The sequence below is a fragment of the Asterias rubens genome, chromosome 15 (genome assembly GCF_902459465.1).
Source record: "Asterias rubens chromosome 15, eAstRub1.3, whole genome shotgun sequence".
Taxonomy (NCBI): Eukaryota; Metazoa; Echinodermata; class Asteroidea; order Forcipulatida; family Asteriidae; genus Asterias; species Asterias rubens.
In genome coordinates, this window is record NC_047076.1 from 5,957,684 (window position 1) to 6,018,631 (window position 60,948).

The 60,948-nt window shown below is 39.8% G+C and overlaps 1 protein-coding gene across 1 annotated transcript; it reads left to right on the top strand.

Annotated features, from left to right (window-relative positions):
- Positions 1 to 15,118: 15,118 nt before the first annotated feature.
- LOC117300225 (formin-like protein 3) lies at positions 15,119 to 60,080 on the top strand. The gene is made up of 28 exons (XM_033783953.1): positions 15,119 to 17,972; positions 33,210 to 33,293; positions 34,030 to 34,143; positions 34,496 to 34,575; positions 35,865 to 35,948; positions 37,119 to 37,281; positions 38,601 to 38,677; positions 40,238 to 40,331; positions 41,885 to 41,962; positions 42,232 to 42,342; positions 45,921 to 46,070; positions 47,663 to 47,764; positions 48,234 to 48,541; positions 48,710 to 48,737; positions 49,121 to 49,268; positions 49,998 to 50,122; positions 50,788 to 50,993; positions 51,828 to 51,975; positions 52,335 to 52,421; positions 53,185 to 53,253; positions 54,244 to 54,324; positions 55,224 to 55,353; positions 55,658 to 55,821; positions 56,331 to 56,432; positions 58,143 to 58,181; positions 58,545 to 58,622; positions 59,175 to 59,265; positions 59,910 to 60,080. The coding sequence occupies exons 1-28, from the start codon at positions 17,730 to 17,732 to the stop codon at positions 60,017 to 60,019; spliced, it is 3,294 nt and encodes a 1,097-aa protein (XP_033639844.1). The 5' UTR covers positions 15,119 to 17,729; the 3' UTR covers positions 60,020 to 60,080.
- Positions 60,081 to 60,948: the final 868 nt, after the last annotated feature.

The window sequence follows — 60,948 nt, forward strand, 5'->3', positions numbered from 1 at the left end:
CCTTACACTCAATTAAATTTATTGAGGTATGAGGGCTAGATGACAAGCTTGGGCAATGATTAGTATTTAAAAGCATAAAGTAGAGAAAGAATTGTATATTTGGTCAATAATTTCTGCACCATTTCGAAGCTGAAAAAGTTTTGTTTGTCTTTTGGGAGAATGGTATGGATAAATAAAGGTCTAAGTTTACCCGCCCGAAGTGACAACCCATACCATGCATCGCCTGTATCCCTATTACAACAGAGACCATTTAATGGGGTCACTATCCCCATGACCACCCCCCCCCCTTCCCCCAAGAGGACACAACAATCCACATTCCTGACTTTCTGTCTAAAGGAGGGCAAGTTTAGGGGTCAAAGTTGTCTTTCTAAGAATGCTCTGTAGGTTCCAGTGGGGTGTAGTTATAAAAAGAATGGCTCCTCACTTTTGAAGGTGTTCTCACCCAGAACAGCATCTTGAGTGACATTATTGGTCTGGGATCTTTGCAAACATAATTAAGTGCTTAAAAATCAAACAATCAATCAATCTACATGTTTTTTTTTATGCATTTTAATGTTTAGATACACCAAGTGAGAAGACTGGTCTTTGACAATTACCAATAGTGTCCAGTGCCTTTAAGACCAATCTTAGCGCTTTGTGAAATCTACATAGGTCCTACCTGCTGGAAAGCTGTTTTTAAACAAATTAAAACATTGCTAAACAAGTGTGTAAAACTACAGGGGCCTATATCTTTAATTTGAACCATTAACCTCCAATTTGTCAGGTCAAATCTTCATAACAGGAAACTGACATCGGCGGGTTTTATAAAAATACTTCAAGTGGGTTTTCAAATTTTTTTTGCACGTGGGCCACCACTACACAATCTTGCTGCGCTTCATCGAAACCTTTTATAAAAAGTTCTTTAATTTGTATTTTCCTTTGAAAGTCTTTTGGGAGTCTGTCTCCAATCCAAATTGGTCCTAGGGATAGAAATACCATGGTTAGTTAAGTTTAAAGGAGGGTATACATTTGGTAATTAGTCCAAAAAATGATGAACATAAAGACTTACTTGGTGAAGAGCACTTGGTTAAGAGCACAGGAATGACCTATTTTGAAGTAAATGATGTTGTTTTAGAGAGAGAGGTAATTTTTCACTCAAACATTTCAGTCTGAGAAAGGCTAATGCGTCTGATCACAATTCTGTTTTTTCTTTCAATGTTTTCTCGCATTTTCCCAATTGAGACAACATTTTCACAGGTTTGTTTCTTTATGCATTATGTTGGCATACACCAAGTGAAGATACTGGTTTTTGACAATTACCAAAGGTGAACACTACGTAGTACTACCTTTAACCATAACTATTTGCCCATGTTGTATAAATACATCAATATAATGGCTTTTAAACAACTTCCTTAGTATGTTAAAACATACTCTCTTGAAAGATGTGTTCCCACTTTTGAAAAAAGGCAATAAGCTGACCCAGAAAGTCTGAATAGAAACAGGAAATTTCCCCTTTTAGATTTTCCCTTCTCTGGTTTGGCCATCGAGTTTTGTCACGAACCTTATTTCGTCACGCAAGTGACTTATTATTTTTCTTCTCAAAGGTGAATGCAATACCAGTCCTACCTTTTGTTCGCTAAGAATAAAAAACGGCATTTTGAGAAATTGGGGTAGAGTGGACACCCGTCGTTCACCAAGAACCTTTATATTGAACCCTTGAGGGAGTATTGCGGAAACACCTGATCGCTGGCGTAATCCCTGAACATTTTCCACCCCTTTCTCTGCAGCTTGATTCGTTGAGTCCACTTTCAGTTTTGCAGTCCGGTATTGTTAGGGTTTGTGAAATTCTATACGATCTAATTTTTCTGAAATTTCTTTTTGTTAGCGAGCACTGTCTTTGAATCTGCTGTGGCTGTAACTAAACCAAACGATAAATAAATAAATCTGTAGTTTCGCTTTATAAAGTTTATAAAGTTTCGCTTTGTGAAGTTTGTGGTTGTGCATGTGCTTTTTTAAGGGATGTTTCATGGTTTTTCTTTTGGGTCAAATTTTATAGAGCTGCTTATGCAGACATTTTTGCTTACAAATTTTGTGCTTAGCACAACTTGTACATGTCCTATGGTATTTTGGCTGGTAACCCTGTTCTGGTTTAGCATAATTTTGTTGTTCTTAGCTGCTTTTTGTGCTGAGCAGCTCTATGAAAACTAGGCTCAGTTGATTCCTGATCAGTGATGCTTTGTGTTCATATGTACATGAGTTGAGGGGAAGGGGAGGGTTGAAAAGCAACCCTCCCTTGAGATTTTTTGAAGCCTTTGTCGACGACCGTTTAATCCACATTAGGCTGCCGCAGACAGCAAAGTGTAACATGACCTTTAGGTAACAACCAAAACAAGACCTGAAAATGGTCCAGAGACCAATTAGGTACTTCCCTCTAGGTCGAAGTTTGCAGGTTTCCCACAAGATGATTTCAATTTACCAAGGTATGAAACCCTCATGTAATACGATCGGGGTATCTGTCACAAATCCCCACCGATCCGAACAAAATCTCACGTAGGAGAATTATTTCACAACTCATTGATGTAGACCGAGGCTGTAAAAGCGATCAATCCACATCTGGAAATCGGATCTGTAGGTGCAACAATGGCCGACTTGCTGCAGTCAAGGGGGAGACAAGCTTGCTGCGGACGATCCCACCAAAGTTGTTCGGTCGTAGGCGGACAAAATTTCAGGGGAGAGTCTTACGAACGAACGAGGCAATGATCTTACTCCCAGAGAGGATAGAGATCGTGGCTTGCTGAATTATTATGATATCCTGGTTTTAAATTACTGGCACAAATCCTGAGGTGCAGGATTGAAGAACAAAAGCAGAGTGAATTATTTTAATCTGAAAGCTAACTGATATTAAGGTCATACCAGCACCAATCCTCCAGAAAATAAAATGCACATCTTAAATACCGTAAAATTTCAGGAAATAGTGTTTGAATACCCCCAAAAATCACCACTGTTTATTTTGATTCGAAATAAGCTTAATACAAACATGCCAAAACATTAACTATTTGTTCTTGTCTTTGACTAAAACTTGACCACAACTTTTTAATCAGATTTCTCAGGTTATTTTTATGTTGTTTTTACACTAAATGATGTGAACTTACTTTTTAGAAAACAAAAACAACAATAACAACAATCAGCAGCAACAACAACAACAAGTAATAATGTCCTTTGTGGAGATTTTGCTGAAACATTTTGTTATGTAAAAACAAAAAAAGGAAGAAAATACACATGGATGTGCTTTGTTCACTGTGCGGCGGAATCCCACCATTCAATTAAATCAATCCATGTTCATCAAGGCTTGGAATACTTCCAAATGCACCAAAGGACTACCACGTGCCCCAAACAACGGTCTGAACATGTTATTCCTTTGTCTGTCTTTTCGAACATGTGCACTTTTTCTCAAGGATGTTTTATCTGGTATCTCCAACCTTAATGTTGTTTTCATCATCGTTTAACACAACGATCTAAGTCTACTAGTACCCCTCTTCTGCTATTGAAGCTTTTTCGCTTTTTTTTTTTTACTTTTTTTTTTTTTTTTTTTTTTTAGAGTTGTCAAGATGAGTGTTGTAGCTGGACCAATTTAAGTGGTGGGCTCTAAATCCAATTTAGTCCGCTAAGGGCGAACGGTTCAACAAAACTATTTATGATTAGATATTGGGCCAGTCATTGCTGAAGTATAATTTGGGGGAAATTTGTGCTGGGCAGCACACGTTATTTTGCTCAGAGTGCTGGGCGAAACTTAGTAGTTCTGGGCCCAGCACCGCCCACCGTGGCTACAACACTGGTCAAGATACATGTATCAGTCGGTGTTTGTAAAGCAGTTTAATTTTTTCTTCCTTCCAAAGTTTTATCGTGATGGTGTACTTACATGACTAAGTAATTGTGACTTATATGTAAGTGATTACAGAGAAAGGCCTACACAATGAAAATTACACCTCAAAAAAAGTAAAATGTGGTGGTTTACTGCACCTGAATAAGTAACTTTTACTTTTATGTTATTGTTTGCAGAGAAAGGTTTAGTTAGGCCTACACAATGAAAACGTACACTTCAAATATTAAATTGTGATGGTGTACTACATAAATGATTTTACACAATCGGAAAGTGCACTTCCAAAGTTGAATTGTGATGGTGTACAAAATGAATAAGTAACTCGTTGTTTTACAGAGAAAGGTTTAAATGCAATCGGGAAGTGCACTCCCAAAGTTAAAATGGTGTACTGCATGAATAAGTAACTGCTCCTTATGTTGTTTTTCAGAGAAAAATTTACACAGTCGGAAAGTGCACTTTATAAAAAAAGTCCCTATTTTCCGCTTGGAATCGAAAGAGAAATGTTTATGTTTTGTGAAAGCATGAGTGAATTTAGTATGGTTTGAATTGTGCGCAGATACCATAGGGGGGGGGGGTGATGGGAAGTGAGTTAATTCATGGTACTTGTTTGCCAGGAAGGGAGTCTACGTGTTGGCCAGAGGTCTACAAAGTCTTGTTTCTTTCAAGTTACCCAAGGGGAATTTGTGTAGCAATTGTGGAATAATTCAATTTGATGTGCCATGTAGTACAAAATCAAATCGAACTGTAATCTTTGTGAGGATTTTTGTGTATGTGTAAAGTGGAGAGCCCATTTATTGGATTCGACAATCTCCAGAAGACGATCAGAGCATACTGATTGAAACGTCGAGTTCAAAATAACGGTTCTTTAAGTTTTTCAGAACCATCCCAACTCATTAAGAGACCATTACATGGTGTTTCTGCAAACCTTTCTATATCGTATTTCCACCATGTAAAGTTTCAAATCCTTATAATCAACAATAAGTTATTTAACAGTGGAGTTTTAAATGCTTATTGTTTGGTCTGAACTTTATCAGATCACTGTGTAGTAGGCTAAGGGCCTACATCATGTAGCTATTATTATGAGCATTTGATACATAACGTTATCTGTTTTGTGAGGATGAAGTAATTAATGCCTGCTAATTGACTTATTAAGTCGTTACATCAGTACACTGACACAAATTCACATGTTCTTATACCTGGTCAAATCATCAATTTGTAACTTCCAAAGTAGACTGTGGTGAAACTGCATCTTTCCCTTTGTTTGTATATCATTTGTAGTCGAGCAATAAGACATAACCAAAACAAACTCCGTTCCTTCAAGGGAATGTGGTTTTACTTATAGAAAAAGGGATTCAAAAACAATAAATGTTTCTTAGATTGTGTATTCCAGTTATGAGTCAAATCTTTCTGCTTGCTGGTCCTTAATAAATAATATTAATAACCGTATTTACAATGTGCCTTTTGCCAATACAAAGCGCCAGGTATTTTTTACTGCAAGGTGAGTGGGACGAAGTTCGAGATATATAAGACCTAATCCTTAGCACCATGTTATGGTTTACAAGGTGCTGTGGCACAATGTGCTTGCTCCATGCTTGGACATAACCCCTTTCAGTTATCTTTTAAAAAAAACGCTAACATAAATCCTGCATTCTCTTTCTGTTTTAAAGATTAAACTTAAAACTTTTCTTTTTAAACAACCATTTGGCAAAATGTGTAATATTGTTAATTTGGGTGATTATTTAATACCCTGTCACATCGAGATGCAAAATTCACATATTTTAAACAGTTGTTGTTACTCTTTTGGTTCTGATTGTTGACTATTGTGTTGACTTTTTAGGATTGTATATTATTGAAAGCGCTTTTGAAAATGTTAATGTTAAAATGCGTAATGTGGTTATGTTACTCTTATTATATTCCTTTGTAATAACATATCCACATTCTCAGTACTGTAGCTACCCTTGCACAAAAGTAAAATCTCCAACCGTGGAGAAAGACTTTTATTTTTTCCCTCGTCCACAAACAGAAACATTTCTTTCCCTGCCTCCTGTGATGAACAAGCTCACCCCATCATCACGTCATCCAGCATTGATTTCCCCTACCACCAGGCAACAACTGGGAGTTCTACACAGCAGCTCCGTCGCTCTAGGGACCCCCAGGCTATTTAGCTTATTTTCTTTTTACTCCAAAAAAGAACTGTCCCAATTCCGCACCACGATGTTGCATGTCCATGTATAGTTATGTAGGCTGGGTCTTTGTTTGCCCTTTTTGTATGGCTCTTACTTAGCTCCCGGAACCCAGTGTACATGTACATTGTGTGTATGTTGTGTGTACATGAGAAACAGTGGCACAGTTGTAGTGTTCTCTTTGTCCAGTAAATTGCTCTCTTTGTTTGCTGGGGATTGAGGGCAGGGCTTTCTAGCCTGTTATGATGTAGCGTTGTGATTATTATGTTGTTCTACACTACCAATTGAAGTTTCAATTAATCATTCGACAAAGTGTGCTGGTTGCTGGCAGTCAACGGGCTCCCCCGCTTGCCTGAAGTGTTTTTATTTTTGATCGACCATCTTGCTGCTTTAAACTTCAGCTGGTGGTATCTTAGCTGGTAATCCGTTAATTACTTGTTACTACAAACCACACAGCAACACTTTTGTGCTAAGTGACCGTGACCAATTCAAGTGGGAAGGCTGCAGGGATTACCATTTTAGCCTGTTTTTTGTTTTTTTAAAAGCCAGCCTTTGTGATTGTTTCCCTTCGCCCACTTTTGGACAAGTGATTGGCAGCCGGGCGCTCGCTTGACCGATATCGGAGCAAGAGGACCAGTGCTGTGTATATATTAATTGACCATCAAGAACAGCTGATGTATTGTACGCACATCCGGCCACAAAGGGAGTGTTGGACCGTTGGACCATAAATAGACACCTTGGATTTGGAGTGTCCAGCCAGGCTCACTGCTGGTCCATGCTGAGGATGGCTTGGTTGGTGATTCTGTCAACATTTTACTTTTCTTGGAAATTCGAGAAGTAGCAATTCTTTGAAACACCTCTTGTTTGAGTCCTGTGTTGTTTTGTCCTTTTTTAAACACTTTTATGTTGAGTGTGTTGTTTTGTATCCTTGTTTATGTTTGGGTTATGTTTGTTTGTTTTTCCTAATTTGGGCTCAGACTGTCCATGAACTGTCCGAGTGTAGGTCCAGACAATTTTGTTTTGTTTTTATGTTTCAGTTTTTTTCTTGCATGCTGTCAAGGAAATGGTTAACAACTTTGTTGATTTCCTTTTCAAATTTGTTGTGAGTATCATCTTGGATGTAGCCCTGCAATCAAGGGAAAAGAAAAGGATACATTTCATGCTCAGTTAAATGCAGCTACAGGTTTTTTTTCAATAGAAGAAAAACACACCTTTTGAGTTTCACAAGAATTTTTGAATTATATTTTCACAAGAATTTTTGATTTTTTTTCTACACCTCCATATGTTTTTTTTTTTTAGACCAAGAATAGTTTTCTTCCAACGACTGTGACGGGGTTGTTACGAGGAATGCGTCATCGATATATATTTTTTAATCAATGATGATAAAGAATGATTGATTGATGAGTTGGCCTAGAAAAATTTCCATTGTCGTTTGCAAAATTTAAGAACATAATTACTTCTGCCCTGTTTGCCATTTTTTTGTTGCCATGGTATTAGCATTAGTCAACAACCTTCATTGGTTACACAAAGGGTCTACCAGCATTGTTAGAAGCTATTCTTTGTCCGTAATACACTGACTGATTGATCCATGAAATATATCTCCGGGCTATTTCAAAAAAAAAAAAAAAAAAAAAAAATAGATTCTTATCAACTCCTTGTCAATTGTGGGGTTTTCTTTCCCCCAAGCTTTTGAGAACCTGTTATGTTAGATTTACTTTTCATATTTTGTTGTTGCTTAAATTTTAGTTTCAGTTTCAGCAAAAAATTGTCCCACCCTCTGTTTTTTTTCTCCTGCTTGGATTAAGTTGCGACCGCTTTTATAAATTTTGTTATGGATGATACAACAATAACTTGACACTTTTAAATAGTTGAGTGTTATGGCGTGAGTGGCATAAAAGGGAAGTTACACAATTGTCGGCATTGCATATAACCACTTGTGATGTGACGTAATTTGGGTTGCGTTACGGGGGAAGTTCCTCTCGAATGACAACTGGAAATATTTTGGAATATATATCGCTTAAAGCCATTATACACTTTCGGTACAGAAAAAGAAAAGAAAAAAGTTCGCAGATTTATAAATAATTTACAGGGTTTACAGAAGGTAATGGTGAAAGACTTCTCTTGAAATATTATTCCATGAAATGCTTTACTTTTTGAGAAAACATTAAAACAATATCAATTCTCGATAGCGAGAATTACGGATTTATTTTAAACACATGTCATGACACGGCGAAACGTGCGGAAACCAAGGGTGGGTTTTCCCGTTGTTTTCTCCCGACTCAGATGACCGATTGAGCCTAAATTTTCACAGGTTTGTTATTTAATATATAAGTTGTGATACACGAAGTGTGGGCCTTTGGATAATACTGTTTACCGAAAGTGTCCAATGGCTTTAAGATCGCCGGTACTTTCTTTATTGGAGAGTGTCTGCAAAACGCGATCTGATGGTAACTTTGGTTGTATCGAGGGAAATCCTCGCAATCAACAATTGGAACTGTGAAATATTTCGGAATGTATTGCGTAAAATGTTCTGATTTTTCATTGGAGAATGTCTACTCTGTGATCTGTTTTAATTATGTTTGTATCAAGGTAAGTCTTCAGGAATGACAACTGGCATTTTGAAGAATTTTTGAATATTCCTCATTGAGATTGTCTTAACTGTCATTGGGGAATGTCTACAGTTGTTATCTAAAAGTAATTTTCAGTGTATCAAGGGAAATCCTCACAAATGCCAAACTGGAACTTTGAAATATTTTGGAATGTACTGCGTAAGACCATCTGAACTTTCGTTGGAGAACGCAGGCCTGATACTTCACGGAGGCAACGAAGGCGATTTCCTCCATGTCCCCTGGTCATTGCCTTGGTGCCCTTAAAATGCTCCAGTACAAACTTGCAATTTCATCATAGGGTGCCCTATACCAAGAAGAAAATGCCTTGGTGCCCTTGCCCTTTCAAAAACGAAGCATACAGCCCTAACATGATTGTGATCTGTAGCAATATTGGTTGTATCAAGGGAAATCTTCACAATTGATATGATATGGCCAGGACCTTGGAGAGTTTTGGAATGTATTGCATAAGATATGGTCTTAACTTCAGTTGAGAGAAACTGCCAGGGAATACCAACAAGTCCACTGAAGTATGTGAAGCATCTGCAAATATCGCAATAAAATTTTAGGGCTGTTTAGGGGAACTACCAGCATGCTACCAGCAACTAAAGCTACGGTATGCATGGATGGCATGGTGAATTCAGTGCAACACTGATGGTTCTGTACTATATAAGAACCACATCTGAAATTTCTGAGTGGAGGACAGGGACTACCCACGAGGGAGGGTGAGGCTTACGTCCTTTCATTGTGGAATGTATGAAATTTGTGAGGATTTTTAAAGCGAAAATGCAAGGGAATTACAACAGATCCAGTGAAATTTGTGAAGCATTTGGGAATATCGGATGATTTTAGGAAACTACCAGTCTACAGCATCTAAAAACTGGCAAGGTGAATTCTGTGTGAAGGCAAAAATGTTTTGTTTATGTTTACAAATGTGTGAGAACTTCATCTGAAACTTTGTAAGTAGAGAACAGGGACTACCCACAAGGGATGATGAGGCTTCTCAAATTCCTGGATTGTTCTGGGATTGTTGGTTTCGTTCTGATGATTTATCTTTCTAAATAAAAACTGCCTCGTACGTGTAGTTCTTAAAGTTTGCTGAGATGTCTCCAGGTACACATTCAAACATGAGTCACATTCAAGGAGTCTAGACTGCTCTAAGCCTCCTGAATTATCTATAGGATTTAAAGCGCATCAGAGTGACTTTAGTCATTTTCACACCAATGTAATCCCTGGGGGCTAACCCCGGGGGAAAAAAAAACGGCCGGCCCGTTCACATTAGCTCGCTTCAACCCCGGTATGTTCCCTACAAGTGGGCATACCCCTGCTCTGGACTAGGGCTTTAGTTAGGGGTAAGCCGTAAAACCCTATGGTATTCTTGAAAACGTGCAACAAAAATCCTGTGGAATAGGGGCTCAGGCGGGGATGGTGTGAACATGCGCAAGGGAAATGGTGGGGTAAAAAAAAACTCATTTGGGGTAAAAAAACTCTTGGGTCTACCCCAGGGCTGTATAAAAACTGGGATGAGAGATACAGTGTGAACATGACTTTTGCAGGGGACCATGACCCCGAATCGTTTTGAGTTTCACTAAACTGGTGCAGTCAATGAGAAGTATCAACAACCATTCTGTCTCTTTCTCTGTGTTCTGTCGCACCTGCCTGTTTCTTACAACAGCCAGGGACGTCTATTGTGCTTCACCCCCCCACCCCCCCCCCCCCACTCTTGATGGTCATACAAAGTCTGCCAATGATCGGTCTAATTGCTAAGCTGATTCCATTCAGATATGTGTAGGGGTGACACAGGATTAATCCACCTGCAGTGCTGAGGAATACAAAGAAATTCCTATAAGGGAATTTGAAGCAAATGTTTTGGGCCTGTCGTTGTTGATCAGGGGCTAATTTCATAGTGCCGCTTAATTGTCAGCAAATTTCCGTGCTACTATATGAACAGAAATATTTGCTTAAAATCACTGGACACTACTGGTAATTACTCTAGTTTTTCAATTTTAGCATCAAAATTTACTTGGTAGTGAGCAATGGAGAGCTGTTGATATAAAACATTTTGAGTAACTGCTCCCTCTGAAGTAAGGTAGTTTTTGAGAAAGAGGTAATTTCTCACTCAAATATTACATGTAAAAGACTTGAAACCTTTTTTATTGAAGATTAGCGGGCGCTGTTGGGAAAATTTCCAGATCCCACTTGCTGGCGGGCGCTTGTGGCTTCCAGAGAATCATACTGCCCTCTATCGGTAGAGTAATCGCAATTGGTGGAATAGTTGCAACGTGTGTATAGTGTTGACTGTATGGTAGGCCCTAATGGTTGTATGGTTTTGTCATGGAGGAATCCCTCCATGGTTTTGCCATTGCTAACTCAACAAGAATGTCTTGCACCAAGACTATTCCGTGCCTTGTGTATGGACATCTCGTATCAACCCAGGTGTATGCAGGAGGAGAAAGTTATCTTTACTGTCAACAGTTTAATCTTGCAGTATCTTTGGAGATAATCCTGTCTGGGCTGTTTGTTATAAGCTTATGTCACACACAGATGCCAACTACAACAAAGATTATCCCCCCCCCCCTTGATCCTCCAGATGTAGGTTTATCTGTTTGCTGATAAAGATTGGGGGAGGGGGGAGGGTATTTGTGGCTGATGTTAGGGTAGTGCTGGGTAAGGAGTGGTGTGTGTAGGTTTAAAAGCAGTGGACACTATTGGTTATTACTCAAAATAACTTGGTATTGGGTAATTGGGAGAGGTTGATCTATTATAAAACATTGTGAGAAACTGCTCCCTCTGAAGTGACGTAGTTTTTGAGAAAGAAGTCATTTTCCACGAATTTGATTTCAAGACCTCAAGTTTAGAACTTGAGGTCTCGAAATCAAGCATCTGAAAGCACAAAACTTCGTGTGACAAGGGTGTTTTTTTATTTCATAGTTATCTCGCAACTCCGACGACCAATCAAACTCAAATTTTCACAGGGTTGTTATTTTATGCATATAATGTTGAGATACAGCAACTGAGGAGACTGGTCTTTGACAATTACCGATAGTGTCCACAGTCTTTAAGTCTTCATGGGAGTTTGTGTGGGAGACAAAATCAATTTGGATTTGGAGTGGTTTGGATTCCATGCAACCCGATGACTTGTCATTATGGTCATAGCTTTCAATCAGGGAACGATTTCATCCGACAATATTGTGCATTGCAATATATTTTGACTGAACAGATTTTGTGCACACTGAATGCTAATAATGGTGATTTTTGAGTAGCACATGAAACATTTTGCTCTGCTATACAACTACAAGGGAAATCGTTCACTGTCAATGTTTAGAAGCTGGTATGGTTACCTGGTGTATTTCACGAGGCTCCAATGTGTGATGTCACATTCTGAGGGTACTCTTCATCACAGATTGCTAAACGGCTTTAAAAATCCTGCATGATTGAACCACAGCAGAGCGAGCATAACTTGACCTGCATTTGTCAATTAGGTGACCTATGAACCCTGACCCGGTTTACCCCACACTATTTGAGAAGAGAGAGAGGCTCTTGGCGAATAATCAAGAAGAAAGCTTTCATGCCAATCCACTGTAGTGTGTCAATTTGTCAGGGCGGTAGGCCAGGTATTGGGAGTAAAACAAAGGGGCACCTGTTTGTCCAGGGCTGGCAGATTGGTCCTTAGTGATTTGTCGCATCACTCGGCACCTACACCTAGTGACCTAGTAAAGCAAACAGATGCAGTAGACAGTGGGTCATTATGAACCAAGGACTCTAGAATTGGCTTGACGGACGAAAGGAATATTTTAAGTCTAGCTAACTCATCCAGCTATGGAACATCTCTGAGATATATGAACAATTTCCTTTTGAAATGAGCCCACTGTTTGTCAGAGTTGTTCGCCATTTCAGGAGTATTTCTACAATTTGTCCAGAAAGATTGAATTCCCATCTATAGGCGTGTATGCTTCGTTATTGAAAAGGGCAAGGGCACCAAATATTTTCTCCATAGTTAAGGGCAACCGGCCCAATGAGGCAATTGTAAAAATTCTACTGGATCATTTGAAGGGCACCAAGGCAGTGACCAGGGGGCTATACATTTTAAGCTGTAAATTTCTAGTAGAGGAGTTGTAAGTTTTGGTTTTGCAGTGTAGCAATTTTCAGGTCTTGTATACATGTAGCCTAGATTAAAAGGAAATCTTGAATTGGTTTCATAGTGGTGCATTCTGGATGGTTGTGGTTCGATAGCCACCCTAGATGACAGTGAATTTTCCCCACAGAATCTGGGACAACACTAAGTACACTGTGTTCTTTTATTAAATAATGTGAAGAGCAAAATGGGCCATATTTTTGACCGCGTGAGGGCGCTCTCAATCACTTCCGGGGGTATATTCATTCATACCCAAAACAGTTATTAAAGATTGGAACACATTACCACCACAGACATCTAATCCATCACGGACAATAAGACTTTTAAAGGAGCCGTTATAATCCACCTCTAAAACAAATTGAAACTACGGCGCAACACTAGTGACAGAACGCCTATTAATCTGTGCAGGGCGAATCGCGTATACCCCCGGAAGTGATAAAAGTACTATTTATAGCGCCCTCGCGCGGTCAAAAATAAGGCGCATTGATTGATGATGGTGAGGTTTCCAAATAGTTATATATTTTGTCTCTTTTACTACAATGCTAGTTTTCAATGAAATCAAATAGCGAAATGAAATCACACAGCCACCCTGTGACAGCTTGTATCAAATACGGTGTGCATGCTGTAGGTAAAAACAATTAAACAAATTTTTTGTCTGGGGTTTTCATGGTGAGACCTTTATGGGTGTACAGGGTACCAGCATATGCTCTATGGTACCAGTACCCAGCCAAGATTGTATTTGGATTTGGAAGTTGGATTTGGTCCTGGCTCTATCTATGGTTGGATCCAGGGTTTCACTTTCACAAGTTTTGCTTTCTGTGTGGCCCGTTTTATAGGACCAACTGCAAGCATCAGTGACCTGGCTAATTTGCTAGGAATTTGTGATGTGGTTTCCCTTCAATGTTCTCCTCTGTTGTAGTTCATAGGGGGAGCACCCCACTGGGATAATTCCAATTTGCTTCCTAGACTTTACAGAAGGCTTCAGATTTGTTAAAAACAAATCTACAATGGTGATGGTGTAGCCAGAGAACTGTGTAGCACTGTAATTATTTAGGAACTCAGGTTCTGTGTCTGCAGAGTTTTGTTGTTGTGGGAGACAAGGAAAAGGTGTAGTTTTTATGTTGTCTGGCTTGGGAGATGGACTCGTTTGAACCGTGTTGTTCCTTTACGGTGAGGAGTGATGATTTGGCCAAAGATGGAGTGGAGCAATTAAGGAATGGCCAGCCAAAATTAGTTGTTAACACATCTTGGATTAACACCCCCTCCTCCCTGAAAAATCCACAAACAAACAACAAACCACTTAATGATCGACGTTAATAAGGGCTGTGTATTTACCCCTACCACTTGACCCACAACAGCATTAAAGGCAGTGGATACTAATGGTAATTACTCAAAATAATTATCAGCATAAAACCTCACTTGGTGACGAGTAATGGGGAGAGGTTGATAGTATAAAACATTGTGAGAAACGGCTCCCTCTGAAGTGATGTAGTTTTCAAGAAAGAAGTCATTTTCCACGAATTTGATATCTAGACCTCAAGTTTAGAATTTGAGGTCTCGAAATCAAGCATCTGAAAGCACACAACTTCGTGTGACAAGGGTGTATTTTTCTTTCATAGTTATCTCGCAACTCTGATGTCCAATCGAGCTCAAATTTTCACAGGTTTGTTATTTTATGCATATGTTGAGATACATCAAGTGAGAAGACTGGTCTATGACAATTACCAATAGTGTCCAGTGTCTTTAAGATACATCAAGTGAGAAGACTGGTCTATGACAATTACCAATAGTGTCAAGCGTCTTTAAAAAAGGAGAACATTCCAGCAGGTATGAGGCCCCTCAGACCACCCTTCTTGTGCCCCAATTGGAAAGTGATGATTATGTATTCAGTAATAACCAACAAGTTCATGTGGTGTGTGAGGCTGGAACCGAATCCCACATCAGTCCTTGACCATAAGTGGTCCCCTTAGGGATGGGGAAAAAAGCACCCCATAAAACCAACCATGTGCTAACTCCATAAAGCAAGCGGGACAAGCTGTGAATGCTCTGGTTTTAAATCCTCTCTGCACACAGAACATATAGGATCCCATGACTTACATTTGCACACAGAAAAAAACGAAAGCCCTTTTTTGTGTGTTCCTTCTTTCTCGGCACATACTGCAACCGATCTAATCATTGAATGGCTGTATGGTTTTATCAGGTCACTCCGAAACATGCAGGAGTCTCTCTCACCTCTTGACAACAAAAGGTCTTTATTGTTTACCTGCATTCCGCCGGCCTGGAGTTAAAATATCTCAAGGATTTACCCAACACTTGTGATCGGAGCGGGAGAATCATTCAAGTTTTCAAGTTCACAAGTGCTTCTGTACTACACACACAATCCCAGCTGTGCCAACCAAAACAAGAGCGGGGGAAAAAATAGCCACGCTGATATTTTTCGCGGAGGAGTTGATTGTCCTTGGAGTCAATATGAACACCCAGTGGATTGGATAGCTACAAGAGGATAAAGCTGGCATCCAAAGTGGAGTTTGTTTTGACTGTGTTGCCTCTTCACAAACTGTACTCCCTTCCGGAAACACTAGTATTATGTTTATCATATGTTTATCATGGACTTTCAATTGTGGATGCTTTAGTTTACACCTTTTGGAATTCGCAAAGTGAAATCAAAACATCTGATCCAGGAAGCCTAGAAAATGTTGAACAGTTGAAGTCTGTCTGGGGTATTTTAACCCAAATACCACTGGGAGTTGGTCTTAAAATGGGAGGGTACTCCTGCCTGGCTTAATTACCCAGTGCCCGAGGGTGAGTGGCTGGTGTGTGCCTTGTCAGAGACTCCCACTTTGAACAAAGACTGGAGAACAAAGACATGCCCTTGTGGGTAATATACCCCAAGCCTGACTGCAAGTGTGTCATAAATAAACATACGGTGTGTGTTCCAGTCGGGGATCAGACTGGTGAATGTGAGCGGCTGTGGGTATACTGTATAGCTGTATGGATTTAGAAGCAGGCTGGATATGTGTGCAAGAATCTAGAGTGTTTATTACATACAGGGTGATCTCGTACTCTGGTTTGAACATCAGGATTGATCAGCTTCTGAGAAGTCATCGGGTATCTATGAGAGAGTCGATGAGACCGGTTTTTCCTGAGGTCATGCTCGGGGTCAGTCATTGAACCCTCTCAGTCTGCAACTACTAACTACTAGTAACTACACCATTACCAATCAAAGTGCATCATGTGTAGCATGGCATTAGTCAACCACTCACCCTGTGTACAAACCAAGCAGTGGAGGCTCACAACCTAGAGCAGAGAACGCAATACATTTTAAAAACAGCAGATGTTCAACCAATCTTCAAAATCATCTTTGGACTTTACTTTTTTAATAACCCTTGACTGATTTGTAAAGTTTTCTGTTGAGAATCTTCATCAAAATCTGTACCAATGCGTAAAGCTCAACGCCCAAACTCTACAGTGAGCTCATCGGATTTATATATATAGGCGCATAATTTGTTCAGGAGAAAGTGGTTTCACGTGGATTGTTCCGCCCTATAGATGGCATCCCTAACCAAAATTGGATCCGAAGTAGGATTTATTGGTCGACGCTGCTTCATGATGCCAAAGTGTTCCATAAATTAATGCCTATGTGACTGCTACGAGCGTAATTACCTGGGGAGTTGACAAATTTGATAACAGACACTCCGCGTGTAGGATTAATAATTCGCAGGGTGGCTTGAGGGATGTTTGTGTTGATCGGTAACACATGGTTGAATATCTAGTCACTGGACGTGAAAAGTATGTAATGCCGACGCGGTCTCACTCCCTTGTGTAGTTGTTCTTTTTCATATTCGGATAATATTGCAACGTCAATTTACATCATTCAGAGTGTGGGATTCTGCACAGAGAACATTGCAAGGACGTTTCATTGTTGGTTTTGAAAACAAAATATTTTTAAAAACTCGGGGGAAATTTATCATGACAGAATGTGGACAAACTTCCTCGTAATGACGTTAGCAGCCATGAATTTACTCTATTTATAAATCTTTGCTAATTTTACCCCCCTCTCTATAAATATATATCATAAATGGACGTATCCCTGTGTATGAGTCAGGTATACATGTTTGATTTTTCATCCCCCAAACTCATCGAGGGAGCTGGTCTGGTCCCCTTGGACCATAGAGTAAGGACAGAGACGAACACCGGACATATTTTTTAATGATTCAGATGTTTGTATAGAGTGTAGTGTCCCCTCGTACCCTGTATGTTTCTCTCTGTGCTATACGTGTATTTAACAGGAAATAATATTGCCTTCACCAGGTTGAGTATAGTAGGCCTGCCACTGTAACTCACATCACAGCGCTGGCCATCGTATGTGGCACAGTAATAGGAAGCTGGCAATCAGGAATGAGTGAGTTTAGATCCCCCCCCCCCTCTCGGCAGGAACGCCAGTGGTTTAACTTCTGAGGCTTAGACTGAGTTCTACGCAGAGGTAACAACACGCACACACGCTGATAGTGTCATCACGTTGCACTGAGGAATAATACGTTCAGACTTGAAAAAGAAAGATGGCCGTCCGAGCATGACGAATGTGGATTTATAATACTCACTGTTTGGAATACATGTTCTCGTGGATGTTAGGAGAGTTCGTTCGCCAGGAGAAGAAGTTTTAACAATGGCTAAGTTTGAGAAACTTGCCGGCTTGACGTGACTCACTACCCCCTGAAAGAAGGAAAACAAGTTCCTTTTCTCATGAACGAAAGGAAGTTGTGTATATGAGCTTGATAATGGGGGTTCGTATACCTTCTTCAAGACGGCCGCTCGATTAAGGAAAACTTTGCTGGAAAAGAAAAACAACGAGCAGAGTCATTTCTAAAACCGCACCTGGAGACTTGCTTCCAAACGGATCTTTACCCTACGGATTTTATATTTGAAAGAAGAAAAAGCAAGCGAAAATGGGGCAGACAACTTCAGCTAGTAGTGCTACTGGCCTCCCAGATGCCAATAATGGTGTTGTTGGCAGATCGGCGCTGACACGGACACAGTCTTTGCGGGGCTCTATCCAGTACAGGGCCAGGCGTACGAGTCGGTCCCGCCAGGCCGATCAAGACAAACACCATAGTGTGCATATTATTGAGAGTATACCCACGGAGATGTTCCTGAGTCGGCAGAGGCAGTACAGAGCCTGGCAACAATATGTAAGTGTATTTAGTTTTGGTTTTTACCCGTACACCAATGTGTGTGTTAGCACTGTATACTCGGGTGGGATTCGAACCCACGACCCTTGCAATTCTAGAGCAGTGTCTTACCAACTAGACTATCGAGATTGCCCCGGTAGCTAGAGGCAGTTAGAATCCTATGTTTTAGCAGCAGGTCCCGCAACGATATATAATAGATATGTAAGTGTACAATAAGAACAGGTTTAATGTTACTCACACTTCTTGTCACTTCTTGTCTGTTTAAAAAACATTATTGTTTGGTAGGATTTGAAACTTTGCGGTAACACCATGTCATGACTATAGATCTCTAAATGAGTTGGGGTGGTTCTGAAAAGAACCGTTGTTTCAACTCAGCGTTTTGATCAGTATGCTCTGATCGTCTTCTGGAGAAGGTGTTACCATATAATGTTTAGCCCGAGCTATTTCAACTTGAGAACTGCCTAGCTTTAAACCTCTTTTTGAATGCACTTTCTGCCCATACGTGCAGCTTCTTTAGTTCTGTACTGCATTTACTATTATTAGAATGTTTTGGCATGCTGCAACATGCAACTTGCAAATTGCTTCATCATGCAAGGTACATTGTACTGGATGGGACACAACATTTTTCCCTCCAAGCTTCTTTCTTTTTTAATTTCTATTTGAAAGCTTACTTGTTATAAAGATGGTTGTAAACATACTGCAAATGATTTCATCTGAAATGCTCCCATTGGTGCAATAAAATATGTCGACAAAGTTGAATGTCCAAAACTCAGGTGAGATTGGAGATTCAATTTTCATATGAAGTTTATATCATACATGCTGTTGGATTCTGATGAATTTACAGGCCTGGGATTACACAGTTGGTCTTGGCCTTGGTGCCCCATGACAATTTTCCAATAGAAGTCCCTTTTGCAAAATGAAAATGGCCTTGCCCTCTCAAAGATTAAATTCCAGGTCTGCAATTAGAAATACACCCATTTAAGGTTAGGGAGAAGCCAGTAAAAAAAAACAAGTGAATAACATCAGTTATAAAAAGTTATTGCCGATGCTATCGGATTCTGATGAATTTAAATGCCTGGGATTACACAGAAGCAACAGAGGCCATGGTCGATGTTGCTCCCTAGTCCTGGACTTAGTGACCCTAAAAGAGTTTCCAATAGACTTTTTAGAGATTTTCAAATAGAAGTGACCTTTGCAAAATGAAAACGGCCTTGCCTCCCCCCCCCTCCTCAAAGATTAAATTGAAGACCTGAATTTAGAAATACACTCTTAGGGTTAGGGCGCAGCCAGTGATACAAAAAAAAACATGTGAATGACTTGAATTCAGAAACCCATACAAAACATCAACACTTTCGTCTCATTCATTCATTTATAAATTTCACGGGTAAAAATGCAAAGAACAAAAAAGTAAACTAAATTACTATCAAGTACTATTATTACTATGTTGTTGTAGCAGAACATCTCAAATTGGTGTTCCGTGATCCCCCATCAATCATTGTTGATATGATTCCATTTTGATCTCTTGATGGGAAGGATAAGGGAATTATTATGATCGATGGATGACTCAAGATGCTGTGTCGGATAGGAAATAATCTTGACAAGAATAATAAACTGTTGAATTATTTAGATCTAGTTTAAATGGTTTAAAGGGTGTGGGTACTTTTTGTAGGACAAAAAAACACAATGTCCACAGATTTACATTAAACTTACACAGTTTGAAGATAATGACAGTAGAAAGCTTCCCTGAAAATATTACATGCTGAGGTGCTGTAGTTTTTGCGAAATGAGTAAAACAATGTCATGAAAATAATTTTCGTCTCAGTGATCTTGAGACGAAAATTAATTTAGCATGTAAAAACATATTTTCATGACATTGTTTTACTCATTTTTTAAAAACTACTGCACCTCAGCAACTAATATTTTAGGTCACTTTCTCGTATCATTATCTAAAAGCCATTGGACACTTTTAAACAGTATTGACCAAGGCCAACACTTCGTGTATCACAACTTATATATAAAATAACAAACCTGTGAAAATTTAGGTTCAATCGGTCGTCGGAGTCGGGAGAAAGTAACGGGAAAACCCACCCTTGTTTCCGCACATTTCGCCGTGTCATGACATGTGTTTAAAATAAATCCGTAATTCTCGATATCGAGAATTGATATTGTTTTAATGTTTTTTCAAAAAGTAAAGCATTTCATGGAATAATATTTCAAGAGAAGTCTGTCACCATTACCTTCTTTAAACCCTGTAAATTATTTATAAATCTGTGCACTTTTATTTTTTTTCTGTTCCAAAACTGCCAATGGCTTTAATCCTTTGTGTGAGTCGAGAGAGAAAAAAAGTCAAACAAAATGCACGGTTTTCAGCATTTTTTAACACATTGTCCTTTTAATTTTGGTTGTATTACAACCAAAATCAGCCATTGGTGTTTTTAGGTTTTCAGACTTCATTTCATCGACTGTGACTTTATTTCAGAAATAATAGTTCTTTATTACTATGAACTTCATTATCAGTACATAATCTTCCAGACCAAAAATTAAACAATGAAGTTTTTTATCCTTATCCTGTATGGTACCTTTGAACTTTAAAGACAGTGGACACTATTGGTAATTTTCAAAGACTGGCCTTTACAGTTGGTGTATCTCAACATATGCATAAAATAACAAACCTGTGAAAATTTTAGCTCAATCGGTCATCGAAGTTGCGAGATAATAATGAAAGAAAAATAACCTGTGTCACACAAAGTTGTGTGTGTTTAGATAGTTGATTCCGAGACCTCAAGTTCTAAATCTGAGGTCTCGAAATCAAATTCGTGGAAAATTACTTCTTTCTCGAAAACTATGGCACTTCAGAGGGAGTAGTTTCTCACAATGTTTTATACCATCAACCTCTCCCCATTACCCGTCACCAAGAAAGGTTTTATGCCAGTAATTATTTTGAGTAATTAGCAATAGTGTCCACTGCCTTTAAAGGTTGTGTTGGGATACAAATTGTCTTGTCATTCTTGAGAAAATACAGTATGATATTCAATTTTCCTGACATTGTAACTTAAGTAGCGGTACATGTAGGGTCATTACCAAAGAAAAAATAATAATGATGTATGATTTTATCACCGTAGAAATGTTCTCATTCTGAGAAACTTCATAGATTTAAATGTTTTTAATCCTCGAAAACCACATTTCGTTGAAGGGAAAATTGTTTTTCAAAATAATATACATTGTCAACACAGCTGCAGTAACTTTCTACCAAATAAGTTTTTTTATGGTGATTTGATTTTTTTTTAAATAACTACCAACACCCTCCCTTTAAATCCAGATTTCCCCACTGGCAGCTATTTGCCAGCAATTAGACAATGTATGGTTAATGGACCAGTTCAAATGTGGCTGTTGTGGTCCTTTTGTTTTTCTAAAAGTAGTTTGTCAATTTCTATTTCACAATTTTTCTCCTCCTTGCAAGTTCAGTCGCATAAAAACAGGAAGCTTGTGTAGCAAAACAAGTCAGTCATAATTTCCACTCAATTGAAGCTGTACGTTAACTACATTGCACTTCTTCGGAATTTAGCCAGCACCTCCCTCCAGGGCAGAAGAGATGGCCCACGCCCTTCATGTTTGATTATGTAGGCACGGGCATTAACATCCTGGGGGGATGTATACAAGGGCGTGGTCGCTCTCTTATTTGGGGTGTGGTTAATGGGAGGGGCTGTGTTACTCATTATCTCTGGTAATTAATTATGAACACCTTGTTGACTTGTTGTGGTTATTACAGTGATGTTGTGACTGGGTCTTTCAAAATCTTTGTAGCCTTGGTAATATTATGCAGTCTTGGTTATCATTTGAAAACGTTCAACTGCGGAGGTTGTGTTTGGTGGCGTGTTTATGTACAGAATGTGTGTATAGCGTGTGTGTGTGTAGTTTGTAGATTGGTTCACCACATGTCATATGCCTGCTAGTATACTTAAAAAGTTATAGGCCAAATGTCTATCATTCAATACTGCAGTGGATGATATTGATAGGGCGGGAGTCAGGGTTCCCCTTAACATTGGTCTGCTGGCAAAATACCAGTTAGAACACCCAAAGGACCAGTCAGAATTCTGTCGAACTAGTTAGCCAGGCAAAGTTGATTGCTTGCCAGTGCTGCCACCACTGATTGTCCATATTGCTTCAAATTACACAAGTGACAGTCCCTTGCTTGTTACAATGTTGTAAGGAAACCCCAAATAAGGACCAGTGAAAAAGCTGGCGTTCCGTGAAATGACAAGCTAACTGGTCCTTCTGGCTAGCCACTGAAAAACATCAGGGCAGACCCTGACCGCGAGATCATCCATGCTAAGACCATAGAGCAATAGACTGTATTGAATATGACGTCACCGTTCAAATATCTGCCCTACAAGATGGCGTCTGTGCGCGTGTGCGTGTGGTTGTGTGCATGCATGTGCCACAGAAATCAAACCGGAATGCTGCGCGCTGCGTGCTTCTTTGATATACGCATTTGGACGCGCATACAGTTTGACCTACAAGAAGGCGCCTTTCATAGCAAAAAATCGGTTATTTAATACAGTTCTTGGGCAATGCTACTACCTAGAAAAAAAGTCAGAATATTGATGGGCATATTTGGAAAGGGGGGGGGGGGGGGAGCGACCAAGGCAAGGACCAAAAGTTTCCCATTAAGCTTAAAGATTTTCCAATGGAAGTGCCCTTTCAAACATAAACATTCCAGGCCCAGCTTAGCTCAATTTTTAGCATGCCTGGAATTACACACAAGGCAATGGCCTCTGTTGCCCTGCAGCCGATTTAACAAAACGCTAGGATTAATACTATCTTAGGATGGGTTCAAAGCGTCTTAACGTCTATGGATACGGAACTGAACTCGTCCTAAATCCTAAGATAAATCCTGAGTTAGGAAGAGTTTGAAATTGACGGCTGGTCTCTCTTGCCCTGGTCTTTGTTGCCCTGGTCTTTGTTGCCCTGGTCTTTGTTGCCCTGGTCTTTGTTGCCCTGGTCTTTGCCAAAAGATTTTCCAATGCAAGTGGCCTTTGCAAAATGAGAATAGCCTTGCCCTTTCTAACATGACCTTATGATGTGACCTGTGACATCACATGTTTACAAAAGAGCCACCAAGCCTGGACTTCCTGCTGGCACGATTTGTACACAGCTCAATGGAAGAAAACATAAAATCTTATATTTTATGGAGATTGCACTGTCCGATTCTTATCAACTTTTGACATGATGAAAGGGGGCACATCTCGAACTTGTCAAGCTGTTACTTTCACAACTCTTGAATTTATGTGGAAATTATGACACAAAATGTAAACTTTCCCATTTAACCAGTGCAGTATCTTGTCTGCTAGACTTGCCAAAGAATGCACAAGGTCACACTTATTGTAAACAAAGGTCACATGGTCAATATCCTTTAGTTAAAGCAGCTCACTGAAATTGTTCCCAGGTCCAACTTCATTTGCTTTATCACATCAAATATTGCTCAATCAAAAAGACAAAATCTTGCTTTAAAGCAGAAACAAGCACCAGCCAGAGTCAACAAAAATTGACGCGTCAACCAAATAGATGGTTAACCAAATAACAACAGTTATATTATATTACGTCAGCCTATAATAAGTCATCAATTGTCCTTGGTTAGCTGCTGCGTAATTTCTTTTTTTATATGACTCCTTCATAATGAGCTACACATGAACTGGCCTTTGTATGCCACACAGAACTTTGTGAATCATCGCTGATGATAGTCAATAATATAACGTTATTACCCCCCCCCTCCCCCCTCTCCACTCCATATTATTCTCAGACAACAATGGGCTCATTAAACCGTGCTCTAAATTACTGTATTGTTGGCTTTATTAATAAATAATCCACTTGTCAATTGTGAATTATTGCTTTTATGCTGGGGATCTCCAGATGTCTTACTGACTCTCCGCCCCCTCTCCATCTCCATCTCCCCAATGACTTTACCCGACCTTGTAGTTGAGTCTCGATAAAAGACTTAGAAATATTACCTAATATACAGTTCTCACTGTTTTTAGTTGAATATTTGTTATGTAAACCATCAAGGGAAACTGTCCTGATGGGTTTTTAGTAGCTTGGGTTGGAACAACAACAACAATTGTGTAATTAAAAGCAGTGGACACTATTGGTAATTCCTCAAAATAATTATTAGCATAAAACCTTACTTGGTAACAAGTAATGGGGAGAGGTTGATGGGTTAAAACATTTTGAGAAATGGCTCCCTCTGAAGTGCCATAGTTTTCGAGCAAGAAGTAATTTTCCACGAATTTGATTTCGAGACCTCAGATTTAGAACTTGAGGTCTCAAAATCAACCATCTAAACGCACACAACTTCGTGTGACAAGGGGTTTTTTTTCTTTCATTATTATCTCGCAAGTTTGATGACCGATTGAGCTCAAACTTTGACAGGTTTGTTATTTTATGCATATGTTGAGATACACCAACTGTGAAGACTAGTCTTTGACAATTACCAATAGTGTCCACTGGCTTTAAGATAAATAAACCAAACATTGTTTCTTTATGCTATTGCTAAAATGTACCTATGCCATGTGGGTACTGTACATGTACATTGACTGGGCTAATTAAGACAATTTAAGAAATTGATAATTTAAAGTTTTCTAGAGGTAGAGCAGCACTTGAACCTCACTCTAGTCAATTTTCTTTGTTCAACCCATAATAAAAATATATTGCTTGAGCAGTTTTGCTTTCTAGAAAAAATGTTAACCAACCAAAGTGTCATGTCGTTTGTACGGTTTGGGATCAGTTCTCTGGCTTCATTTCTATTACTAACAAAATACTGCCAAAGCTGCTCTCTGTAAACACTTAAGACACCTTGTGTATTCTTTGTGCCTGCTTCATGTATCTATTCCTGTAGCTTTGAGTGCCCCAATGGTTTCCTATTGACGCACACAATGTTTAAAATGTTTCCCTTTTGCAAACAGCCCTGGCTGGAGTGCTGCATGTTCAAGTTCTATGATCTCACTGTAGTTTCATTGTCCGCTGCATCCTTGTGGCTTGCTGATTACTTTCACAGGCCATGTGTTCCTACATATGTATTTCGTCGTGTGTTTACATTGTACCATAATTTTCTTGTCAAACTTGAAATTGGACTGGCTCTAATTTCCCACAGCTGCTTTAACAGTGGACTTAGCGGGGAACCAACCAAAACACATCATTCATCAAAAAGGTATTTGGCTGGTGACCGGTTTCTGCTTAGCAGACTGTTATCTGTGCTGAGTGTTTTTGTTTTTGCTGGTGCTTTGGCTGCATCCTGACATTGGCCCTCGCGGTTTAAGCAGAAAATGTTGCTTACCCAAAATGTTAGCTGGCAATTGGTTATGATCAGCGATTACAGATGACATTTTCTGGCTGGTAATTAACCCTGTTTTTGCTGGGCAAAAAATTGATTGCTGAGTTGATGTTGATGATGATGTTGTACATGTATGTACGTGTTGTTTACAGATCTAAAGGGAAGGTACCCTTTGGAAAAACTCTTAAAGATAAATAAAAACTTACATGGTTGGAAGTACAGCTTTCAATATTATAAAACATTGAGATGATTAATGAGATCTGTTGATGATAGAAAGCATTGTGAGAAACAGCTCTGAATTGAAGCCCTAATTAGGCATCTTTAAAGCCATTATACACTTTCGGCACAGAATTTTTTTAAAAGTTCACCACTGATTTACACATAATTTACAGGGTTTACAGAAGGTAATGGAATTACGGATTTATTTTAAACACATGTCATGACACAGCGAAACGTGGGGAAACAAGGGTGGGTTTTCCCGCTATTTTCTCCCGACTCCGATGACCAATTGAGCCTAAATTTTCACAGGTTTGTTATTTTATATATAAGTTGTGGTACACGAAGTGTGGGCCTTGGACAATACTGTTTACCGAAAGTGTCCAATGGCTGTAAGCACATAAATTTGTTCAACAAGGGTGTTTTCTCTTTCATTTAAATCTCTTGCAACTTTAATATGACCAATTGATTCAAAATGTTCACAGATTGTTTATTTTATACATAATGTTTGGATACACCAAACTGGTCTTTGACAATAATTACCAAAGGTGTCCAGTGCCTTTAAGAAATTTGGTGGCATGTGTGGTCAGGTTTACCTATAGATGTACCACGGGCTGTGTGACCCTGGTGTCAGCCCCATAGGGGCTTGTAGTTGGAGACTTGGCTAGTTTTAGCTGCCAGAGTGTGAAGTGCACAATAGACCCCCTGTTTGTATGACAACAGGAAGTCATTCTTGGGAGATTGGTTGAAGGTTCAGAGGTTTTAAAAATGCCCTCTGTGGACTTATAGGAGACTTTATTTGCAACCTTCCTGGCAAGATAAATATACCTCTAAATTCCTTTTCCGTTTGAAAGGGAATTACTTTTAAATTGGATATTTTACCAAGGTGAGGGAGGATTTGTGGTGATGATAAAGTGAGGGATTTTCAAAGGAAATTAATAGTCAGTAGGTTGGTGGATTTTTTTGCATCTCAATCTTTTTTCCACTCCATAAAAAATCTCCTCCCTGTTGGACATGGGTCTGACCCGCTTACCAGAGAAAAAGGTTACCAGCCAAACTACCATGGTTTATATACTGTTCTTAACTAGTATTCTGCTTATTTATTGCTTAGCAGACATTTCTTAAAGGCACTGGACACTTATTGGTAATTACTTAAAAATAATTGGTTAGCATAAAAACTTACTTGGTAATGAGCAATGGAGAGCTGTTGATAGTATAATTAAAACGCTGTGAGAAACGGCTCCCTCTGAACTTAGTTTTCGAGAAATAAAACAATTTCTCACTTAGAATACTTGAATTGAATTCGAGACCTCAGCTGGGTTCTCGAATTCAAGGCATCTGAAAGCACAGAAATTGTGCAACAAGGGTGTTTTTCTTCCATTATTCTCTCGCACATTCAACGACCAATTGAGTTCAAATTTTCACAGGTTTGTTATTTTATTTAGATACACCAATTGAGAAGACTGGTCTTTGACAATTACCGAACATGTCCACTGTCTTTTAGCACAATCTGCTTCAGCTGCTTAGGCAGCTGAAGCAGATTGTGCTAAAAGACTTGAAATCTTGTCTATAATTCATAGGCCCCCTGTCTATAATTTCCACTTCAGCTACACCGAGATCTAAAATATTGTTCCTCGTACGACATTGAAGTTTCCCCCTCTACAAAAATAAGTCACTTGAATATTTTTCCCCTCACATAAGCCTGCAGGCAATTAAGCCATGTCCCCTTTATATTGTTTTCTGAAGTCATATTAACAGCGGACACATCTGTGTGTACTCATTATGGAACAGGTGGCCCGAGTATTATTCACTAATTAATATTTGTTGGAAATCAATCAATCAATCAATTGGAGTGGGTATTGTTTTTGAGTTAAAGGTAGATATTGTGTTGGTGTTTTTTTTTTCTTCTGTCGGCAGCGACAAAAATAGTTTTGATTGGCGACGCTAGTTTTTGTATTAGTAGCCGGTAGAGAGAGGGTGCAAAATCGGAGGGGCTGGGCAAGTCTATATATCTGGCTCATTTTGATTGATTTTTTTCGATTGATGTGTTGTGATGTTGGCAACTAGGCCTAAATAAATGTAGCAACCATGATATTCTTCCTACTTCAGTCGGATTTCCGATTGTAAAACTGTTACTAATAAAACATGAAAGGTCAAAAATAAAAAATATTAGAGCCTGCAACATGTGATATCTAGGTAAACCCTTGTACTTGATAACAATTTCCTACTTTTTTTTCAAGGGACCAAATATCATGCCTTATGTAGGCCAAACAAAACAAAAGAAAAAATTCTCCAATCAGGACTCGAGAAAAATGTAAAGAGATTCTACTGGTATGATTATATAAAACAAAACAAAAAACAGATGATGTTGTTTACCGAAGTAGTTCTATTTGTGACTGCTCCTTTAAGCTTTTTACTTGTTATATAAAACTGTCCCTTTAAAGGCCAATCTACAAAGTGATGAACACAGTGATGATGTAATCAATTGATACCACTGACAGCAACCTTGGCATGTGGAGACTGGTGGACAGGTGGAAGGGTGTCAACAACTAGACTTCACCAAGTCACTCCAGTATAACAATTTTGCATTTTGTATCAGGCAAGAAAGTAAGCCATTTGCTGCTCTGTCCACCAAGCTTGCCAAGGGTCATACTCTGTTGAAACCTTCCTACTCACTGAGTCTGATATGGGCCTAAATTCATAGAGCTGCTAAGCACGAAAATTTGCTTAGCATGAAATTGTTGCCTTGATAAAAACAGGATTACCAAACAAATTTTCATATGGTTTTTAGGATAAGCACACAATGGCTGAAGAAACCAGTATTTAGCGATATGCAAGAAATTGATATTTGGTTGGTAATCCTGTTTTTTTCAAGGAAGAAATCTCATGCTAAGCAAATTGTTGTGCTTAGCAGCTCTATGAAATTGGGCCATGGTCTGACCATTCAATATCAACCATTGTGAATGATAAGCTAACTGTTGTACTGTACAGGTGTAGGTATAATGTAGGAGCCTGACGTATTTTGCCAGCCTACATACTTCATTGTACATGTTATCATTCGTTGAATGCACATTTTCCATTGTATACGTAGTTCCGAGCATGCGCACATTTCAAAGGATTTGCGTGGTTCATTGTAAGTCTGCTGTCACCGAGCACCTCAAAGTGTCCCATTGCCTCCATTGATTTGAAAGGGGTTTCGTACATGTACATCAATTGCAACTGCAAATTTGTTGAAATGCAGTATGGCCATTTATTGAGTTCTCGGTGAATACACGACTTTGCTGTATTATACCAACAAATCTAGTAAAAGAAACTCAAATAGTGCAGCTTACTGCAATGGACTTGGGGAAGTCTAACTCCAAGGGTGAGACACCAGCCAGATGCTGGGGGTGTGGAAGGGGGGGGGGGTCCGTGCCCAGACCATTTCAGTAATATTGAATGGTGCTTGAGGAACGCCTCACAGACTCCCTTTCATTGGCTCCATTCATCAATTACTTTCTGCTCTTTGGACCATATTTGGCATTAATTAAAGGGACCGATGGGCTCGGAATCAATATGTTATAAACTCGTCTGCAATTATCAACGGCAATATGTCTAAGATAAATTATTTAATAACGATACAATTGGGTAGACTTCATTTTTAAAAGGTGAGGGATGATTATTTTAGTGTATTTTTTCCTTCTGGGGGGAAATTTCTATTGTGGTTTGCCATTAAGCATGAATTATTTATTTATTTTTAAGTCAATGAAATTTGTTCGTGAATAAATTATGACACCTGTAATTGGTCACATAAATTGGACCAAGTTAAAAATTCAAAGATATCAGAATTATTTTTTATTATTATACATTTCTTGTGATAAAACCAAGGATGCCTCATAAGTAGCTCGCAAGCCTGAGGAAACCTGTAAACAAGGGTGCTTGCTATGTGAACCAGCAACACCAGGGTAACCCCTACTCTTTCACTGTAGCTCGCAAGCCTGAGGAAACCTGTAAACAAGGGTGCTTGCTATGTGAACCAGCAACACCAGGGTTAAACCCTACTCTTTCACTGTAGCTTGCAAGCCTGAGGAAACCTGTAAACAAGGGTGCTTGCTATGTGAACCAGCAACACCAGGGTTAAACCCTACTCTTTCACTGTAGCTTGCAAGCCTGAGGAAACCTGTAAACAAGGGTGCTTGCTATGTGAACCAGCAACACCAGGGTTAAACCCTACTCTTTCACTGTAGCTCGCAAGCCTGAGGAAACCTGTAAACAAGGGTGCTTGCTATGTGAACCAGCAACACCAGGGTTAAACCCTACTCTTTCACTGTAGCTCGCAAGCCTGAGGAAACCTGTAAACAAGGGTGCTTGCTATGTGAACCAGCAACACCAGGGTTAAACCCTACTCTTTCACTGTAGCTTGCAAGCCTGAGGAAACCTGTAAACAAGGGTGCTTGCTATGTGAACCAGCAACACCAGGGTTAAACCCTACTCTTTCACTGTAGCTCGCAAGCCTGAGGAAACCTGTAAACAAGGGTGCTTGCTATGTGAACCAGCAACACCAGGGTTAAACCCTACTCTTTCACTGTAGCTCGCAAGCCTGAGGAAACCTGTAAACACAGGTGCTGGCTATGTGAACCAGCAACACCAGGGTTAAACCCTACTCTTCCAAGATATGTGTACAGCCGTCGATTTCACCAAAAGGATTAATCTTAGGACTTATAACGAGTTGAGTTCCGTATCCAAATACGTAGGAAGCATTGAACCCATCCTAAGTTAGGACGGGTTACTCGTCCTAACTCGAGTTAGGATTAATCCTAGAGTTTCATGAAATCGGCTGCTGGGATCTTAGTGTTTTAGGTTGTAAAATATCTTGCTCAAGGACACAAGTGTCATGACCAGGACTCGAACCCACACACTCAGGTTATCAGAAACACAGCAGAGGTTGTGTCGGGTGCCTTAACCGCTCGGCCATTACTTGACAGCTTGTGTTGTAGAGGCAGTTATCAAAATGTGTCACTGTTAATCCGGATCAATTACAAGTTTGGGTTACATACAGAGTGTTCATTGTAGTGTCCCAATATGTGTACATAAAGGAATCGACCACATGGTCATTGACCCATGTGGAATTACAAAGAATTATTGTTTGTGGTATGAAGTATGTGTATAGCTTTGTTGTACATGTATCTTGGACTCCGAACTAATAGGTCATTAGTGCAGTTTGTTTTGGATTTCAATTGATTTCAATTCAATTCATTTCAATACGACGTTTATTCCACACCCTTGTTGGAAAGTAGTACAATAGGAGAAATGATCAGTACATAGAAAAGTAACAAAATCAAAAGCACATAGCATACAAAAGTAGTATAATGTTAAAGCCATTGGACACTTTCGGTAAACAGTGTTGTCCAAGGCCCACACTTTGTGTACCACAACTTCTATATCAAATAACAAACCTGTGAAAATTTAGGCTCAATCGGTCATCGGAGTCGGGAGAAAACAACGGAAAAACCCACCCTTGTTTCCGCGCGTTTCGCCGTGTCATGACATGTGTTTAAAACAAATCCGTCATTCTCGTTAACGAGAATTTATATTGTTTTGCTGTTTTCTCAAAAAGTAAAGCATTTCATGGAATAAATGTCAAGAGAAGTCTTTCACCATTACCTTGTGTAAACCCTGTAAGTTATTTGTAAATCTGTGAACTTTTATTATTTTTTTCTGAACCGAAAGGGTCAAATGGCTTTAAGGCAAATAATAAATAAATAACTAGGAATTAGGAATTAACTAGGTACAAGAGAGGAGCAAGAGCGATTTCATAAAATTGCTTTTGCATAAAATTGCTTTTGCATAATGCTTATTTTAGAGCTTTGGTAAATGGAGTTAATTGATCAAGAGTGGTCTCCAAATTAACTGTTTGGTTAAAGGTAACATTCATGTTCGGAGAAATAACATTCATTTGTTGATTTTGATCATTTTTTCCCTCAATTTTAGAGACAAGTTTCATTTAGCACCCTTTTTTTTTGTTCAGTACAATTATGAAATTGCTTTTAATGACCTTATAATACTGTGACTGTGGTATGTTGTCTTAAAGAGAGGTTAAAGGCAGTGAACACTATTGGTAATTACTCAAAATAATTATTAGGATAAAACCTTACTTGGTAATGAGTAATGAGGAGAGGTTGATTGTATTATTATTATTATGGTACCTCCATGTTATTATTCGTGGGTTGTTAAAATTGCACCGCATTGTACAGATAAATTTGCATGATTTCAAAATGTTAAAATGGCAAATCCAAAGCTATGCAACATGGCATAAGAGACTGATACAAGTCTAGCACATTGAGAAGTCAACGAAGCGGACGTCCTGTTGTCCTAATTAAGCTTTATCTAGCCGGTAGCCCCTGCCCTTCTTTTGTTTCTTATTATCAGGTACATGTTGTAATTAGACCGTGAACCAGGGAAGATTCTAATATTAGTGTTGATAAGAACAAAGACAAGGCGCCAGGCGGGAGATAATTAGCTATTTATAAAGCACGAGTGAAATTTGTTGATGAAAGGGACAAGACAAAATAAATTGGAGGACCGTGGAACAATATTTAGCAATGAATTTTTTAATTTAGTCTTTATTTGTTTTGTATTTTAGTTTAAGATAACTGCTAGTTTGATTTACAGTTGACAATGCACTTTTAACATATGTAGATGCTGCATCTGTAGATGACAAAATTCAACCTCATTTGTTATTTTTCTTCTTGTTTTTGGTTGTGTTTTTACAAAGTGCTACAATTATTATGAGGTTTCTCACCTTAGGTGACCATTTTGACCATATGGAAAGTGGAAAGTGACAAATTCGTTTGACATATTTGACAACACAACTTTCGATTTCACAAAGAGTTAGGACTCGTTTTATCTCAAGTTAGGACGAGTAACTCATCCTAACTTAGGTTTAATCTTAAGGTATGCATGCTACAGTGCAGGGTTGGGACTCGTCCTAAGTCCTAAGATTAGTCTTAAAGCCAGTGGACACTATTGGTAATTGTCAAAGTATAGTCTTCTCACTTGTTGTATCTTAACATATGCATAAAATAACAAACCTGTGAGAATTTGAGCACGATCGGTCGTCTGAAAAAAAACACCCTTGTCACACGAAGTTGTGTGCTTTCAGAAGTTTGAAGTTCTAAACTTGAGGTCTCGAAATCAAATTCGTGGAAAATTACTTCTTTCTCCAAAACTACGTCACTTCAGAGGGAGCCGTTTCTCACAATGTTTTATACTATCAACCTCTCCCCATTACTCATCACCAAGAAAGGTTTTGTGATGATAATTATTTTGAGTAATTACCAATAGTGTCCACTGCCTTTAAGTTAGGAAGAGTTTTGTGAAATCGACGGCTGATATTTACAGTACTTCTTGTAAGGGCAAGGCAGTTTTTCCTTAGTAACTTTAATTTCTAATGGAACGTGAAATTGGGATAAAGTAGCCTGAAATGTCCACTAAAACCTGATACCATACATTAGGCCCGCACGACAAGTGAACTTTACTGTACAAAACATCTAACTTGGGGGGAAAAAGTGCTAAAATTCAAAACTATCAATCAATGTTAATATTTCCATTGTTTAACAAGGATTGTTTTGTATTCCATTGCTTGTTAATGCTTATCACTGAATTGTTAAAATAAAGACGATTTCTTTCTTTCTTGTTCCTTTTTTCTACTTCAGGCACAAATGGATCTGCCTCCTGAGAAGGCCAGACTCCTCCGCCAGTATGAAGACGATAAAAAATGGGACCTTATCTGTGATCAGGTAATTTACAAACTTTTAAATACATTTGTTATCTGAATAATACATTTGTTTTTGAATAGTAACAAATAATTTTGAGAGTAATCTTTTGTAGGTGTTTTGCAATTTTGAAATTCCTTCCACGGGACAAACTTTTATAGAGCGTCTTTATGAGCATGAGAGCATGATAGTTAAGTGATTTTAATCCCGGGCAAGTTTACCAAACAATATCCCATGTTACAGTATTTGGACTTCGAATTAACTTGCTTCCCGCATGTTTTTCTTGAAAAGAATTTTGTTTTTTTTACCTCATGAAATTTAGTACGTATTACCCAAGTTCTAAAATCACTGCAGTATATATTTTATGCATGAAAGCTATTTGGTAAATGGAGCTAGGGTCGATTTCACATAGGACTAGTCCTAAGAGATATCAAAAATGTACAGCTAGTCCTAAGTTAGGACTAGTAACTCGTCCTAACTCGAGATAAGACTAGTCCTAACTCTTTGTGAAATCCACCCCTGGGAATACATTAAATAAAGTATGCTGTTTTTTGTTTGTTTTTGTGTTGCTTTTAATAGAGCTAATTTATGCATGTTTTTGAAAGAATTTTGTGGAGCAAGAGAAATCTGGTGCAGAACCCAATTTTCTTAAATAACTACAAATAAAAAATTTAAAAAAAAAACACTTTATAAATATTGGGGTTTGGAATACATTAATTAAATGTTGCTGTTATTGTTGTTTTGATGTTGTTGTTTTTAGGAGAAAGTGTCAGCGAAGGATCCACCTGATCATTATATTGTACGTATCAAGAGAGTCATGGAGCCAGGAAACACATCAAAGGTTGGTGGAAGTCAGTTCCAGAATCTCTCAAAGGTTTGAAACAAATTTGCTCTAAAGGGAAGGTGTTCTAACAGTAACCACTCTTAAAATTAATGGCGATGAAACGCTTCTGGTTAGAATTCTACAGCAGCTTTCGATAGTGTGGACATTTTTTAGGAACATTTCAATATGAATATCACAAAAATAGTCATGACTACCTGTTTGGTGAACCAATTGTGTCGCTCGCGATTATTCATGAATGGGATAAAAAACATTATGGCGACTTCATGATAAAGTGTAGGTCCAAATCTTACTTTGTCAAATTTCTTACAAAAAAACACACTTTGAAGATCACACTCTAAGTCCTGATTTAATAATGTAATTCTTTATATTTTAATGTTTTCAGCGCCAAAGAAAGAAGATATTCGATACAACAACACAGAATCTCAGAGATTTGGAAATATCATTACGAACAAATAGTATACAGTAAGTTACTTTCATATTTTGGTTACTCCTGTCTTTTCTTTCTTGTCGTTACTTTGTGGCTGTTTGCTTGGTCCACCTTGAGACTCCTCAGTCTTACATATATTCCTACACAGTAGTCTCTAGGCCAAAGACCTCACTTGCCAAGTTTTTGCTTGTTTATTGCCGTGTTTTGACTGTTGGTTTGTTGTTGTTGTGGACGTTTTTCGGCGGTAAGCAGGCATGATATTCTTCCAGGGCCCAATGTCATAGAGCTGCTTAAGCAAACAATTTTGCTTAAAGCCATTGGACCCTTTCGGTTCAGAAAAATAAAAAATAAAAAGTTCACAGATTTACAAATAACTTACAGGGTTTACAGAAGGCAATGGTGAAAGACTTCTCTTGAAATATTATTCCATGAAATGATTTACTTTTTGAGAAAACAATATAAATTCTCGTTAGCGAGAATTACGGATTTATTTTAAACACATGTCATGACACGGCGAAACGTGCGGAAACAAGGGTGGGTTTTTCCGTTGTTTTCTCCCGACTCCGATGACCGATTGAGCCTAAATTTTCACAGGTTTGTTATTTGATATAGAAGTTGTGGTACACAAAGTGTGGGCCTTGGACAACACTGTTTACCGAAAGGGTCCAATGGCTTTAAGCAAAAAAATCTTTGCTTTGTAAAATCAGATTCCCGGCTAAGACTCCACTCAATTGTTATGCTAAGTAAACAACAGCTAAATATTAGTCACAAGCAATGTACATGGCATGAAATTTTTGCCAGTAACATGTGTAAAATAAGCAAGCTATTTTCGTGCTTAAGCAATTTTTTTGCTTAAGCAGCTCTATGAAATTGGGCCCTGCTTTAGTCTGACTGCCGTTTTGTTTTCCCTTGGAAAATCAGAAAAACTGTGATTATAGCTTATAAAGTCTATTCAACCCTTTACATAATAAATAGGTAGGTCAGCCCTTGTTACTCAAGGGCCAAGTATCATTTCTGTGTTAGGTTTGTGTTGTGTTTTTGGCTGGTAGATTTGTTGTTATTGAGGTTTTGCTGGTATATTTGTCATTGCTGTGTTCTGACTGGTAGATTTGTTGTGGCTGGGTGGTTTATTGTTGTTGTGTTTTGGCTGGTATATTTGCTGTTGTTTGGTTGGTAGGTTTTGAGGTTTTCTGACATTGCATGGCCGATTATTGTTCCTCCCTACACTCTGGTTTCTGTTTTCTTAGCTCTTTTATTTATTGTTTTAATCTATCCTTATCCGTTTTCCTCCACTTCCCTTATCTAATCATGTTTTTTTTCCTAGGTGGGTACGTGAGTTCTTGAACGAGGACAACAAGGGGCTGGATGTACTGGTTGAATACTTACAATGGCTCAACAAAGCAATGACGTGAGTGAATTTTTCGCTGTTCTTCCTTTTTTAAACAATTTTTTTATAAAGCCGTATATTCTCAGAGCTTTTCAAGGTCCCTGTCACTGGTACTTTGAGTTTGAGCAGACCTTATGTATCGATGGATTGCACATGACGACATCGACCACCATCTTTGATGTAAAACAATGGAAAGGTGCACGCATAGTACGCTCTGCGCACAAATATCATCCAATGATTGTCGTTCACGCGTGCATGTTTCCTCAAAGATGACGGCCAATGCAAGGTGTCTGTTGATTTCATGCCATCAACATCTTAAGGGTTACTCGCTATGGACACGCTAGCTGTGTACGTGCATCTCACTGGATTGGCTAATGAGAAACAGTCTCTGCACTTATGATCATCATACTCTGCTTATGTGCAAGCGCCAAATTTCTGCGCTTACTGTCTAAGCGCTATATAAGAATATAATTTGTTATACTTTGTTATACTAAGCAAAGATTGCCTAGTTACGTGGAGTATGACGCGCACAAGCTGGAAATACACTTGACGTGAGTGCGGAATTCCCTGCTTCTGTGAGCGCTGATTCTTTGCTTACGATAAGCAGAGCCATAAAATTGGGCCCTGACGATCAGGTCATCGGACTAAAATTACTAAATGAAAGTGCATTTGGATTTTAAATACTCTGCTGATAAACTTCCTTGACTTCTACATAGATTCTCGTTACTTAATAAAATAAATAATACTGTTTTGTTTTTATTAGTACTTCTCGGCAAAGTGGGGATGTTATTCTTTTGTGACCACTTCTTCTTTCGGTTTAACTTTCTGTCCCGACACTCGCTTGCCTTTTTAAAACAAATTTGGAATGAGGTCAGTTTGCTTTCTGGAAAGAAGAAAGCAAAGGGGAAATAGTTTTTTCGTATTTTCTGTTTCATGTCTAAACTAAAAAATCAATATGCTGGGGTTCTCCCTAGAATTTTTCCTATCTGTGGGGCAGTCTGGACCCATTTTTGGGAAGTTTGGCCGAAGCATGCTGAGTTGAAACTAGGTTCTCAGAATGTTTTTTACTTGGTGTATATATTTGGGTTTTAAAACCCTACTGTGCCATTTTTGGAATTCTGAATGGTTTCATCTTGTTCCCAGACTTCTAACTTAGTCTTTTATTGCGTGTGTGAATCTCTACCGTACTAGGTTTGAAGAGCAGCAGGAAACCCTCCCCAAGCCAAAGTCATCGAGTAGCGTCAGAAACACAAGGAAGAGCACCAGGGCTGGCGGGTCCCCCAACCATCTTGCCATTACGAGGGACGATGTTCATGTCTGCATCATGTGCTGCAGAGCAATTATGAATTTTCAGGTATGGAGGATCATAATTAGGGGCCATTCAGAAAGTTAAACATTTTCAATCTTATTTTGAATTCAATTTTTCCCACCCACCCAACCCAATTTTGTTGACACACTGTTTAATAAACCCTTTACAACCAAGGAATAAAGTAGTGTCTCAAATGAAACATGAAGGTTCGATCAAAGTCCTTTCAGCTTAGGGAGTTTTCAATTATGGTAAAGTATCTTGCTCAAGGATGCAAGTGCCGTGACTGACCGGGACTCGAACCCACACTCTGCTGATCGGGACTCGAACCCACACTCTGCTGATCATTAGAGCTTGAGGCTGTTTCTCTTAACCGCTCACAAAAACATTGTGACCATAATGTTAAGTTTAATATTCATGATGTGGTACACTCTTGTATTAGAGGTGCATACATGTCAAAGAACTTTGAAGGATTATTCATCCAGCACTTTTGCATAGCAAAATATTTTGACAGAGCAGACTTTGTGCACACAGAATGCTATCGTTGTTTTTTGAGTGGCAACTGAAACATTTTGTGTAGCATTTTGTTCTGCTATAGACCGTATTGAATATGACGTCACGCGGCTCAAATGTCTGACCTACAAAATGGCGTCTGTGCGTGGGGGTGTGTGTGTGTGTGTGTGCGTGTGTGCGTGCATGTGCCGTAGAAATCAAACCGGGAATGTTGCGTGCTGCGTGCTTCGATGATGTACGCATTTGGACTTTTCATAGCAAAAAGGGGTTATTCAATACGGTCTTTACAAGGGAAGTCATTCTCTGCATGTATATAAAGTTGTTAAAAATGCTTACTGTTGTTTTTGTCTGTGGTATGTTTAATTAATTTGAACAATGTCCTTGGATATAACATCCTTCCTTCTGGTGATTTGGAAGAGTCAAATTAATTTAGACAAAAACATTTGATGTAGTGTTGTTAGTAATAGGGTGGGCAAAGGTCAGAGTTCAATGCTCCATTTCAGTCAGGAATAATGGGATGATGTCACATGTTATGTTTAAAGGGAAACCATGAATAATTATTCAAAACACTTCAGTAAGCAAGATTTTAAACTGTGTGAAACTCAGTTGATTGCTTCTAAATTTAAAATACTGTGATGTGTGTTAGATGGCTTTACAAACTTACGAAAAAAAAAATCATGATAAAAGGTCTACCAACCCTTCAAAAAGAAATAAAATTAACAAATAAGATCCATAAAAAAAATAATAAAAAAAAGATATAGCCAATTCGAAGCAAGTCTTGTCAAAACATATTCCTTCAAATGCATATTTAAAAACAAATAACCTAAAGTTATTTTTTTCTTTTCTGTCTACAGTACGGTTTTAATTTGGTGATCAACCACAATGAATGTATCAACGCTATCGCACTCAGCCTTAATCACAAGAGCCCAAGGTGAGTTGAGGGTGCTGTTTAACAACGCCACATCCGTGAGAGTCAAAAGGCTTTTTCCTTCCGTCATTTAGAAAACTTGAAACATGGTACAAGATAGTTTTGTGTGTGAGGTGTTTTTCTCGTTTTTGCAGCAGCTACAAAAGGTTTGCGTTTTAAACATAACAGCAAGTTGTTTAAAATAAGCCAGAGCCAGGTGTACCACCAAGCTTGTTTTTTTAAAACTTCCTTCTTACGAGGTCCATAACAAAATCATGTCCCAGCAGCTTGTTTAAGCTGATAGAGTTTGTCTGTGTTGGATTAGTTAAAATTAAAGGGGAAACATGCTGTGTCATTGAACAGTTATTGGAAACACAAGTTTTCGTTCGTTTTGAGAGCTGTAAAAATGAACGTGTCGGGAGGAAAGGTGTTCGGATGTGAGTGCTTAGAAAAACACACTATTTTTGTTACCACCGGGTACAAATACCTGTGAACTACGCCTGTGGTTGTTTATCTACAGCTGGACTGTTAACACTGTGCACATTTAGTATACAAATATTGACTGCTTCAAGTGCTATGGTTAAAACTACGACTCCCGAGGTGATCCTCGGAGCGTTCTTTTTTCAACAGACTTTTTATCATCCTCGTACATGTAACATACGTACGCGCATTTCAGATACACAGACGCACAACTGATTGGGTTCGCGGTGGGTAAAAAGACGTCTGGGTACCGCGGGCGCCATGTAATAGTCTTTACTATTGCATGGCAAACGCCTATCACACGGCCGCCGGGTTTCTAGTAAAAACTAAGTCATATCATGTGACGCGCTCTAAACCAGTGAAAAGGCAGAATGGTTCTAGGGGGGTGTTTTAATGCAAAATAATGAATGCATTTGGGAAGCCTTATTCTGGTAAGCCTGCATCGTTTTGTTTTGCTCAGATACTTTTTGAGCTTAAGCAGCTCTTTGAAGTTGGGCCCTGATGATTGCTAGAGACCACAAGTCAAATTGATGAGATCAAAACCAACTTGCTAAATTTTCAGAGCAACTACTTCTTCCGAAAGAGATTCTTACATGGGTAGCCGTTAACATTTGGGTATACTTATATCTCAGCCAGGCTGAGCCTCAAAACTTTAACATGATAACCAGTTGAGGTTTTAATTTAGTTTTAAAGCCATTGGACACTTTCGGTACAGAAAAAAAATTAAAAGTTCAGAGATTTACAAATAACTTACAGGGTTTACAGAAGGTAATGGTGAAAGACTTCTCTTGAAATATTTTTCCATGAAATGCTTTACTTTTTGAGAAAACATTGAAACAATATCAATTCTCGATATCAAGAATTTATTTTAAACACATGTCATGACACGGCTAAACGTGCGCAAACAAGGGTGGGTTTTCCCCGTTATTTTCTCCCGACTCCGATGACCGATTGAGCCTAAATTTTCACAGGTTTGTTATTTTATATAGAAGTTGTGATACAGTGTGGGCCTTGGACAATACTGTTTATCGAAAGTGTCCAATGGCTTTAAATAGTTTGGGTTTGAACAAAGAAAATAATTTATTTTACAATTTTTTATTCCAGAACCAAAGCCCTGGTGTTAGAGCTCCTAGCAGCCGTTTGTCTGGTCAAAGGTGGACATGAAATAATCCTCAGTGCCTTCGACAACTTCAAATTGGTGAGTGACGAGCAGACGCCAGTTGGCGTCGTCCAAATCAATTAATTAATTTGCTAGATCAATTACAGACAGTGTGCTCATCAAAACAAACAGCCCTACTTCGCCCTCGGCGAAACATTGGATGTGAGCTGCTAAAAAAACCTATAAACTTAGCTTAAAACAACCTCAATTTTATTGGGCTCTCCGAAGCTCTGTTAATGGCAACATGTTTAAGTGAGATTTCACCCCTAAAACTTGGCTCCCTTGACATAAGAATGATTGGTTTTCCCAGCTGGAAATTTAGTCAGCACTACTCAGCGACTCACTGCATCTCCTCTTGGAGAATATTTTATTTCAACAATCAGCTAACGCTAATCTCTGTGCCCTCCAAATCATAGCAAGCCACTTGACTCTGTATGACGTCTTATTCCACAAAACTACCACTTACTACAGTGGGCAAACCCCTTCTCTTAGCACTTAGTGTATAACACTAACAGGGTTCTATTACATGCATTATACAATATACAGGACTTGAGGCTTTACATCCCATCCAAAGGACGAACATATACTAGTTACAAAGTGTCTTTCTTGAGTGTCAAGAACAGGACTCCAACCCACACTCTGCTGATCAGAAACACTGGAGCTTGAGTCTGGTGCTCAGAAACACTGGAGCTTGAGTCTGGTGCTCAGAAACACTGGAGCTTGAGTCTGGTGCTCAGAAACACTGGAGCTTGAGTCTGGTGCTCAGAAACACTGGAGCTTGAGTCTGGTGCTCAGAAACACTGGAGCTTGAGTCTGGTGCTCAGAAACACTGGAGCTTGAGTCTGGTGCTCAGAAACACTGGAGCTTGAGTCTGGTGCTCAGAAACACTGGAGCTTGAGTCTGGTGCTCAGAAACACTGGAGCTTGAGTCTGGTGCTCAGAAACACTGGAGCTTGAGTCTGGTGCTCAGAATACTGGAGCTTGAGTCTGGTGCTCAGAAACACTGGAGCTTGAGTCTGGTGCTCAGAAACACTGGAGCTTGAGTCCGGTGCTCCTGACCACAAGGCCACGACACTCCATGCCACGACAAACCATGCCACATCAGCATGTTTGTACCTGAAAATGCCACTGCCGGCTAAGTGTGGTGTGGTTGGGCTGTTATGATAAAGAAGCTGATAATAAAAGGGGTCTTAATTTGTAGAGTGTCATGGCCGAGTGGTTAAGAGCATCGAATTAAAGTTCTGGTGCGTTTTCACCGGAGTGTGGGTTCGAATCCCGGTCGTGACACTTGTGTCCTTGAGCAAGATACTTTACCCTAATTGCTTCTCTTCACCCAGGGGAATAAATGGGTACCTGCGAGGGTAGAGGTTGATATTGTGAATGAAAAAGCTTTTGGAGCGATATAAACTGTTGCCCAGGTTGTATACTCCCAAGGGAGCTGAGAAACATTAAAAAGGGATGTTATTGGCCCTATGACCAGGGCACTTATGTAAAGCGCTTAGAGAATTAAGTGTTAGTTATTAGGCGCTATATAAATCGAAAGTTATTATTATTAATTCATGTATTTTCTTTTGTATGGATTTTTTTTTCCAGGAGTGTGGTGAGAGATTTAGATTTGAGAATCTGTTTCAGTACTTCCAGAAATATGAGGACACCAACATTGATTTCATGGTAAGAGTTCTTCTTTACCAGTAAAAGAGTTACAGGGCTTGAATTTAAATGACTTTAAAGAAGACGTCTCTTTATGGCATGTTTTTAAACTACGTGGTAAAAGTATTGAAGAAATATTTGATTGCAAATGTCAAGATTACAATTGATAACGAAGTTGCAACTTTCCCCACAGTAAATGAAGGAAGGTTTGAAAAGACAAGACCGTTAGACTTGTTCAGTCATGAGCCGTCTGTTTATCGGCGTGTCTGTTTGTTTGTATATTTTTACAGGTGGCTTGTATGCAATTTATCAACATCGTGGTCCACTCAGTGGAGGAAATGAACTTCAGATCCTACCTCCAGTTTGAGTTCACCAACCTGGGCTTAGATAAATACCTAGAGGTGAGTGGGTAACTCAGCCCTTTAGTTTGAGTTCACCAACCTGGGCTTAGATAAATACCTAGAGGTGAGTGGGTAACTCAGCCCTTTAGTTTGAGTTCACCAACCTGGGCTTAGATAAATACCTAGAGGTGAGTGGGTAACTCAGCCCTTTAGTTTGAGTTCACCAACCTGGGCTTAGATAAATACCTAGAGGTGAGTGGGTAACTCAGCCCTTTAGTTTGAGTTCACCAACCTGGGCTTAGATAAATACCTAGAGGTAAGTGGGTAACTCAGCCCTTTAGTTTGAGTTCACCAACCTGGGCTTAGATAAATACCTAGAGGTGAGTGGGTAACTCAGCCCTTTAGTTTGAGTTCACCAACCTGGGCTTACATAAATACCTAGAGGTGAGTGGGTAACTCAGCCCTTTAGTTTGAGTTCACCAACCTGGGCTTAGATAAATACCTAGAGGTAAGTTGGTAACTCAGCCCTTTAGTTTGAGTTCACCAACCTGGGCTTAGATAAATACCTAGAGGTGAGTGGGTAACTCAGCCCTTTAGTTTGAGTTCACCAACCTGGGCTTAGATAAATACCTAGAGGTGAGTGGGTAACTCAGCCCTTTAGTTTGAGTTCACCAACCTGGGCTTAGATAAATACCTAGAGGTGAGTGGGTAACTCAGCCCTTTAGTTTGAGTTCACCAACCTGGGCTTAGATAAATACCTAGAGGTAAGTGGGTAACTCAGCCCTTTAGTTTGAGTTCACCAACCTGGGCTTAGATAAATACCTAGAGGTGAGTGGGTAACTCAGCCCTTTAGTTTGAGTTCACCAACCTGGGCTTAGATAAATACCTAGAGGTAAGTGGGTAACTCAGCCCTTTAGTTTGAGTTCACCAACCTGGGCTTAGATAAATACCTAGAGGTGAGTGGGTAACTCAGCCCTTTAGTTTGAGTTCACCAACCTGGGCTTAGATAAATACCTAGAGGTAAGTGGGTAACTCAGCCCTTTAGTTTGAGTTCACCAACCTGGGCTTAGATAAATACCTAGAGGTAAGTGGGTAACTCAGCCCTTTAGTTTGAGTTCACCAACCTGGGCTTAGATAAATACCTAGAGGTAAGTGGGTAACTCAGCCCTTTAGTTTGAGTTCACCAACCTGGGCTTAGATAAATACCTAGAGGTGAGTGGGTAACTCAGCCCTTTAGTTTGAGTTCACCAACCTGGGCTTAGATAAATACCTAGAGGTAAGTGGGTAACTCAGCCCTTTAGTTTGAGTTCACCAACCTGGGCTTAGATGAATACCTAGAGGTAAGTGGGTAACTCAGCCCTTTAGTTTGAGTTCACCAACCTGGGCTTAGATAAATACCTAGAGGTAAGTGGGTAACTCGGCCCTTTAGTTTGAGTTCACCAACCTGGGCTCAGATAAATACCTAGAGGTAAGTGGGTAACTCAGCCCTTTAGTTTGAGTTCACCAACCTTGGCTTAGATGAATACCTAGAGGTAAGTGGGTAACTCAGCCCTTTAGTTTGAGTTCACCAACCTGGGCTTAGATAAATACCTAGAGGTAAGTGGGTAACTCAGCCCTTTAGTTTGAGTTCACCAACCTGGGCTTAGATAAATACCTAGAGGTAAGTGGGTAACTCAGCCCTTTAGTTTGAGTTCACCAACCTTGGCTTAGATGAATACCTAGAGGTAAGTGGGTAACTCAGCCCTTTAGTTTGAGTTCACCAACCTGGGCTTAGATAAATACCTAGAGGTGAGTGGGTAACTCAGCCCTTTAGTTTGAGTTCACCAACCTGGGCTTAGATGAATACCTAGAGGTAAGTTGGTAACTCAGCCCTTTAGTTTGAGTTCACCAACCTGGGCTTAGATAAATACCTAGAGGTAAGTGGGTAACTCAGCCCTTTAGTTTGAGTTCACCAACCTGGGCTTAGATAAATACCTAGAGGTGAGTGGGTAACTCAGCTCTTTAGTTTGAGTTCACCAACCTGGGCTTAGATAAATACCTAGAGGTAAGTGGGTAACTCAGCCCTTTAGTTTGAGTTTCCCAACCTGGGCTTAGATAAATACCTAGAGGTGAGTGGGTAACTCAGCCCTTTAGTTTGAGTTCACCAACCTGGGCTTAGATAAATACCTAGAGGTGAGTGGGTAACTCAGCCCTTTAGTTTGAGTTCACCAACCTGGGCTTAGATAAATACCTAGAGGTGAGTGGGTAACTCAGCTCTTTAGTTTGAGTTCACCAACCTGGGCTTAGATAAATACCTAGAGGTGAGTGGGTAACTCAGCCCTTTAGTTTGAGTTCACCAACCTGGGCTTAGATAAATACCTAGAGGTGAGTGGGTAACTCAGCCCTTTAGTTTGAGTTCACCAACCTGGGCTTTGATAAATACCTAGAGGTGAGTGGGTAACTCAGCCCTTCAGTTTGAGTTCACCAACCTGGGCTTTGATAAATACCTAGAGGTGAGTGGGTAACTCAGCCCTTTAGTTTGAGTTCACCAACCTGGGCTTAGATAAATACCTAGAGGTGAGTGGGTAACTCAGCTCTTTAGTTTGAGTTCACCAACCTGGGCTTAGATAAATACCTAGAGGTGAGTGGGTAACTCAGCCCTTTAGTTTGAGTTTCCCAACCTGGGCTTAGATAAATACCTAGAGGTGAGTGGGTAACTCAGCCCTTTAGTTTGAGTTCACCAACCTGGGCTTAGATAAATACCTAGAGGTGAGTGGGTAACTCAGCCCTTTAGTTTGAGTTCACCAACCTGGGCTTAGATAAATACCTAGAGGTGAGTGGGTAACTCAGCCCTTTAGTTTGAGTTTCCCAACCTGGGCTTAGATAAATACCTAGAGGTGAGTGGGTAACTCAGCCCTTTAGTTTGAGTTCACCAACCTGGGCTTAGATAAATACCTAGAGGTGAGTGGGTAACTCAGCCCTTTAGTTTGAGTTCACCAACCTGGGCTTAGATAAATACCTAGAGGTGAGTGGGTAACTCAGCCCTTTAGTTTGAGTTCACCAACCTGGGCTTAGATGAATACCTAGAGGTGAGTGGGTAACTCAGCCCTTTAGTTTGAGTGTCCCAGGTTGTATGAACATTTTGGGGGTATCCCTGGCAGTTCAAGGCACTGTACATGTTTGGTAATTGTCAAAGACCAGTGTCCTCACTTGGTCTATCCCATTATAAGCATAAATTAACGAACCTGTGAAAATTTGGGCTCAATTGGTCATCGAAGTGGCGAGAAAATGATGAAAGAAAAAACACCCTTGTTGGACGAATTTGTGTGCTTTCAGATTGGAATAAATGAGAAATTACCTCCTTCTCAAAAACTACCTTACTTCAGAGGGAGTCGTTTCCCACAATGTTTTATACTACCAACATCTCTCCAATGCTCGTTACCAAGTCAGTTTTTAAGTTAATATTTGTTTTGAGTAATTACCAAACATGTACCTTCCCTTTAACTGTTGTATGGCTTCTGACTGGCACCTCCAAACAAAGAAATTGGCAACATAGGGAGACCACCAACATAAGGGCTAGATAGCTCAGTTGGTAGAATGCTGGCATGTTAATCGGGAGGCCGCAGACTCAAATTCGTTTTTGCCTTTTTTTCCCACAGAAATTGAAGAACACAGAGAGTGACAGACTTCACACGCAAATCCAGGCGTACCTTGATAACATGTTTGACGTGGGTCAGTTAATGGAAGACTCGGACACCAAGAACGTCGCCTTGGAGAGAGTTACGCAGCTAGAGGAAACCCTCTATCAGGTAGAACAAAAAGCAGTGTTAGCTCTGGTCTTTCAGTTTTTCTTTCATTTCATTTCATTTATTCTGGTCGTGAAGCCAAGGACTCTCAGAAAAGTGAACTTAATCACTGAACTAGCCAGGAACCCGATGGAGAGAAGACAAGGAAGGAAGTTTCAGTTTTAGATGTGGGAGAAAAACCTCAAAGCATTATTCCTAACTGCGAAAACCCAGGCAGCAAGGTAGGGACTGTACCCCCGAAGTGATTCGAACCAGGGTCCGATTTCACAAAGCAATCAAATTCATCGCAAGACAACTTTTTAGTATCACCATAGTAATTTTGTATTGTGACATCACTATTTTCATAGCAACTACGATTGATTTGCAGTTATGATCAATCTTAGATCTTTGTGAAATCGGCCCCAGGGTCCTAGAGGTGGAAGGTGAGAAAAGAAACTACTGTGTGTGCAGACCAGTCAAGTATCACAGACTTTTGACTTTTTCAAGAACCTTTTACAGTATTTGGTTACACTGTATGTCTACCTTGAGGAGTGAAACAGAAAGTGCCTTCAGTTTAGCTCAGTGGTTTCTTCCCTGCCTTCCCTACCTCTGTGGACCCGGGTTCAAATCCCACCTTGGGCGCTGAGTCTTGCAAGTGGATTGCATGGATTTTCCCTATTTTCCTCCTTCTCCTTTAAAGGGAAGGTACATGTTTGGTAGTTGTCAAAGACCAGTCTTCTCGCAACATAAGCATAAAATTGCAAGCCTTTGAAAATTTGAGCTAAATTGGTCATCGAAGTTGCGAGAAAATTATTAGAGAAAAAAACACCCTAGTTGGACGAATTTTTATGCTTTCAGAAAGGAATAAAAGACTTCTGGCTAGAAGTCTTATATTATTTAATTACCTCTTTCTCAAAATCTATGCTACTTCAGAAGGAGCCACTTATTACAATGTTTTATATTATCAACAGCTCTCCAATGCTCGTTACCAAGTCAGTTTTTAAGTTAATATTTGTTCTGAGTAACTGCCAAATGTGTACCTTCCCTTTAAGGCTGAGATTTTTTCAACTCAAAGCAATGGTTTTATGTACGTTGTGCTTCCGCAAACCCCCTGGATTTTTTTTTTTACCCCACAGTTACCCCCCGCACACGTTAACCACGGTGTCTCCACACTCCACAAGGTTTCGGTTGCACGCTAATACCCCAAGGTTTTACCACTTACCCCTACTCTGGAGCAAGGGTGGCTATTTCCCACGTATGCCCGTTCCCCGGGGTAGATCAGGGGTGAAGTGTGAAAGAGCAGGCCCTTATTCCCCTGTGGTATCACCCGGAGAATAGATGATTGTTAGAAGGACAAATGGTTTGTTAAACTCTTCAGCCGTCGATTTCACAAAGAGTTAGGACTCATCTTATCTCGAGTTAAGACCAGTAACTCGCCCTAACTTAGGGTTAATCTTAAGGTCTGCATGCTACAGTGCAGGGTTGGGACTCGTCCTAAGTCCTAAGATTAGTCTTTAGTTAGGAAGAGTTTGGTGAAATCGACGGCAGTAGTTGATTTTGGCCATTTGTTGTTCTTGTTTATATTGATCTCTCTCCGTTTTGTCCCCTCTCTCTAGACGACAGACAGATTGCGATGCGTTGAAGACTCCTCTCTTGCCAGAATTGCAGAGCTGCAACTAGAGCTTGCTGCTGCAACCAAAATTCTTGATTTAGTCCAGGTATGGTGGTCTGATTAATTATTGATTCACAAAAATACATTGAATTTATTTTAAAAGATATGAGATGAAATAACCAGCGCCTTCAAAAGTTTTTAGTTTTTTTTTCATTTGTAATAATGAAAATAAAAACAACAGTACAAATAGCATTTGTTTTTTGTAAACGGGGGCAAACGAATCCTCACAGTTTTTCAAAAAAGGGGAACAAATAAACAAGATCAAAATCAAAAGTTTGCTTGTACACATCAGACCTTCCAAAATATTTAAATGAACAAATTTGTAATCACTGAAACCACTTTTTGATTTTCTTGTGGATGAAAGTGAGGCACCACTTTAAAATAGACTGGTGCTTGTCCTAGTTTACACTTTCTGTTCCTTTCAGTTTCCCAAATAAGGTCTGGGAACCACACCATCATTGTTATGCAAACTCCATTCTCATTGTAAAGTTTTCTTTTAAATCGTTCAAACACAGACTCAGAAGAAAGAGGCCGACATTACAATCGAGACGCTAAAGAGAACAGCTGCCACCAGAGGGCCTGGAAGCGGAGGAGGTTCCGGCGGTCCAGGCGGAGGTGGCCCTGGGGGCGGTGGAGGCTTTGGCCCCGGCAGTGGTGGTGGTGGTGGTGGTGGTGGTCCAGGGGGCCCTGGCGGTCCAGGGGGTCCTGGTGGCCCAGGGGGTCCAGGGGGCCCAGGGGGCTTTGGAGGTCCAGGCGGCGGAGGTGGTAGCGGAATGGGTGATGGACCTGGCGGGGGCTTCCCTCCACCCCCAGATAATCGTAAGTACAGACTACATTTTTTTGATTTTCTGTGGTGTGTTGTGTCCCAGTGAGTCTGGTCAAAAGGAGTTCAAGCTCTGGTGGCTGAGTCACTGGTGTATGGGTTCAAATCCCAGATGTGATGTCTAAAAGAAAGCTGATGAAGTAGCTGCTTGGTTTTCTTGCTTGACAGAAATAAGCAGGATATCAGTCACACAGAGGTACATGTGACTGGGTGTTTTGGCTGGTAGCCTTATTCTGTTAAGCGTAATTTTGTTGTCTTTATTAACTGTTTGTGCTTAAAGCAGCTCTATGAAACTGAACCTAGTTTGTAGGTAGTGTAACGATTCTAACGACTAATAATCAATACAGCTCGGGGTCCAGCTTTCACCAGAAGGCGATCAGAGCATGCTGATCGAAATGTCGAGTTCAAATCTACATTTCTTTTCAGAACCACCCCCAACTCATTAAGAGATAATCATTACATGGTGTTACCGCAAACCTTACTATATTGTATTTCCACCATGGATAGTTTCAAAATCCTTGACTAATAATCACTTTCTCTTTTTTTTCTTTCTTGTTGAACAAAACAGTACCCCCTCCTCCCCCTCCTCCCCCACCCCCTCCCCCTCTAGAAACATCAGCCCCACCTCCTCCTCCTCCCCCTCCATTTGGTGGTGCACCCCCTCCCCCTCCCCCTCCAGGTGCCCCTCCACCCCCGGGTGGCATTCCAGGAGCTGCACCTGATGGCTGTAAGTATGACACGCTGTTATTCCTTAGAATTTTTTTCCTCAACCCGTATCTGCCCAACTGGCTCTGCTTACCGCCGAATTCCGCGCTTATTGATCACGATTCCCCGCTTACGTGCAAGCAAGCGCCGAACTTCTGCGCTAGCCTTGTAAGCGTAGAATGCCTAGTAACGTTGAGTACGCACGCGCAGAAGCCAAAATTTGCTAACCTGTGAAATACGCCTGCCCTAAGCGCCGATTCTGTGCTTACGGTTAGCAGAGCCATGAAATTGGACCCTGGACTTTTAGCCGGAATAGGTTGTTTAAATGTCATCAAATAAATCAAAAAAAACATGCAAGGGAATTTTATTTTACATTAGTTTTCAAATAACTGACAGCAACTAAACTTTCAATTGAAGTAGAATTGAAAGATATTAATGTCGTTTGTATACAGTTTTTATTGCAACACAAATAGCCATTGAGTGAATGACGTCATTAGAGCTTATTATAGTAACTAATCTTCTTTTTGCAGCCCCATACCAAAAGTGGCTTTTAGCCTTGTTTGGGGCAAACTTGCATAAAAACAAATTTAAAAAAGGAGCCCGAGCCTTCTCCCAATGCCCTGTGGAATTCACTTCCTGATAGCTGCAGAAAAGCAAACTCACTTGCTTTGCCTCCAAGTTGCTTGTAAAAAACAATAACCTAACTCTGTTGCTGATCTTTCTAATATCTCTCCTTGAATTCCTTCTTCAGCTGTGACCATAAAGGGCAAGATTCGAACCAAGTACCGTCTGCCGCTGCTCAACTGGGTGGCGTTCAAACCCAATCAGATCGGAGGAACGGTCTTCAGTGAGCTGGACGATAACAAAGTCATGAAGGTAGGCACTGACTCTTTGGAGCTGAGTTTTTTTAATTTAATTTCAATTTGAAATCTTATACAACTTTCTTTTGAGTAATGAGACAATGATAGAAGAAATGCCCGCTGCGATACTCACAAATTGCTTTCAAGTAGTGCAGGTGTTTGCCTCCAAGTTGTCTGTTTAAAATTGCTCCAAGAAATCTAAATTAATAACTCCAGCATACTGTTGTGCTTATGCAGAAATAGACCCTTCCCATGAAATATGTAAATTGCACGTAGCGCGTGTGCACTAACGCTTTGGTTGGCAAAATGAGGGAACATCGCGCTGTTTTGTACGCGGCTAATGGGTGCGTGACGCAGACGCGACTGCGCGTCTGCTTAGTGCACAACTCTATGGCGTTTGCCAACCAACAGGGTCTGTACGCATGCGTGAATGTAATTAGCATATTTCATGGGAAGGGTCCATTATATTTTGCAACTATCTGCTTAGCAAAAAATAAACACAACACCAGTCAAATATTGCTACATGTGACATATTGCGGTAACCTTAATCTGGTAAGCATACTTTTTTGCTTAGGCTGCTTCATCTCCAGAGGATATCACCTTTTATTTTAAGCATTTTTACCTTTTGCAAAGTCACTCCCCCTTTATCTTCCATTTTTGTTTGTTTGCATTTTTTTTCAGGACATCAACTTCGATAGTTTTGAGGAGCTGTTTAAGACACAGAACCAATCCGCAGGGAACTTCACGGCCACAGACGGCGGAATAACCAAATCACCTGCCAAGAAGAAGCAGGCGTCCCTCCTGGAGCCCAACCGCCTCCAGAATGTCTCCATCATGAGAAGGAAGATTGAGCTAACATCCAAGCAGATTGCCGAAGCCATCAAGAGGTATGGATGACTTTCTTGTAGGGGATAGTGTTGGTTTAGTGGTTCAATGCCCAGCCCAACTCTGCATAAAAACTTACTTTGTAAGATTGCCGAAGCCATCAAGAGGTATGGATGACTTTCTTTTAGGGGATAGTGTTGGTTTAGTGGTTCAATGCCCAGCCCAACTCTGCATAAAAACTTACTTTGTAAGATTGCCGAAGCCATCAAGAGGTATGGATGACTTTCTTTTAGGGGATAGTGTTGGTTTAGTGGTTCAATGCCCAGCCCAACTCTGCATAAAAACTTACTTTGTAAGATTGCCGAAACCATCAAGAGGTATGGATGGATTTTATTTTAGGGGATGGGATGGCTTAGCGGTCTCATGCCAAGCCGTTCAACTCTGCATACAAATTTACTTGGTACCAAGCAATGGAGAGCTGTTGATAGTGTATAAAACATTGTGAGAAACGGCTCCATCTGAAGTAAAGGAGTTTTGATAAAGAAATAATGTCGCTATAATTTTGAGGCATTGCATGGTCAGGTATCAATGTATATTTCGTTTTGCATTAAACACCATGTGTGTATCTCCCATACATTAATTAAAGACCAGGCCTGAAGCCCTTTTTAGGCTTCTGAAAGCACACAAATGTTTGCACACAAATGTTTTATTATTCTCTTGCAACTTTGATGACCAATCAAGTTTAAATGTTCACAGATTTGTTATTATGTGCATATGTTGAGATACACCAAGTGAGAATACTGGTCTTTGACAATAACTAAAGGTGTCCAGTGTCTTTAAGGCTTGTAGTTCTATATTTTGAGGGTAATAATGTCTTGTGATTCATTTGTTTCCAGGTTGGATCTTCAGCAGCTTGCGCTAGACACCGTGGAGCAACTCCAAAGATTCCTTCCCAACGATCAAGAGAAGAAGTCCTTCAAACAGTACGAGAAAGATAAGCAGCCTGTTGAGAAACTCACTGAGGAAGACAGACTCATGATCAATGTAAGATTCCTTTCCCTTGTCTTTAGTAAAGGATTTCAATTAAAGTAGATAATGAAATGAACAAGGGAAGCGAGTTACCACAACATAAGGGAGAACAGATGAAACAAAAAATAAAATAATTTTGATTGACTGTGCAAGTCCTTTGCGTATTTGAACATCAGAACGCATTGTACACCAGTTGTGTCCTTCATGCGCTAAAGCAACAACATGTAACCAAAGTTGTCTTATAAATGCTCAAAACAGGTGCGAGGCTTGAAGAAACTGCTTACTTCTGAAAGAAGCAGAGAGCTACCAAGAAATAGAACTAACTTCGCATTTCCATAAAATTATGTTTTATTTCTTTTGGGTTTTCCTCACAGTTGTCTAAAGTGGAGAGACTGCCGGAGCGTCTGGCCATCATGAGCTTCATAGGTAATTTTGCGGACACTGTAGATGCAATCAAACCGGTAAGTTTCATCAAATATCTTCCGAAATCCAGGGATCGATGAGAAAAATCCACAAGACCACAGGGCTTGAAGCACAAAATGTTTACTGTAACAGAAATTTGTTGTACTAGACAAGAATCAAATTGAAAAATAAAAAGTCCTGACATACATAATTTTATTCGAACAATTTAGCAACAAGGAAGACATGTAAGAGAAGATGTATCGTATCTGTCTTTTGTAGTATAAAGTAAAAGTCACTTTGTTACTCAACGCATGGCAAAATTCGTACCTAACTTTCATTGGTGCAAGTTATTACACAGTGAAGTATCATCATTTTATTGAAAAACACGAGACTGCCAGACTTGTCTGGTCATGACTTGGCCTGGTTTATACTTCATGTGATTGTCAATGCGATGCAAATTTTTGCGTCACAGGTCTGTGAGCAAATGTCAACTGTCGCATTCGCATTTGCAGGAAATATTAACCGGGCTTTAACTGGCCTGCGGTCCAGTGTAAAATTTGAGCACTGAAAATACTTGACAAATTCTTTCCCTGATAAATTAACCAATCCCGCTCTTTGTTGTTACCACTTGTTAGAATCGTGTACAGATGCCAGTTTTTGTTACAGTTTTCCCTGTCTTTGTTTTTATTTCCAGCAACTTTACAACTCTTTCCCTGATATTTTACCAATCCAGCTCTTTGTCGATAAAACCTCAAAACTGATGCCAGTAATATCTGAGGTTAATATTATCACAATTTTTCCTTTTCTTTGTTTTCCTTCCAGCAACTGAATGCAATCACGTCTGCCTCTCTCACCATCAAGACGTCAACTCGGCTCAAAAAGATATTGGAGGTAAAGAATTCCCCAACGGATCTTAAGACCTTTGCCTAGAATCACAGATTTTTAGTTTCTGTAACACTAACACACTTGTTATGTGTGTGTGTGTGTGTGTGTTGTGTGTTGTCTTTTAACCTTTGAGAAAGAATCTGCCAGGGTCGAATAACTAAGCAATGGGAAACTTTTGACTATCTGCCAATCACCAAGAGGGCGCTCTTCACCAGGTAATGTCAACAACTTAGGAACAGGAGAAGCATGAGTGACGGTCACTGACAGCAAATACCTTGTGTTTTGCGTGTTTTTGATTTTGTATTGTAGATTTAGCCAAACTGTATATTGTTTTCCATAACACATTGCCAGCGTAAACCAAACTGTTCTGGAACAGGACGTACTGGACACGAGTTCCCCAAGGATAACAAGCGGTGTGCATGGGTTTTGGGGAGTGTTTCTTCTACTAGTAGGGTAATTAGCAAAAATTCCAAAATGCTGACCTACCAAAAATTGAGAAGAAATATGAAGTTTAGTTGTATGACAATGTATCTGATTTAATTTTCATGAGGCTGAGAGACTTCTAAAATTTTTTTGAATTTTTAGCATTTACCATTGTTTGCTGTAGGAGTTGTGCACCCTTACCTGGTAGGTCTGCTGCCCTCTAGTGGCAGAGCTTTCAAAAAGTCTCCCATTGTCACTTTGTGCACTTGTACCTCAGCCCAGGACCCAGCTTCATAAAAACTTTCTAAGCACAGAAAAGCGTTGCTTAACAGAAACAGGATACCAGCCAATATTTCATGAAGTTTACATTGTTGTGACTGGTGCCCCACTTATTTTTGGCTGAGCAAAGAGATTTGTTACGGAGTAATTTCTGCTTAACAGCTTTATGAAATTGGGCCCGGGTCAGTTAGTTGGTAGACAGTTTATACAACAGCTAAATGTTCGGCCAACACACTGGAAATGGTACCAAGAGTATAAGGGTTAATAATATTTATTTTTGTGCTTTTGTTACAGATTGTTTTAGCGTTCGGGAACTACTTGAACAGTGCGAAACGAGGGGCAGCTTATGGCTTCAAATTACAAAGTTTAGACACCGTGAGTAGAAACAATTATTGGGTACTGTTAAACCAAATGTCAAAACATCTCAAAGAAATGGTTTTCACTCCTTTGGAGTATTCAGCTCCGTCCGGCAGCCAATCAGGGCTGCTTACTGCCTCAAATAACAACATTTAGACACGGTGAGTAGGAATACCCGTTGGGTAAGACACCTCAAAGGAACTGCTCACCCCTTTAAAGTATCCAACATCCGACAGCCAATTGGGGCGACTTACTGCCTCAAACAACAAAGTTTAGATCTGAGGATTTGAAATAATCGTGAGCACGGTTAAACCCAGAGCTAAAAAATCTCAATTAAAATAGATGTCAAATTAACGTTGGAAAAGGCTCTGGAATGGCAAATTTCGAAGGTTCAAATCCTACCTGAGTATTATATTCTGTGGATTTTTGTTTTCACTGGACTCTAGAAAGCACAGAGTATACAATGCCCAACGAACATTCCTGTTTGGGTAAAACACAAACTGTATTCTTTATCCGCAATGCAAACTTAACAAAATTGTAGCGGTACTCGCTGTTTGAAAAAGCTTATAAGCAACCGGACAAGCTCAGTGGTCCAGATGTAAGACATCTTATCTCCAGAATGACAAAGGTGGTGGGTTCAATCCCACCCGAGTATTATGCATTTGGATTGTTTTCATAACTCCTGAGTATAAAGTGTTTACATATATCGGTGTTGGTATTCAACACAAATAGGATCTCAATTAACTCCTTTGGAATATACATGCACAGCACCTGCAGCTAAATGGACTGCACAGGCCTGCTTATCACTCATGTACACAATATTTCCCCCTTTGCAATTTTAGTTGAATGACTATTTGTAAGTAAACTCATTGTTTTAGCTGTTTCATATTTTTTTCATCTGGTCGTTCGTTTTGCAGTTACTTGACACCAAATCCACCGATAGGTCCATGACACTGCTGCATTACATCGTAGAGACTGTACAACACAAATTCCCCAATGCGTCAGAATTCTGCTCTGATCTCCAATATGTGGAAAAGGCTGCTGCAGGTACGGAAAAATAGCTTTATATTTTCAGGTTCTGCCCAATATTCTTGGAAAGAAAATTTGAACCCCCAAAAATCCTTTCTCTTGTGACTAAAAATATGTTTTAACTAAATATCTCTCTTTTTAACTAAAAATTTATCTTGTTGAAAAAAATCGGTTTCTTAACTTATAATCTCTCTTTTTGACTAAAAAGCTCTGCTTTTCTTTACGGAATATCTCAATTTTTGACTAAACAAATCTATTTTTTGACTAAAAACCTCTGGGGGTTTTAAAACTAAAAATCTCTCTTTTTGGCTCAAAATGTTAGTTTCTCTTGAGAACCTGACGATAGACATCAAGCAGTTGACGACAGGAATTCAACTTTGCAAGAGGGAGTTTGCCCAGCAGCACGAAAACACCCTCCTGAGAGACTTCCTGCTCAACAACGAAGACAAGGTCAAGAAGGTCGAAGTAGACATGAAGAAAGCACAGGTAACTATCAAACAGAGCCCTCAATGAGGCAAATGGACAACCTGTCTTTCGGCCTAGAGTAGACTGATCCCCTGTCATTATCCAGAAGTCTAACAGGCCCAATGATCTCATTGGATACAAAGATTTTTCATTTGATAAACGTGCCGCAACGAAAAAATGTCATATCTGTGTTAAGATTGGTCCAGGGTGATGTAATTTGTCAGCTTGCACTTTCGGTCGTCTGCATGCAGAGTGTGCATAATGTTTGTACATGCATTAAGTGATGTTGTTTTATTCATTGTCTGTACTGGTGTACATGTGATTTGACTGCGAATCTCCATGTGAAATGGATGCGAGGTCAAAGTTACAACTGGCAGCATCAGGCCAGTGAGGTATCGTGCATTGTTCACGAGCCCTAAAGTGTGGCGTCAGATGTTAGGACTGCTTGTGTGCAAATTATACCACTATATGTAATATCTGAAAGCTCTTTTCCTCAGTAATGTATGATTGTTTTTGTTTTTTAATAACAGGAAGCCTACAATGACGCAGTGGGATACTACGGTGAGAACCCCAAGCAGTGTCCACCGAGTACATTCTTCGCTCTCTTCCATCGCTTCGTCACCGCTTACAAGGTATTCAACCTCATTCCCAAACCTCAACCTTGTTCCAAATCCTTTTCTGAAAACCTAGTATCCTATAGACTGGCCCCTTATGCTTATCCACAAGGATCAGACCAGGGGCGGATTGCACCAAGCGGTCTTAAGCCGGTCTATGCGCTATAGCCGTCTAACTTGAAACACGCTTAGACAGTCTTTAGTTATAGACCTATTGCAATAGCGTGGTCTATAATTATAGCCAGTCTTAAATCTTAAGCCTGCTCAGCGCTGGCTATAATCGGTCTTTGTTTTGGTTTTTAAAGATGGTGCTGCATTTGTTAGTTGTAGATGATTTGATACAAAGGTCTTTGTTTTGGTTTTTAAAGATGGTGCTGCATTTGTTAGTTGTAGATGATTTGATACAAAGAGCTCTACAATGAGATTTTATTTTAGAAATAGCTTACACCCATTGGAGGCATGATGTGGTGATACTTTGTATCGTAAATGTATGTTCCCAAGAGTAAAAATGATACAACTCACAGATTGGATATCCGATGGTTCAAACCAAAGCAATAAGAACAATGCCATACCACCAGTGCCTGCAGAAGTGCTTATGGGACATTTGTTCGTATTGCTTAATGACTGACTAAGCTAAGACCGTCTAAGGCAGATAGCTTGCTATAGCTGACTGGTCTTAGACTGCTGACTAAGACCGTTTTATTGCAATCCGCCCCAGGTATTGGTTTTACAGATTCAGCAATATCATTGGATACAGCAGACATGTATTACAGTACATGTACATCCGTATATAGATGGTTTATATGTATCCCTATACATGAATAGAACTCTTTCTCTGTACACAGATACAGAGTCCTAACTATTAAGGCCCGTTTCTGGGGAGGAAAATTTTCAAAGCTTCATAACTCAAATCTTACCTGCAAGATATTCTTCACAAATCCAGAATTTTTGTGAAATAATGCAGCTCCCAACGTTAAAAAAATCCCGTTTGATCGTTTTCTCACAGTGTTGTCTGCTGCCGTGGGTACGCGTATTCATTTGCGTGCAACACGCAAGATGCAAGACGCATGACTTCTTGGTCATCGTATCTTGACTGCACAGCATTAACACGCCAACGCAACGCAAGATTTGCGCGTCTTGCGTCTTGCATCTTGCGTACACACAGCAGACTGTGAGAATACGATCAATAATGAGAATTTCTTAACATTGGGAGCTGCATTATTTCTTGAAAATGACGGATTTGTGAAGAATGTATGACGACCAAAACCCTCCGCAGAAAAATATGTGCTGCCATGTAAATTTTCCGCCCCAGAAATGTACCCTGAAATCCAGGACGTCACTGTAGTACAATACGAAAGTCTGCCAGGGCTAGTTTATATGTAAATGTGTACGTAGAATGATTGGTAAGAAGTTTGCAACAGCTAGTTCTTTTATTATTTTTCTCTTTTAAATTTGATGGAATAATTGATCTGTGACCAAAACCCTCCGCAGAAAAATATGTGCTGCCATGTAAATTTTCCGCCCCAGAAATGTACCCTGAAGTCCAGGACGTCACTGTAGTACAATACGAAAGTCTGCCAGGGCTAGTTTATATGTAAATGTGTACGTAGAATGATTGGTAAGAAGTTTGCAACAGCTAGTTTTTTTATTATTTTTCTCTTTTAAATTTGATGGAATAATTGATCTATGTATGTGCTCACACAAATGTTCTCCTGTTTTGTTTTTCAGAAAGCCGAAGCAGAGAATGAAATGCGTAAAAAACAGAAGGTGAGAAGACATTATTGCTTTTACATACTTAAAAAAAACGTAGCAGCCATAAACAGCTTGTACGAAAATGCCTGTAGAAGCTGTTCAAGATTTGACTCACTTTCAACACTTAACTTACTTTTTCAAATGTGTCCCAGTCTTTCATGAGATACCCTTAATTTCTCTGCTAAGCATGACAAGCAACGTGGTGTTTTTTTCTAAGCAATATCTTGTTATTTACTTATAAGATTTATGTTTTTAAACAAGACATTGTGGTCCAGAAATGCCCCCTAGCCAAAATGCCCCAGATCTTAGTATTTTTGCTGGTGTGTAGTTGGTTGTTATTATTCTAAATAAGATTAAAAATTTGTTTTTGATTTACAGGAAGCTGCTCTCGAGACGGCTGCAAATATTGCGGCAGCTCAGAAGACCCGCAAGAACAAGGAGAAGAAGGTGAATCAGGTAGGCACTAAAAACTTGGTGGGGGTGGAGGGGGGGGGGTCAATATCCCTGTGTTTTATACAGTGTAGTGCGCATTTTAGGTGATGCAGTGTTCACACACTTACTATAATTACCAGGATTATTATTGAGCAGCAGGTGCATACGGGTGTGACTTAAGTTTTGGGTTTGAACAAAGAAAAATATACTGGAGTGGGACTTGAACCGACAACCTCCAGATTAACGTACCAGGGCTCTACCAACTGAGCTATCCAGCCCTTGTTGGTCAATGTGGTTGGCCCGGTTCATACTTCCTGCGAATGCAAGCCCGAATCAAATTTTGACATCACATGGCTGTTTTTCGCTGAAAATATCCGCAGGATGTCAACTGGTGCGAATTAGTCGTTGCAAATTTGTGACGTAAAAATTTGTATCGCGATCACAGGAAGTATGAACCGGGCTTAAGTCAATATCTTTGTCCGGGGTGCTAGTCAGAAGCCATACAACCGTTAGCTGCCATTATGATTGATTGGGTTTTTTTTCTTCACTTTGTCACTTTGTATTTTTTTCTCCCAGGCTGCAATAGTAGCTGAGCTGCAGAAGAAACACAAGAACCAGGACAAGAGAAGGGAAGCTTCAGACGGAGCCATTGAAAACATCATCTCTGGTAGGCTTTGCCAACTTTTTATAAGCCTGTGATTTTTAAGGCAGAGGGGGGAGGGCGTTGGGGATTGCCAAGGGGTTCCGTCTTTCTGGATTTGCCATCAATACCCCCCTCAGATTGATGTTTCTTGTCTGGGATGAGAAATTTCAAACTCTGAACTTAATTCAGACATTTGAAGTAGGGAGAAAATCAGCTGTTATCTTTTACACAAATAAAGAATTCATGTCCTTGAATCTACTTCTTTAGTGTTGAGGACACTGTTCCTTGAGGCTGTGTGGAGTCTACATACCAGTAGTTATTAAAGGTGGACGTGCCAACATTTCAACATACCTTTGAAAAATTTGGGTCTCAGTTTCTGATTTTCTAGTAAAAGCAAGAATAACAACATAAACATTTTGAGTAACTCTTTGCAGTTCTTGTTTTCGACAAACTCAAGCACTATTCATTCATCATTGTTTATTGATTTATTAAGCACATTGAGATAACTGCTAAATCAATGGTTTTGAAACCATTGTTTATAAAATGGACACAAACAACGTGTGTACCAATGACTGTGCACTTTTGCTTTGTACAGTATTTGGGATTGTTAGGGTTGCTGTGAAATGTTTTATTTATTGGTAATTTTGGAAATGTTTTGCTTCCCGCAGATTTGAAGAGTGAGCCGTACAGGAGAGCGGACGGTATCCGTCGCAGTATCAGACGGAAACAACAGGAGAATCAAAGACCAACCATCCTGTCCAATGAAATGGTTATTTAAATCAGCTCGATCAAAAAACAACCAATCAGGAATAAGGACTGAAGACTGTATATAAAAAAAACACAGTGGGAGCTTCCTGTATCCATGGCAATGGAACTGAAATAATTCGCAAAAAAAAGTGAAAACAGTGGAACAGTCGTGTATGTAGATGAGGCCGCTGTGTATGACCTTGAGAGGTTAAAGGTCATGACTCCATCATGCATAGATTCCCCATTGCCTTATAAGGGGAATGATTAAGGCGGCACAACTTGTTGTCAAGATCACCATGGCAACAGAGGATAGTTTTTGGACGATTGTTGATTTCCAGCGACAGGAGGTTGTTTGGACGAGACGGTGAAATAGTTTGATTTGTTTACAATCAAATTATCCGAGCATTGGATGGAGTCGGAAATTGTTACACGCAGCCTTCTGAGGAACTCCCGGACTCTGATAGGAGGAGATCCCCTAAATGAGTGAATTTCAAACCAGGGTTTGTGGGGGGTGGACTGCTGCAGGGCTGTGGGGCCAGGCATCTGACTGTTGGCACAGGCTGCTTTACCACCAGGACCCGGATTCAATATGAGGTGCTCCCCTCCTGGATTTTGAGGGCTGCGAGTAGATCAGCAATCAGGAGCCGACTGAAAGAAAACAATGATGCAAATTACGTTGCTCTGTGATTCTTTCTCCATGCTGTGAGTGAGACCCTTACCGGATGCAGACAATGTCACGGTTATCATAGGAGGAGCTCCCACCATGACAAAACTGGGGACAACATTTCATAAAGCTGCTAAAGTACTACTGTTTAGCAAGAAATAAGCTGGACACCAGTCAACAGTTTAAGTTACCTGGCATGTTAGCTGGCAACCTCTTTCTGCTAAGCGAGAGTTGCACTCTTACCAGCTTTATGAAAAGTGATCTCGGAGTCTGTGTGATCTTGAAGCTTCCGTGCT

What these genes read in the sequence shown, in the direction of transcription:
- LOC117300225 (XM_033783953.1), top strand. Translation starts at nt 17,730, where the DNA reads ATGGGGCAGACAACTTCAGCTAGTAGTGCTACTGGCCTCCCAGATGCC. An exon ending in CTTAATCACAAGAGCCCAAG is followed by an intron (nt 38,678 to 40,237) that starts GTGAGTTGAGGG and finishes TTTTTATTCCAG; the next exon opens with AACCAAAGCCCTGGTGTTAG. An exon ending in ATTGCCGAAGCCATCAAGAG is followed by an intron (nt 50,994 to 51,827) that starts GTATGGATGACT and finishes ATTTGTTTCCAG; the next exon opens with GTTGGATCTTCAGCAGCTTG.